This window comes from Impatiens glandulifera, chromosome 1 (genome assembly GCF_907164915.1).
Source record: "Impatiens glandulifera chromosome 1, dImpGla2.1, whole genome shotgun sequence".
In the NCBI taxonomy this organism is placed as follows: domain Eukaryota; kingdom Viridiplantae; phylum Streptophyta; class Magnoliopsida; order Ericales; family Balsaminaceae; genus Impatiens; species Impatiens glandulifera.
In genome coordinates, this window is record NC_061862.1 from 145,187,555 (window position 1) to 145,259,643 (window position 72,089).

The following is a 72,089-nucleotide window of genomic DNA, read 5'->3' on the forward strand; positions in this document are numbered from 1 at the left end:
CTCTTTTGTTAAAAACAATTGGACGTTTACCGAGAGATATTGTAGTGTTTTCGGTTTAGATACTCGAGAGTAAAACCGAAAGTTAATTAGAAAACTTTCGGTTTTACTCAAAAGGGAAAAACCGAAAGTTTTTTATTTAACTCTCGGTTTTACTCCAAAGGGAAAAACCGAAAGTTAATTAGAAAACTTTCGGTTTTACTCAAAAGGGAAAAACCGAAAATAATTCGATTCTCTCCATTCTTGCATTCATTTATAACTTCTCTCTCTCCATTATTGTCACAATTTCTTCTTTTTCCGCTTGCATTTCTTGAATTGTGCGCATTCTTTCTTCATCCCTCTTCTCCAGTTCCTCCAGTTTGAGCGTCGTTCTTTGATTTTCTTCATATAATCGCTCATTGTTTCGTTGTGAACTGTTTCCACTTCGACGATCCTCACGAAAGCTTGTGGGTCGGACGTCTGATCCCATTCCGAACACTCCCCCGTATTTTTGTTGTCCGAACACCCTCTCCGTCAATTCAAAATCAGATATTTCAGGTTCGTTACTAAGAACTTCCTCCATCTCAACCTGCACAATTGAAATAAAGTATCATTTCTATAATAAAAAACTAGCCATATTCAATTCACTTACAATTTTCTCTTGCACGTGTTCGTCCAGGACGGGGGTTGGGTTTTCTTTTGTCGGTTTCGGGGTACGGGTCTTCTTGAATACTTCAATGACAGACGGTGCCCGTCCCATTTCAAGCGCCTGTTGAAAGAAATTATTTATATAATTAATAACAATCTTTATATTATTAAGTTATTACAAATAACTTACCAACTCTTCTTCAACTTGAGCAAACGGTCTACTTCCCGTATGATGTGAGAATTTGAGTTTCTTCATGTTAACAATATTTGTACTACTAATTTTTTGAAATTTAAATAAGAAATGAAGTTAGAATTAATATCAACTTTTATTTGAATTATGAAACTGTACCTTAAATTTTTCTGTGAAGAAATGGTTGCGACACACAAACTCTCAATCATCTCGATCGTAGTCTGGTGGAGGATTGGCCAGTACCGTCGCCTCGTCTCCTTTATGGACGTGAATATATCCCGTGTTCAAATTCGAGCGCCATCTATCCCATATCTACTTGAAGTGTTCCAATTCGGTCTTTCGATAATTGTCAATAGGACCATTAGTAGCCTCGAACGGATCTTGAAAATAAAAACATTCAAATGTTATAAACAATTATTTAATGATTAATGTATAATTAAGTAATAATTATTACCGTCACAGCAGTCCAAATGTAATCCAATTGTTCAGCACTTAATGCCTTCCACTTCAGAAGACGGTGTGAGACGGCTGAAGGGTCCCGCACAACCGACCCCACATGTCTAGACCATAGTGTTCGTCCCACGCCAGCACCGTCGGCCTTCCATCTACCTCTCTAAAAGTTAGAGGAATCCTTGTCCCCGCTGGCCTCTTAGATAGCACAATATTTTTGTTATTCCCCCGTCTCTTGCGGACAGAAGATTCTTCAAAATTATCAAAATAATAATTAGATATGTGAATCAATTCAAACAATAACTAATTGTAAACTAGTTACCTGTCGATGATGGGTCGGGAGTGGAACCGTGCTCCTCCTCATCATCCTCCTCGTGAGGCTGCTCGTGACCCTCGTCGTCAGCCTCATCGTCATCCTCCATATCAGCAAAGTACTCTCTACAAACTCTTCAGTCTCAGCAGCATCATTATCCCCGTCTTCGGGGGGAGCAGTAGCTATCGGCTCCACAGCAATAGGTGCTTGATCTCTAGAACACGATCCTCAGAGCCTTAAGTTTTCTAATTGGGCAAGTAAGTTCTGGTATGTCTTATACAGTTTGCTGGGTGTTTTCCTCATACTCCACCAAGCTTCTTTACTACCTTTAGACATTCTTAATGCATACCATGAATAAATGAGAGAATAATTAAATAAAGTAGTAATAAGAATGGATATAAAGTAAAAAACATAAATCTACGTAATTAATTAATCTGAACTATATGTTTGTAAACCGCGGTTTTATTTTTGTCACAATCTTCCAACCAGGTCGGGCTGACATATCAGGGGTGTAGAATATTTGTTTTGCTTGACTCGCCAATATATACGGGTCCTGACTTTGGGTTTTCAAAATTTGGTTTACATTTATACTTACGAAGCCATATTTATCCACTTTCACTCCTAGTTCCCCCGAGTGTGTATCAAACAACTTACACTTGAATAAACAACTCGTTTGTGAGAAAAGTATTGTACTTCGATTATATCCGTTAAAACTTCGTAGTATGACATATTTTCAGACCCGTTGTACCCTTCAACAACCACCCCACTATTTTGAGTGGTCAAACCTTCGTCGTATATTTCTTTACAAAATTTGTATCCGTTTACTTTGCACCAAACATACGTAGACGAGTAAATACTTGGACCTTCTCCTAAGATCTTGAGGTCTCTTGATATGTCGTTAAATTCTGCAAAATTGAGCGACCTATATATATACCCGAAATGTAGTCGTTAAAATAAATATAAAGAGTCAGGATATATATGGTTTATAATTTACTCACTCTATGCTTGAAATATGCGGTAAACGTTTCTCCACGTGACTCATTGTTATTGCAATACTGCATAAAATCTCTGCAAATAGATCGAATATTAAATAGCATACTCTTTAATGCTTATTAATAACATCAACATAGAATCTTACATGTAAAAAGGTTCTACTTCTAACCTAAAATTTAATTCATTCATACATAAACCAAATCTAACATAATCAAATCTAATTCAAACAATTCAATTCATACCTAAAATCCAATATAATTCTAACAACATAATAATATAATTCTAATATAAAAATCCTTAAAAACTGACCTTATTTAGCAGTTTTGGCGGCGACGGTGGAATAAGCTCGGCGATCTTCAAGAGACGGACGGTCCTAATCCAAAATCAAACAAAATAAAACCATATTATCTAACTTAAATTTAACATAAATCCAACAAATTTCAAATCAAATCAAACCATATTATCTAACTTAAATTTAACATAAATCCAACAAAGTTCAAACTAAATCATATACCAAACAAAATATAATCTAACAAACCTAATCTATCATTGATAAACATAATCTAATAAATCAATATAAAAACCAAATCTAACCAAAATATTGAACCTATAACCTAAATCTAACATTAATCAAACTATTTCAAACCAAATCTAATAACCAAAATCAAATCTACTCCAAACAATTCAATTCTAACATAATCTTAATAACCATCAATCAAACCAAATAACCAAACATAAATCAAACTCAATATAAACCAATTTTTAACATTAATCAAACCTAATAACCAAACCTAAATCAAACTCAATATAAACCAATTTTTAACATTAATCAAATCTAATAACCAAACCTAAATCAAAATCAATAACCATCGATCAAACCTAATAACCAAACCTAAATCAAAATCAATAACCATCAATCAAACCTAATATAACTTAAAATCAAATTCAATAAAGATCAATCAAACTAAATAACCAAAATATAACCTAAAATAAAAAAAAAACTAACCTGATAACAAAAAACTAACCTAAAATAAAACAAAAAACTAACCTTGAAATGAATCGGATGTCGGCGGCGGCAGGAGGCGGCAGAAGTAGGGCTGGAGCAGCGACAGAGCAAGTCGACGGCGGTGTTGTCTGATCAGAAGAGGAATCGTTGTCGTCATCTTCGTCTGATCGAAGGAGGAAGGCGGCGTCGTCATCTGATCGAGGGATGAAGGCGGCGTCATCGTCGTCTGATCGAGGGAGGAAGGCAGCGACGGCGGCAGCGTCGTTTGATCGCTAAAGGAAGGCGGCGCGAGAGAGGCGATCGGGGAGAAAGAGTGAAATCGGGGAAAATAAGAAAGGGAAAGGGTTTTTTTGATAAGGTCAATTCCGAAAGTTTTATTAAAACTTTCGGTTTTGCTTAATTGTTTAATTCCGAAGGTTTTTAATATACCTTTCGGTTTTGGTCATTTGATTAATTCCGAGAGTTAATCATATAACTCTCGGTTTTATTTTCATATTTCCGAGAGTTTTGTATATATCTCTCGGTTTTGATCATTTAAATTCCGAGAGATGTGTCTAAATCTCTCGGTTTTGACATATGTACAATTAAATTTAAATAGATAAAACCTAGAGATTTGTGTATATCTCTCAGTTTTGATCACTATTTCCGAAAGTAATGTAATTAACTTTCGGTTTTACAACATGACAAATTGTTAAATTAATTGGTTTTTCAATTTCTAATAACCTTGAACAACATTAATTTAACACATTTGATATACTTAAAACATTTCCCAATCTATATGATCAAACATTACACAAATACATAGGATAATCAAACATAAACATTCATAAACACTTCTCTATATAATCAAACACAATCATGAACTTTTTAACATTAAACACAATCTAAATTTTTATAATATAACACGCACTTGATTATATTAGTTAGAAGTCAAGATTGGAAAGTAAAAAAACCAATTATTTTCATAATTTGTGAAATGGTAATTCCGAAGATTAATGGTATAACTTTCGGTTTTGATAGCTATTTCCGAAAGTTATACCATTAACTTTCGGAATTACCATTTCACAGATTGTGAAAATAATTGGTTTTTAAACTACTAATGACTTTGATCAGCATTAATTTAACACATTTGATAACCTTAAAACATTCATTACAAAATCCATATGATCAAACTTTATACACATTCATGTGATCATCAAACACAAACATACATATACACTTCTTTATATAATAAAACACAATCATAAACATTTTAACATTAAACACAATCTTAATTTTTAAAAAACAACACACACTTGATTAGTTTATTTAGGAGTCTAGATCATCAAACACAAACATACATATACACTTCTTTATATAATAAAACACAATCATAAACATTTTAACATTAAACACAATCTTAATTTTCAAAAAACAACACACAATTGATCAGCATTAATTTAACACATTTGATAACCTTAAAACATTCATTACAAAATCCATATGATCAAACTTTATACACATTCATGTGATAATCAAACACAAACATACATATACACTTCTTTATATAATAAAACACAATCATAAACATTTTAACATTAAACACAATCTTAATTTTCAAAAAACAACACACACTTGATTAGTTTTTAATATGCCTTTCGGTTTTGGTCATTTGATTAATTCCGAGAGTTAATCATATAACTCTCGGTTTTATTTTCATATTTCCGAGAGTTTTGTATATATCTCTCGCTTTTAACATTTAAATTCCGAGAGATGTGTCTAAATCTCTAGGTTTTGACATATGTACAATTAAATTTAAATAGATAAAACAGAGAGATTTGTGTATATCTCTCGATTTTGATCACTATTTCCGAAAGTAATGTAATTAACTTTCGGTTTTACAATGTGACAAATTGTTAAATTAATTGGTTTTTCACTTTCTAATAACCTTGAACAACATTAATTTAACACATTTGATATACTTAAAACATTTCCCAATCCATATGATCAAACATTACACAAATACATAAGATAATCAAACATAAACATTCATAAACACTTCTCTATATAATCAAACACAATCTTGAACCTTTTAACATTAAACACAATCTAATTTTTTATAATATAACACACACCTGATTATATTAGTTAGAAGTCAAGATTGGAAAGTAAAAAAATCAATTATTTTCATAATTTGTGAAATGGTAATTCCGAAGGTTAATGGTATAACTTTCGGTTTTGATAGCTATTTCCGAAAGTTATACCATTAACTTTCGGAATTACCATTTCACAGATTGTGAAAATAATTGGTTTTTAATCTTCTAAAGACTTTGATCAGCATTAATTTAACACATTTGATAACCTTAAAACATTCATTACAAAATCCATATGATCAAACTTTATACACATTCATGTGATCATCAAACACAAACACACATATACACTACTTTATATAATAAAACACAATCATAAACATTTTAACATTAAACACAATCTTAATTTTCAAAAAACAACACACACTTGATTAGTTTATTTAGGAGTCTAGATTAGTAGGCGAAAAAATATTAATTTAACAAATTAGGAAGTGGTAAAAGCGAAAGTTATATATATAACTTTCGGTTTTGATGATTATTTCCGAAAGTTTTGAATAAACCTCTCGGTCTTGACCTTAAACAGGATGTTTTTTAACAAAGGTCAAAACCGAAGGTTTATTTGAAAACCTTCGGTTTTGACCCTTCCCAACACTTAGAAGTTTTTATGTTTTTTTTCAAACATTGGTCAAAACCGAAGGTTTATTTGAAAATTTTCGGTTTTGACACTTCTGTTTTATTCAAACATGGGTCAAAACCGAAGGTTTATTTGAAAACTTTCGATTTTGACCCTTCCCAACACTTAGAATTTTTTATGCTTTTTTTAATGAATGGACAAAACCGAAGGTTTGTTTGAAAACTTTCGGTTTTGACCCTTCCCAACACTTAGAATTTTTTATGTTTTTTTTAATGAATGGACAAAACCGAAGGTTTATTTGAAAACTTTTGGTTTTGACTCTTCCCAACACTTAGAATTTTTTATGCTTTTTTCAAACATGGGTCAAACCGAAGGTTTATTTGAAAACTTTCGGTTTTGACCCTTCCCAACACTTAGAATTTTTTATGCTTTTTTTAATGAATGGACAAAACCGAAGGTTTATTTGAAAACTTTCGGTTTTGACCCTTCCCAACACTTAGAATTTTTTATGCTTTTTTAAATGAATGGACAAAATTGAAGGTTTATTTGAAAACTTTCGGTTCTGACCCTTCCCAACACTTAAATTTTTTTATGCTTTTTTCAAACATGGGTCAAAACCGAAGGTTTATTTGAAAACTTTCGGTTTTGACCCTTCCCAAAACTTAGAATTTTTTATGCTTTTTTTAATGAATGGACAAAACTGAAGGTTTATTTGAAAATCTTCAGTTTTGACCCTTCGAATTTTTTTAAAACCAAAGATTTATTTGAAAACCTTTGAAATTATCCCTATTTTTTTTTGTTAAAAATATACAATGTTCTATAATTTTATCAAATAAAGGCAATCTAATAAATAAAGTAAAAGAAACCCTAAACAACATTAATAACCAAAACCAAAAGATAATAATAGTTCATAATTATGAAAGCAAAACACACCAAAATGTCATCATTCGTACGGAAATGATAATACATAATTAATCAAACAATATAATCTAGAAATTAGTATATGTGGGGGGAGGAGGGGGTGGTTGATTATGCCTCATCAAAAATTCAAGTTGTTGTTCGAGATTCTCCAATTTTTGCGCCATTTCAGCCCTGTCCGCTTTAATTTCAGTAAGCATTTGGCCTCTTTCTGCATCTCTCTATCGGATTTGCTCCAATTCCGCGTCATTTTTCTCACCTCTTCCTCACGTGCCGCAGTTTTTGATTGTGCTAGCAAATTCTGGTATTGCCGGGACAATTTCTCTGGTGTACGCCGAATACTCATCCATGACTCACTCATCCTAAATGCATTTCATATATATATATATATATATATATATATATATTACTCAAACAAAATTACCGTAATCTAAATCTGATATAACTTAAATCAAACACAATAACCAAAATATATCATTCATTCAACAAAATTTAACAAAATCATATACATTTAACAAACTAACCTAAATCTTATCTAAACAATAACAAATCTAAATCAAATTGCCAAACAAATAATCTAAACTAACGGCCTAAATCTAAATAATATAAACAAATCTAACCTAATAATTAACAAAAGCAAATAAATCAACCTAACAAAACAAGTACAGCCCTTTAATCAACTAGGCTAATAACACTTTATATTTTAAATTCAACACCAAATTTGATGAACGCGGCCATTTTAACAATATAAGTTAAACTTTTTTTAAGTAACTAATCTATAAATATATATAATGATTGAGAGTATTAGTCATCATGTAAAAATTTGAGACAAAAAATAATTAAGTCTCATTAATTTTATATTTATACAAAAATGTTGATCATTATACTATTAATATGTTCACATTAAATTGAATAAATTCATAATATTTTATATTTTAATAATATATTATAAATAAAAATATAAAATAATATTATATTAAAAAAAATTTATTATTTTATTTAGTAAATATTTAAATAATTATTTTAAATAAAATGTATTATAAGTAGATTTAACTATAAATTTTTAATTTTATAAAAATATAATAATTAAAATTTAATTATTTGAAATTAGTTTTAAATTTAAAAATAACCCACTTGTTATTTGAGGTTAGCATGTGTGTCATTTTTATTAAATAAGTCTCAAACTTTGAATGGTTTAATAAGAAAATTGAACTATCAAAATGGTAGCAATTTGAGGTTTCTTCAAATGGACAAAAAGTCATTAATCATTTTTAACGTATATTTTTGTTTTTTAATTAATTTGTCACTTTTTAAAAAAATATTTAAATATTTTATTAAATTGATTATTGTTTTCGAGATTTATACATTCTAAATTATCAAAGTTGTATTGGTGACTAAAAAATGTGTAACTTGAGGAAAGATTTGAAAAAAATTGAATATAGATATATTTTATATTTATTTTTCAAAAATATTTAAAACGACATAACTTTGTGTACATGTTTTAAATTAAGTATTGTTTTGAGCTAAATGCGTTTAAAACATGTCGAATATATTTTGAATGTGTAATATGTGGTAATAATTGGAAAAAATAGAGAATTTTTATTTTTTACAAATGTGGTGAAAAAATATAATTAAAAAAGAAAATACTATTTTAAACTAAAAAGGCGGGTTTTCATTCGTTGTGAGAAAACTTTAAAGAACTAAAATCGTGATAGTTTGAGCCTCATACGAGAGAATACAAAATTGAAACCTCATTTTAGTGAAAAAGACGCAAGTTTGAGTCGAAAAAAAGAAATGAACTTTTAACAATTATAAATAATATATATAAATTTAAATTAGTAATTTCAAGAAAAATATATATAATTTTAAATTATTTTATTACATTTTATTTCATAATTAAAAAACTAGTTATATATATATATTTTAAAACATTTACATTAATGTAATTTGAGTTTGTTGTTTTGAAGATGAACTTAGAGTGAAATTAATTCGATAAATACAACATATTTTCTCAAATTTGTATGAATAGATAAAATCTCATTACTAAAGTTTTTTTTTCATTTTAGTATTCTTTAATAATTCTACAAATATATCATTTAATAATATAAATTACATAATCATTGATGCATGTATCAGCGATACAATATAATAAATATGCATAGATTTATTTTAAAAGCACTTTTCTTTTCCTTTTGGTGAAAATGGAGTTAAGGGCACTTGGGCTGTCCCTTGGAGTTCTTCTTGTCCCTATAACAAGGGCACTCATCCTTATTACCAAAGGTTCCTGAAGGAACACAATGGCAATCTCTACAGCATATGCCACAGTACTCAAGACACCTATCCATCCTCCCTGCTTTCGAGCACCTCACTTCACACTTCGGGTCGCAAAATGCATGATCATCGACTGTATACATAAAATTCAAGTAATCACATGAATTGTCCCGTTTTGTAAATGAGAAAGAGTTTAAGAATTACCGTCGACATCAGCCAGTACTAGTATCGCGGTTTGATCGATGAGGAGTGATGAGGCGATGATCAGTGAAATTACAAGAAACCTGCAGCTTGTGATGATCATGGCCATGGAATGGATCTTCTTGATATCTTAATGTTCTTATGATAATGGAGGTAGTAAAATAAGTTAGGCTTTAAATAGAGAGCAAAAAGGTTTGTTACGTATGAAAGTAACGTGTAACGAGGGGGCTATTAGACAGCTGCCTGTTTTCCACATAATTATTTCTTTTCTTTTTTTAAATTAGTATTTAAATTTATACTTTTTTATTTTAAAAGAAAAGATTGCACTTATCCCAACTCTCAAATTTTGTTTTTTAGGAAAAGAATATTAAAAAACTTGTATAAAAGTAATATCAAGGAATGTATTTTCATTAATGTTGGATAAATAGGAATTCATTCTTACTTAAGGTAGCCTGTTTCTAGTGTTAGTAATTGTTGATTAAGAAATTTAAGTATTAAACTGAGTTTAATTATAAAATTTTATTAGATCTATATTTAAAATTATTAGTGTTAATTAGGGTGTAAACGAGTAAATTGTTAGTTGATAGCTCGGTAAAAAGATTTATATTTATAATATTATATTATAATATAATATAATATAAAATAATATATTATATAATAATTATTATTATAATATAATATTATATATTATATTATATTACATCTTATAATATATAATAATAATAATAATATATTATATTAAATCTTATAATATAAAATAATATATAATATATATATAAAAGAAACTCTTAATATATTCTTTCCTCAAATTCATTGGCTTTTCTTTCTCTGGTTTTCCTTACAATTAAGAACAAATCAGTATTTCACATGTATGATCTTTTATAGTTCAGAAAAATTTACAAATTGACCCCAAATAAAATATGTAATTTTAATTATTAAATTATAATTTTTTATATTTTTAATTTCGAACTCGAGTAGTTCGAATTTTCAACGAGGAGAGGCGTGTTTAAATTCGAATATATAATGCAACTCGAGTCGAGTTCGAGTAGTATAGTACTCAGCTCGACTCGTTTATACTCCTAATGTCAATATACAACCATTTAATTTACTTCGAAAAACTTACTATATTTTTAAACTCAAAATTTTATTGGAAAAAAAAAATGAAATAACAAGTCAAATGAAAAATGTCTAAACCCAAAGGAATAATAACACATTAGCTCCTATATTTAAGATCATGAACATTCGAATCATTTTAAAATCAAACTACAAATATAATTTATAATTTACGGGATCATGAACATTGCAGAGAGAAGTCTATCAATAATATTGTTGTCCCTCTTTTATTGAGAAAGTGAAGAACTTAGTACTCAAATGAACGATAACAAAAATTTGCCTTGAGTTAGTCAAAAGTGTCGTCTTGGAATCATTGAGTATTGGTGCCAATAGTTTATCTTACCAAATGGGTTATGAAAGAGGTAGACCATATTATGCGTCACTTCATATGGGACAAGTTTGGTCGTGATTGCAAGAAAGTCAAATGACTAGACATTTATTGGCCTAAAATATTAAATGAAACAATGCTCTTGATATCATGTTTTTCTGGTTCATTATCAAGAAACATTGGACTTTCTCAAGTTAAATATGTCCATTCTAGATTCATGAAAGGGGTCCAACCTTTGGAAAAGCCCTATCTCAAACGAAATGTCATGGCTGTTGAAAATAATTTTGAATACGATAGAATATGTTGTAAAGATGATTGAATACATATGGGGAGATGGACGAGATACCCAATTTTGGCATGAGCCTTAGTTCGAACGAAATATCAAACCAGAAGAGGCTACAAACATTCGAGTATATCAATGATGGATAATGGCCTAGGTCTTACGAAGAGTGGAAGAAAAAATAGGCATCCTTGCACATGTGCAATCTTTCGTCCTTTATAACGGGAGACACGATAATCAAACCTTAAAAATTTAAAGACGGAAATTTTTGCTCCCTCAAAGATTAGGATGTACAGATGGTCAACTGACACAATGTCGTGTGGTCTCTAAAGTCCTACCAAAATACACATACACCAAGTTAAGCATTTTTCGACACATAAATACTGACGCATATTTTGTATTGTTAAGCTAAGAAAACCATTTAAAAAATTAAGTTACCTTATAAACTTTTACTTTCTATAGATTATATCCTTTCATTAATTAACTTTTATCAGTAAAACCTTCGCATACAATTATTTTCATTTACATCCATCAATTAAAAATCATTTTCAACAATGTTTTGATCATCTAAATTATTCATCTTCCTAGAAGTCCGAGATATTCTTCAAATAGTTACTCAATTACAAATCATATTGATATGATCTTATACTAACTAACAAAATTTGTTTCAAAATCATATTTTTGTTGTTATATCTGATAATGAAGAGTGAATTTACACACATCTTACTCTGCTAAGTTTCTGGTTTATTTTATTGTAGTATTTGTTATTCTAATAATCTATTTATACTCTAATTGGTATTGCTTCTTCAGGTATATGTTTACATTGTTTGTCCCTTTAAACAATCATCTCAGGTAGATTCTATTTCCTCTTTTCTCTATATTTGTAGTGTTTGTGTGTGTTTTCCTTATTCACTTTTGTGAAGGGTTTCCTCTTACAAGTATATACAGACATACAAATAATAATAATGCATGTACTCTTTAATTTATGGTTGTATTTCATGATTATGCATTAATGTAGGAAATGGAAGAAATTTGTGGAATCATATATAGTGAAGGTATTCTTAGATGGTGATGGTTGTTAGAATGGGCTAGGTAGAAGCATAAAGATAGTATCCCCATTTCAAAACACTTATCACTAGTGAAAAATAAGCCTTTACCGACCAAAATTACTGACAGGATAATTGGTGATCGCTATTGAGGTGTTTAATAACGATGAGGCCAAATGTTGTCGGTATTGATTGGGTTAGTGCCGACAGTAGACAATCTGTCAGTATTTATATATATATATATATATATATATATATATATATATATATATATATATATATATATATATATATATATATATATATATATATATATATATATATATATATATATATACGACGACAGGATTAAAAATGGTCGCTATTTGTTTGGGTCAATAGCAATATGAAATCAAATAACTAAGTTAAATTTCTTTTACATATAAGATTATTTGGTTTTATAAATAAAATAGGTATCTTATTAATAAATTCATCTTTTAACTTTAACCTGAAGAAAAATTCAAAAAATTATATACGTAATTATCAAATTATATAATAATGAACTGAATTTATAATATCTGAATTAATTTTAAAAAATATATGAATAATCAAATTATATAATTTTAGTTAAGTTTTTATAAATTAATATTTGGAATATATATGATTTTATAATGTTGATTAATTTTTTATAATATTAAAATTATAAACCTACGTGTTTGAATTGAAATACTTCAGTGTAATAATATTAATAAAATTCCTGACGACGTCTTTCCATGTCTGTGAGCTCCTTGACGCCACAGCTAGGCACATTCACTATAACTCAGCGAGCGACTATAGTGGAAGGAATATTCGATTATAATTCTATCGGTTTTCCTCGTAACCTCAAGGATGCAATCGAAAGGATTAAAACAAATATCGCCTATTTCCGTAAGAACTACGCTGAAATAGTGTAGTTGATCATCATTCTGAGTCTTCTATGGCATTCATTTTCTCTCGCCCTATTTACGATCTTGGTTACGGCTTGGAATATCCTCTATTTCCTCCGAGACGAACCGCTGGTAGTTTTGAATCGTACAATTGAGGATTGGTGTGTACTTTTGTTTCTTGGAACCCTAACTATTTTGTTGTTATTTATAGTTGATGCGACGGAGAATATATTGATTTCTCTAGCGATTGGATTGATGCTTGTTTTGATTCACGGCGCTGTAAGGAATACTATAAATTTGTTTGTGGATCAAGAGGCAGCATGATCTGCTCCTTTCTTGGCTAGAACGTCGCCGCATGGTTCGTCTGCTTAAGAATTGGTAGTTGTTGTTCGTCTGCTCTCCACCATTACTGGAAAATATGGATAGTCGCCTCCTGCCTGCATCTGATTTCTATCCATCTATGCATCCCCTTCGTTCGACGTTCAAGTCGCTGCCCTAGGCACACACACTCTTATCTTTGATTTCTAGTAGCTCTCCACCATTACCGGCTAGGTGCGTCCCTATTCTGCCTCTCATTCTATGTTAACTAATCATGATCTGTTTTTGACTCTATAGAACAATCCTTACTTACCAAATACCTTACAAAAATTGATGATATACATGTGATAGAATACTAGTTCGTAGTTAGAATTTAAGTAGCTTGAAGATAACACAGAAATTAAATATTCAATTTGATCCTTACTATTTAATTTCTCTTTAACCAAATATATTCATTTAGTGTATACGTCTTTCATGCAATCTTAGATCTATTTTATATATCCCCATCTTAGAACCATCTTGAGTCCCTCTCTCTTTGAAGATGGTACACTTCCTTGCATTTGTCTTGTGAGATTCAACTTCTAGCAATATTACTTTAATTGTTTTGTATAGATGCCTTAGATGTTACACCTCCCTTTGGCTTTTGCCAAATTTTGGTTGTGGTGCGAAATTAATGTATTATAATTTTTTTATTGATATAGGAGTATGTGTCTAAGAGTCATGTAATGGTTTCGAAGTCTATTCATTTGTATTTGCAGACAAGCATCCACTCATGTAGTTAACTCTGCAATTTAAACTGCATAAATTTCATGCTACATTATTTTCTTACTGGTATATCATTGTATATTGGATAGTCATGTATGTATGCCATTCTTGTATTATATTTATTATGGAGTTTCTATTTTCAATCTTGCTTTGTTGACTTGTGGAATGATATGATAATCATATTTTCCTAGTACATATTCTTTCATCTAAGAAATCAGAATTTTGAAATGTTTTTTCATGTTTGTGAACTCACTAGTTATCATGACAATCGTATTTCTTCTATCTCTTGTAAGATGAGAGTATCTTATATCATTCAACAAAGGAGCTCTGCAGCTACATAAATCTTTTTGCACCATGCACACATGAAGAGTTTCTTACAGTTTATGTATATGTTCACCAATATACATGAATGGAAGCTTGCTTTGTTGTCCATTTTCATCCTATATGTTGGTCCTAGTGATCCTTTCTTAATTCTATTTGTTGGTTGCTAAACTGGATATCATGTCTTTCCACAAGACAGCCCTGGATATGTATTGTTCATGGTTGAATTATGACCTTTTTTGTTAATATGATGGATGAAGTTTTTGTTTCCTTGTCCAAATATCTACCCTGAAATCTTTTTTTGTTGTTGTATTATTCATGTGTCTATTCCTTTCTGTATCTTTATGGAAAACAAGGGGCATAAAAGTCGATTTTTGTATGTTGAATGTTTTTTCTACTAAACTTTAGGGGATCTTATATTTGTTATGTTCCAGAATTTTCTAGTGAATGGTTCATGTATTGGTGAATGTTGTTCTAGTTCCTAATATGATTATGCTTCATATTATTTTGTACTATGCTCTTAAGTTGAAGGTGACAGTCAACTCTTTCAACCATTACAGGGATGTATGTGAAAGGATGCAGCTTTAATATGAAAAAGGATTTTCCTTTTGCTTTCAGTTTATCCATATCAATTTAAGATGTTTGGAAACTCTAAGGATTTTGATGATTACAACTATGAGGCTTCTAGGAACCAAGCTAATCTTACCACAAAAGATCCTTCCCTCAAAACAAACTTAAATGCAGAGATTTGTAGCAACTCTTTCCAACAACTCACATTCTAAAAGAGAAGTGGAGTTGTCATGTCTCTTAAAAACATGGTACTTTTCCCAACTTCATGTGATTGCTTCGTAATGGTCATTTCTCTTTAAGATATTACTGTTTTCTTTTTCTAATATGCCTAACTTTATTATGGAATGCAACTTGTGTCAAGGATTTGATTTTCATGTCCAGCTGTCACCTCCTACTGCGACAGCGACAGAAAGTGGTGCTCTACTAAAACTGGAGATCTAGAAGCGATCCTTAAGTTGTTCTGATGTCATCTTATTTGATGTTGCTTCAAAGTGTGATAGATATGATGCATATGACCTGGTATTTACTAATAATCATATTTTCCTTATACCTATTCTTTCATTTAAAAACCAAGAATTTTGAAGTGTCTTTTGATGTTTGTGAACTCACTTGTTATCATGACAACATATTTCTTTTATGTTATAAGATGAAAATATCTTATATCAACTAACAAAGTAACTCTATAGCTACATGGATCTTTTGCATAATTCTCTTTTGTTTTTGGTTCAGGTGAACGAAGTAGATCCAGTTTGTGTGATTTAAGGATTCATTTGAAGTTTGAAGTGGAACTGGTGAATTTTCTCTGGATAATTTCTCACTTCCCTTGCTTGAAATTGATCATTTTGTTAAAAATATAAAGCAATTTTGATTTCTTTTTGTAGTAAGGAAATAGTTGTGACCTAATTATTGTTTGATGGTAAGTTAAGATAAAGTTTATTCAAACCTTGAAACTAAATATTTTATGTTTGGTTTATGTTTTAAGAATATTATTTAGTTTGTTTTAATATTTTATAAATGACACAACAAACATGTTACTCAATGGTGAGAGTTAGAGTGGTTCTATGGCGACGGTAAGAGTGGTCGTCATAAAGTTCTCTATGGCGATAGTAAGAGTGGTCATCATAGAGTACTCTATGACGACAGTAAGAGTGGTTGTTATAGAGAACTCTATGACGATAGTAAGAGTGGTCGTTATAGAGTACTTTATGGCGACGGTGAGAGTGGTCGTCATAGAGTACTTTATGGCGATAGTGAGAGTGGTCGTCATAGATTACTCTATGATGACGGTGAGGGTGGTCATCATAGAGTTCTCTATGGCGACCGTAAAAGTGGTCGTTAAAGAATATTTTATGGCGATAGTACTAAAATGGTCGGTATATGTGTTTTTAGGTAATAACGACAAGGGCAATGCCGACGACTGAAAACTGCCTTTTTACCTTGCAAATTATTTATAACGACGGTTTATATCTCAATACTGACGACCCATACCGTCGTTATTGAGCTTTTTTTACTAGTGTATTGCTATTATTTTCTATACCGAAACGTATGAAAATTTTGATACAGAACTCTGTATGGTGCAAATGAGGTTAGTTATACTACTTTTTTGTTGTTAGAATATGTATGATAGACCTTGAGAGTAATCTCACACACAACTATATGTGACTGTTGGATCTGATTGGTATCATCGTACACTCGATCTTGCATTCTCTTCTTCTAATAATAATAATTGAGAATTCTATTTTTTTTCAGTTTGAGTAGCATGATAAATAATTTATATTAAGATTGATTATAATGAAAGAGACAACATGTTTGGTCTTAAAAATCAGATTACTAAACTTCTAATGCATTCTAAGAAGGGATAAATGACAATCAATAAATATAAAGCTCAGCAAATAACAGTCCAACTCAATATTTATTATGTTCAGGACTGGAATTTACTGAAGAAAATAAAATATGATGAGATAGTTAAATGGTCAGTTGATGCAATAAAGGAGCTCATGAAGGCTCCCAAAACAAGACATACACTATCAGGAGTAATTCAACATGGAAAGTCAACGAGGTGTAGAAGAATAAAGAAGAAAACAAATCTGAAGACAATGCCTATAAATAAAATGTCTACTTGGGGGATATCCAAACAAAGGTAGAGATACTCAATTCTCCTTTTGAATTCAAACTTCCTTCTAAAGTAGAGGAGAAATGTATTTAAGACTGGGAGTTTATGGTGGTTGCAAAATTCATTGAGAAAATAATGTATCATTCACAACTACCAAAAAGGCTTAAAAAGGTTCTACAAACATACATAACAACTACTTCCTGCGGTTCAAAAATGGCTCAAATCTGAAAGAAATCATGGAGAAAGAGCATACTTTCATAGGATCAAATTGTATAAATCTGGAAAAAATAGTCAGAAGAGATGAATCTACGGAGCAGACCAAAGAAAAATGCCCAAATTTGCTTCAAGCTTTACAACATTCCAGCCCACATGTACAATGTTGAAGCAATTAGTCATTTTGCAGGTATAATTGGGAAACCATTATGTATGGACCCAATAACAAAAGGAGGAGAGAGCTTGTCCTTTACTAGAATTAACATTGAAGTACATCCTAGGAGTGTCCTGCCAATAAAAATGATAGTTGTTAACAGAAAAGGAAAGCAAATTGTCATGGTAATCTCTTATTAATTAAAACCAAAAAGGTGTTCTTTCTTTAACACTTCTGCACAATAAATGTGATAAAGCTAAAAAAGAATATCAGAAAAGTCATGAAGCAGAAAAGAAAAAGAAGAAAAAAGAGGAGGCTAAACTCAAAGATCAAACATTTGTAAAAGAAAGTAAGAAGGATTTTTGGAAAAAGGAAAGCAATGAAGGAAAGAAAGTAAAGGGAATCAATGTTTAGAGGAAAAAGAAAATTTTTTGTAATGCAAAGTATTATGATGAAAATAGAAGATGAACCTCAAGTTGTTGTTGAGGAAACTCAAGAGGAAGACACCAAGAATTTTAAAGCTGAAATAGAGAACTCTAAAGTCGATAAAGAAGATTCCAAAACCGATGTGGAGTCTGAAGCTGAAGATAAGGAATACAAGAGTAGAGAAATTCAAGATGAAGATAACAAAGGTAAAAGCCCTGAAATTCTCAGAAAAAATTCTTTCTATCAAATAAAAACAGGCTCGTACAAAGAGAGAATTCAAAATGAGAAACAACATTACTCATCATCCTTTTCAATACAATCTTCTTTCATCGTTAGAGAAAGAGAAAGAGGAAGAGAAAGGGGAAGAATGCCTCTCAATAAAATTAGATGGCATTTAAAATCTCACGTTGGGATGGTTAGGTTTGAATGTAATTTTTTTTTTGTAATCTCTTTTTTTTAGAATGTATGAATGCTACTAATCATTTTTTTAGGGTCTTTTGATTATCATCCTTAATCATAGCTAGAGTTCGTCTAGCTTTGATTTCTGACACTCCCACTTTTGGGATATTAATAAAATAGTTTAACCGTTTTCTGAAAAAAGGTATTCGTTATTATATTCTAGTAAAATTTTGATTGAGATAGACTTGATTCTAAAATTTTATCAATCTTAGTTATTAATTTTAGCTTTTGAATTTATTGAGAAAAATTGACGGTTTTGGTTAAATTTGAATGTGAGGACATTTTATGATTTGATACATGGGTTTGTTAAGAATTTTAAATTGGAGATATTTGATCTTAAGATATCTATATATATATATATATATAATTTTGCTTAATTTTTAAAGTTTCCGGATTGCCGGGTCGAGAGCTGTGGTTAATTTGGATATATATGTGAGAGAAAATGGATATTTTGGTCGGATTGTGAATTGACCCACATATAAATTTAAAATGGTTAAAAATAAAATTAAAAATACTATGGGTATGTTTTGAATTTACAACCTAACAAAACAAGTATAACTCTTTAACCAACTAAACTAAGAAAACTTTATATTTTAAATTCTACACCAAATTTGATAAACGCGGGATGTTTTAACAATATAAGTTCATTTTTTTAACTAACTAATATATATATATATAATGATGCTTAATTTTTAAAGTGTCCGAATTGCCGGGTCGAGAGCAGTGGTTAATTTGAATATATATGTGAGAGAAAATGGAAATTTGGGTCGGTTAAAAATAAAATTAAAAATGCTATAGGTATGTTTCGAGAGTAAATTAAAAATGCTATCACATTTTAACCGTAATTTTTTTTCGGTTTTTATATTATTACTCGTGCAAATTATCACGACCCAATATTCTTGGCACAAGAAGAGGAGGAGGTTTAAGCTCTTTTAAGCCCAACGCAAGGAATGTTCTAGCTGGAAGGAAGGTGCCAGATTAGTGCATCATTAATTGACAGTTAAAAGGTATGTCCTTGATTAGCGCATCATTAATTGATAGTAAAAGGAATATCCCTAAATTAGTGCATCACTAATTTACACTTATAAGGAATGCCCTAAATTAGTGTGTCATTAATGTAATACCTAGAATTAGTCCTATAAATACCTGTGAGGTATTACATTATAAATCACCAAGTATTCAAGTAATATAATATTATTATTTGTAAGAGTTTACTATCTCTCTAGAATTCTTGTGTCAATTATATTAAACGTCAAGTGTTGCATCGAGTAAGGCACTAGTTACTCGTTCTTGCGGAGATCGTAACTAGTGTCGCACGGATCGTTAGTGAAAAGACTGAGCCCATGACAATTGGTATCAGAGCTGAAATGACGAAGAGATTGGATGAAAGTTCAAAGGTCTTGGACGAAGTAGAGAAACTTCCCCACAGGACCGGAGAAGATGGTAGGAACTCTCACAAAGTTACCAAAGAAAGAGAAAGATCAAGAGACGTTATCGTTGATATTATCGCCAGGTTGGAGAAGGTAGAACTCACCTTAGCGTACGGACAAGATAATGTCGGGGACCTAGAGGAACGCATTGCCGAGCTTGAGAAGGAGAGAGACGAACTCCGAGAAGAATGCGAGGTGCCCTGAATGAAGGCTTGTCCAAATTTCAAGAGCAAACTCAGATCGTGGAGCAGACCCTCCTTGGTGAAATCAATACCTTGACCGAGAAACTCGAGGTAATGTCATCTAAATTACAAGCCACCGAAGAGGATGTGGCGTTACTCAAGAAGGTGGTTGCGCAAGAGTGTGGACGTGCTCCTGTAAGAGTCCCCAATCTTATAAAGAAAGACGTTCCAAGGCCTAAAGCGTATTTAGGCGAGAGGAATGCGAAGGAGATCGACAACTTCTTATGGGTCTAGACCAGTATTTCAAAGCACTCGGCCTAGTAGAAGAGGCGAGGAAGATAGATATTGTCACGACATACCTAGAAGACACCACAATGATATGGTGGAGGAGAAGAAGTAGTGACATAGAAAGAGGTCTATGTTCTATAAATACCTGGGGTGAATTCAAGGATGAACTATTAGACAGTTCTATCCTGAAAATTTCATTCGAGCAAGGGCTAAGTTGCGACGACTCTCACATAGAGGGAGTATCAAGGACTATGTCAAGGAGTTCATCGCTACTCTTCTTGAAATCCCTAACTATTTAGATGACGAAGCCTTGTTCTCCTTCACTGATGGTCTACAAATGTGGACGAAACTAGAGTTGGAATGGCGTTGTGTCCAAGATCTAAACACCGCTATTGTCGTGGCTGAATCACTTGTCGAAATGAGAAGGCAAGAGAAACCAAAGTCAAACTATGAGAGGAATGACAAGGGGGGAAATGGTGGAAACCATATCTACAACAACGAAGACCCAGTTAAGTCTACTAAACCCAATGGTAGAGAAGATCGGGATTAAAAATGTGGAGAGAAACCCCGGATAAAGTGTTTATTTTGTGAAGGGTCGCACAAAGCAAAAGAGTGCCCTATGAAGAACAAACTATCAGCATTGATGGAGGAGCAAGAACGCCTTCACGATGAAGCTCGATTGGGGTCGTTAAACCTAATTAGTGTCGTTACAACAAAGTTTGATGAGCTAAAGTCCGCGAAGAAAGGACGACTATTTGTGGAAACTAAAGTAAGAAACCACATGGTTAAATCTTTGTTGGATATAGGAGCCAACAACAATTTTCTAGAGGTAAAGGAGGCGGGAAGACTGGGGATCAGGTACACTAAGGAGCAAGGGTGGCTTAAAGAAGTCAACTCGGCACCAATGTAACTTTTGGAGTTGCTCGTAATGTAAAGATCAACTTGGGGGAGTGGACTGACCTTCTAGATTTCTTCATTATTGACATGGACGACTACAAAATGGTTCTCGGCATAGAGTTCCTAGACAAGGTAAATGTCTTCCTACTCCCTTATGCCAATACGATTTACATTCTAGAGCAATACAATGCTTTCACAATACCTTTAACAAGAGAGGGAAAAAGAGAAACTAGACACCTATCTGCCATGCAACTCTCAAAAGGTGCGAAGAAGACCCATCCATCATCTTTTGTCACCGTGAAAGAAGATGAGAAAATTGCATCTAAAGAGAAGATACCTCCAGAAGTTACAATTGTCCTAAAGAAAGTTCATGATATAATGCCCGCTGGATTATTAGAGAAACCCCACCATAAGAGAGAGGTGGATCACATAGAAGAGTTAGTCAAATGTACTAAACCATCGACGACGGTTCTTTATCGCACGAAACCTCCCAAATTTGAGGAATTGCATAGGCAACCGGAGGAGTTTCCTTTCAAGAAAGAGAAGTGTAAAATAGCCAAGACCGCCAAAAGAATGAAGAAATGGGAGGACAAGAAGAGAAGAGACTTGGAGTTCGGAGAAAACCGAGTGATAGTAAAACTTTTCCTCCATCAAGGGAGATGATTTTCCAAAGTTCACAAGGGGCTTGTGAAGCAATACGAAGGCCCTTTCTTAAAGAAGAAACGGGTTGGAAAGCTAGCATGGCGCTCAAAACTTCTATCATATGTGGAGACATCATCCAAGCCTAAAAGGAGGACGCGACGAGGACATCGCCAGATTGAGTGGGGGAGAATGTCACGGCCTAATCTTCCTGGCCCAAGAAGAGGAGGAGGTTTAAGCCCTCTTAAGCCCAACGCAAGGAATGTTCTAGCTGGAAGTAATGTGCCAAATTAGTGCATCATTAATTGAAAGTTAAAAGGCATGTCCTTGATTAGTGCATCACTAATTGATAGTTAAAAGGAATATCCCTAAATTAGTGCATCACTAATTGACACTTATAAGGAATGCCCTAAATTAGTGTGTCATTAATGTAATAGTTATAATTAGTCCTATAAATACCTATGAGGTATTACATTGTAAATCACCAAGTATTCAAGTGATATAATATTATTTTTTGTAAGAGTTTACTCTCTCTCTAGAATTCTTGTGTCAATTCTATTAAACGTTTAGTGTTGCGTCGAGTAAGGCTGACTAGTTACTCGTTCTTGCGGAGATCGTAACTAGTGTATCAGCATCAAAGTCACCTGAATACCTTGTATCAGATTATTGATAGGAAAATTTCTGCAGAAGATATTCGCGAGTTGATAAGGATGGTCACGAGGGTTAAGGTTAAAGAAGTTCTGTTTAGTATTGATGGGAATAAAAGCTAGAAGTTCTGTTTCTACCAATTTCCTGCTGCAATGTGATTTATAAAATAATTTTAAAAATCATTTCTAAACGATTTAAAAATGTCATAGGAAAAATTATAAATCTTAACCAATTTGCATTCATCCCCGGTAGGACAATCTCTCATAATATTCTTCTCAAGAGCCTTTTAAAAGGCTACGGGAATAAGAAAATATCCCCGAGAGTGGCTTTCAAAATAGATATCAAGAAAGCTTTCGACTCTATTAGATGGGAAGCCATTCGAGACTTTCTGGTTGTTTCTGCTTTTCCTATAATTTTTATTGATTGGATTATGCAGTGCGTTTCATCATCATGTTTTGTTGTTAGTGTTAATGGAGTCCATGGAGGCTATTTCAAGGGTGAAAATGGGGTAAGGCAAGGGGACCCCCTCTCTTCTTACCTTTTCGTATCTATCATGGCGATCTTTGAGAGCATCTTCGCGATGTTCTGAAAGAATCGTCCATACATCTTTTACCCATTCTGTGAGGTAGAGGAGGTAACCCATTTATGCTTTGCTGACGATTTCTTCATTCTAGCGCACACACACATTGATTCCATTAAAACTATTAGGGTTACAGGTTTAACTATTAATGAAAGCAAAAGTGTGGCATTTTATGGAGGCGTAAATGACGAAACGAAGCAGGACATCTTCAACATCATGGGCATCAAGGAAGGCAGTTTTCCCGTAAAGTACTTAGGAATTCCGTTAACCACGAAGAAGATCGAGATCTCACACTGCAAGCCGCTGATTGAAAAGGTAAAAAACACGATATCTGGTTGGGCAGCGAAAAAACTTTCTTATGCAGGGAGGATCGAACTTATCAAAACAGTGGTCATGGGCATAGTTGGCTATTATGCATAGCAAATGGTCATTCCGAAGAAGGTAATGAAGGACCTCGATACACTAATGAGGAACTTTATCTGGGGCAGTAGCGGAAGAGGAGGAAAAAAAGTCAAATGGACCGCTCTCTACAAACCGAAGGACGAGGGAGGCATCGGCTTGAAGAACTGTATCGAGCGGAACAAGGCTCTCACCTTCAAGCATTTGTGGGCTTTAGAGCGCAATCAGGAGTCACTATGGATCAAATGAGTGCATACGAGATTTATGAAATACGAAACCAACATCTGGACCTGCAAAATTCATGAATGTATGAGCTGGTCTCTAAAAAAGATTCTTAAACTAAGAAGCAATATTGCAGATCTTTATGACATTCGGCTAGGGGACGGGAAATTCACTCTATTCTGGCACGACCCCTGGTTTGAAAACCAGCCTATCATCCACAAGGAGGAGTTTCAAAATACCCGCATCAGAAGGGACTACACAGAAGCGAAAATTAGAGACATTAAAGACGGAAATTGGGACTCACTCTTGAGAAGAAATCCAGAAGGACAGAGGATACTTGCAGTGCCCTCGCGGGAACGTTCTTCTCAGTAGTGAGTCATATTTCCCGTCTTTAATGTCTCTGATTTTCGCTTCTGTGCAGTCCCTTCTGATGCGGGTATTTTGAAACTCCTCCTTGTGGATGATAGGCTAGATTTCGAACCAGGGGTCGTGCTAGAATAGAGTGTTTTTCCCATCCCCTAGCCGGATGTCATAAAGATCTGTAATATCGCTTCTTAGTTTAAGAATCTTTTTCAGAGATCAGCTCATACCTTCATGAATTTTGCAGGTCCAGATACTGGTTTCGTATTTCATAAACCTCATATGCACCCATTTGATCCATAGTGACTCTTGATTGCGCTCTAAACCCACAGATGCTTGAAGGTGAGAGCCTTGTTCCACTCGATACAATTCTTCAAGTCGATGCCTCCCTCGTCCTTTGGTTTGCAGAGAGCGGTCTATTTGAATTTTTTTCCTCCTCTTCCGCTACTGCCCTAGATAAAGTTCCTCATCAGCGTGTCGAGCTCCTTCATTACCTTCTTCGGAATGACCATCAGTTGCGCCCAGTAGCCAATTATGCCTATGACCACGGTTTAGATTTGTTCGATCCTCCCTGCATAAGAAAGTTTTTTCGATGCCCATCTAGATATCGTGTTTTTTACCTTATCAATCAGCGACTTATAGTGTGAGATCTCAATCTGCTTCGCGGTTAACGGAATTCCTAAGTACCTTACGGGAAAACGGCCTTCCTTGATGCCCATGATGTTGAAGATGTCCTGTTTTCTTTCGTCATTCACGCCTCCATAAAATACCACACTTTTGCTTTCATTAATAGTTAAACATGTAACCTCAAAAAAGAACGTTAGTGCAGCCCTAATAGTTTTAATGGAATCAATGTCTGTGTGCGTTAGAATGAACAAATCGTCAACAAAGCATAAATGGTTTACCTCTTCTACCTCACAGAATGGGTGAAAGATGTATGGACGATTCTTTCGGAACATCGCGAAGATGCTCTCAAAGATCGCCATAATAGCTACAAAAAGGTAAGAAGAGAGGGGTCCCCTTGCCCGTTTTCACCTTGAAATAGCCTCCGTGGACTCCATTGAGGCTAACAACAATGCAGGATGATGAAACGCACTGTTAGGATTGGGGACGCCCTTGGAGAACCGGGGTGTTTCCTGTTTCTGAAAGGGTAGCCGCTTACACAACACAACACACAATTTGGTGATAGTCCGGTTAGAGACTAAAACTGTTCTTAACACTACGCAAGCTGTTACAGACTCTTGAACCGGGTTCAAGGACGGAAATGTCTATTTCAGCTTGAAGCAATGCACACGACTTAGTTTTGATGAGATTAACAAGGAATCGGTTAGATGGAATATATGGACCATTTTGGTTAAGGATTATGTTCAGGTTGGTAATAGTTCGGTTTTTAGAGTGAGTAAGCCGGAAATAAAAGAAATGACACGAGACAAGATTTTTTATGGATGTTCGGAGCAAACCCTCCTACGTCACCCCTTCTTCTCAGATTATGAGAAGGATCTCCACTAACTTGAATGTTACAACACTCACACAATGCCGAACGAGCCTTAATCACTACTCGTCGGTTACACCAATCACTATGATGTAATACAATAACTTTTTACACATGGTAAAATACACACACAATACACAAACACTTTCGGGATTTCAATCACTTATGCGTAAGATCTTTCGTTTTCTGTTTCTTCTCTCTTGAATGAGCTTTTTCGTAGAAATCTCACGCGTATTTGCGTGTTCGCGCGAGAGCTCTATATTTCTTGAAATGATCCAGCTTCCTTTTATAGTGAAAAGATGACGAATGTCATATTTTCTCTCTCTAGGAGATTGGTCACTGGAAGCCGTGTCGGTTGACACATGGAAGACGTGCCGGTTGACACATGGAAGACGTGCATAAGCCGGTTTGGACACATGGCAGACATGCACTTAGCCGGTTTGCATTTTGGACACATGGCAGACATGCACTTAGCCGGTTTGCATTTTGGACACATGGCAGACATGCACTAAGCCGGTTTGGACACATGGCAGACATGCATAAGCCGGTTTGGACACATGGCAGACATGCATAAGCCTTCGTTTTTCTCTCTTACACATTCCCAAGGAATATTGTAATAATTATTTTGCCCCATGCCTAGTTTCTTCTCTTACATATTCCCAAGGATATTGTAATCATTATCTTGGCCCATGCCTAGTTTCTTCTCTCTCTTACATATTCCCAAAGAATATTTTGTTTGTCTTAACACGTTATCTTCAAGATATTCATATTTTTGAATTATTTGCCCGTTGCAACTCAACCGGTCCTGAACTTGAATCGTTCCGGATATCTGCACAAAGGTTGAACCTGTCCGGATTTCATCTCAAACCGGAACTTATTTATGACCGAGCGGCTGCATTAAGTGTCGGTTGATCGGAGACTTCTTTTATTAAATGCTTGTTTGACCGATCTCCTAACTGAGCTCCCGTTGACCAACCGGCTGACTAAGCTTCTTGGTCGAACCGATTGCTTTTAATTCAAACCGATGTCAAACAACCGAACAGTATATATATTTCCAACCGAACGGATTTTGCCTAATTTCTCTAAAATATCAAAACTTTAAATATTATTTGAATTCTGTGAGATTTGATCCCTAGTCACCTGTGTGACAGGCAAAGGTGTTTACCACTATGCTACAAAAGCTTCTTGTTATATTTAAACCAATTAATATACTTGATATGACTTAGCGGTTTAACATATTTATTTGAACTTAATTTATCTATTCATTAAACATTTCATAAGTTCTAACAATTATTTTCTAACAATTTCTTCCTTTTTGATTATTTAGAATAAATATTCAAAAATTGTAATGTGTGGCCGGTTTAAAATTAACTTACTTAATTTTTCTAACACGCACTGCATAATCCATTTAATAAAAATCATAGAAAATGCAGATACAACCAGAAAGTCTCGAATGGCTTCCCATCTAACAGAGTCGAAAGCTTTCTTGATATCTATTTTGAAAGCTACTCTCGTGGATATTTTCTTATTCCCATAGCCTTTTAAAAGGCACTGCATGAGAAAAATATTATGAGAGATTGTCCTACCGGGGATGAATGCAGATTGATTAAGATTTATAATTTTTCCTATAACATTTTTAAATAGTTTAGAAATGATTTTTAAAATTATTTTATAAATCACATTGCAGCAGGAAATTGGTGAAAGTATACCTTTATAATATGTTAAAGTTATTTTTTATATTAATCCATGTTATAATTATAGAAAGATTAAATTTTTATATTAATGGAATGATACTTTCATCGTGATTAATTCATATCATTTAGAGTTTTTTTTTGGAAAAACGACTTAGCGTCATTTCATTAAAAAATCCTAAAAACGGGGAAAAAAACCCACGAGTTAAAGAGATCATTCTAGATAGGCCTCGAATAATTTTGAAGTCGTAACATTCTGAATAAAAGCTAAAAAGCTAAAAACGTAAATAAATTATCTGATTACAATGTTTTCAATTCTAGTGAGTTAAAAAAACGGTAAATTTCAGTTCCTACAAATATTCCAGTTCTGCTCCGTGCTTGGAATTCTTCTCCACGTTCTTACGAGGGCGCTACAATCCGATACAATATCTTTCCATAACTCTTTAACGCTCCTGCGGGTTCTTCCATATACCATTGCATTCCGTTCTTGTCAAATGTTATACACCACTGCTCCAAAGCCGCACTTTAACACGCTTCTTGCAAATCTATTTCCCTTGGCTTTAAGTAGTTCTGCTTATTTGATTTCATTCCATTCGCTCGGGAAACTGATCAGCTCCATGATTTATAGAATTTGTCTTAAAGCTCTGAAGCAATACACCTTTGGCTTTGAGTAGTTCCGCTTATTTGATTTCATTCCATTCGCTCAGGAAACTAATCAGCTCCATGATTTATAGAATCTATCTCAAAGCTCCGAAACAATACAACAGCTCCCGAATAGGTGATCTATAGTTTCTTCATTTCCACTACATAGAAGACAATTCGCATCCGGGATTCTTATATATTTACTGATACGATCACGAGTGTTGAGTCTTATCAAGAATGCGAGCCATATGATGAGCTGATGTCGAGGGATAGTCTTCGTTGACCATACAAGAGGAGCTCATTCTACTTTCTGTACTTTTTCTCGGGTTACCTCCCATATTTTCTTCGATACTAGCTTCCCATTGTCCTCAGCTTTCTATTCATGAATATTCGGCATGTCATGTATTTGTATGTTAATTATATGATGAAGTATTCTCTATCCTTTTGGATTTCTTCTCAGGAGTGAGTCCCAATTCTCGTCTTTAATGTCTCTGATTTTCGCTTCTATGTTGTCCCTTCTGATACGGGTATTTTGAAACTCATCCTTGTGGATGATCGACTGGTTTTCGAACCAGGGGTCGTGCCAGAATAGAGTGCATTTCCCGTCCCTTAGTCGAATGTCATAAAGATATGCGATATCGCTTCTTTGTTTAAAAATCTTTTTCAAATACCAACTCATACATTCATGAATTTTGCAGGTCTAGATACTGGTTTTGTATTTCATAATCTTCGTATGCACCCATTTGATCCATAATGACTCCTGATTGGACTCCAAAGCCCACAAATGCTTGAAGGTGAGAGCTTTGTTCCACTCGATACAGTTCTTCAAGTCGATGCCTCCCTCGTCCTTCGGTTTGCAGAGAGCGGTCCATTTGACTTTCTTTACTCCTCTTCCGCTACGGCCCTAGATAAAGTTCCTCATCAGTGTGTCGAGCTCCTTCATTACCTTCTTCAGAATGACCATCTGTTGTGCCCAGTAGCCAATTATGCCCATGACAACGGTTTTGATAAGTTCGATCCTCCCTGCATAAGAAAGTTTATTCGCTGCCCAGTCAGATATCGTGTTTTTTACCTTTTCAATCAGCGGTTTGAAAAGTGAGATCTCGATCTTCTTCGCGGTTAACGGAATTCCTAAGTACCTTACGGGAAAAATACCTTCCTTGATGCCCATGATGTTGAAGATGTCTTGCTTTGTTTCGTCCTTCACGTCTCCATAAAATGCCACACTTTGGCTTTCATTAATAGTTAAACCTGTAACCTCAGAAAAGAACGTTAGTGCAGCCCTAATAGTTTTAATGAAATCAATGTCTGCGTGCGGTAGAATAAACAAATCGTTAGTAAAACATAAATGGGTTACCTCCTCTACCTCACAGAATGGGAGAAAGATGTATGGATGATTCTTTCGGAACATCGCAAAGATGCTCTCAAAGATCGTCATGATAGCTACGAAAAGGTAAGAAGAGAGGTGGTCCCCTTACCTTACCCCATTTTCCCCCTTGAAATAGCCTCCGTGGACTCCATTGACGCTAACAACAAAGCAGGATGATGAAACACACTACATAATCCAATCAATAAAAATCATAGGAAAAGCATAAACAACCAGAAAGTCCCGAATGTCTTTCCATCTAACAGAGTCGAAAGTTTTCTTGATATCTATTTTGAAAGCCACTCTCGAGAATATTTTTTTAAAAAAGCTCTGCATGAGAAGAATATTATGAGAGATTGTCCTACTGAGAATGAATGCAAATTGGTTAAAATTTATAAATTTTCCTATAATATTTTTAAATCGTTTAGAAATGATCTTTGAAATTATTTTATAAATCACATTGCAACAGGAAATTGGTCTAAAGTTTTAAATGAAGAGACATATCTGAAACAAAGAACCAAATTATCGATATATAATATACTTTCTAAACAGTACCTAACACAAATTTTGATCAATTAGTTTTATGCATACATGTGGATGAAAATTCCTTTCCATTTTCTAGATGGTTAAGACAGGTTAAAATAATAAGGATAAAATATCAGGCTTATTTTAAATGTGTAAAAAGGTTAAACGTCCTATTCTAAAAAATCATTAAAAAAATTGATTTATCCTTTTAAATTTAATAAAATTACTGTTATATATAAAATCATATAATTTCTCATTTTTTTCTTATTACAAGTAAAACAAACTTAGTTCTTTCATTTGGTCATAATTCTTATGATTATATTTAAAAAAATATTTTCAAATATCATAAATAAAAATATAATTATATATAAACTAATTATATAATATAAAACTGAGAGAAATATATATATATTTTATTACCTCTCATTTATATATATATATATTTTAGTCTCATTTATATATATATATATATATATTATTAAAAAATTATAATTAATATATGTTAAAAAATATTAATTTTATTAAATATAAATATTACTTTTAAATTTAATAAAATTACTTACTATATATATTATTTTTCTATTATTTTTCTCTTACAAGTTAAACTAACTTTTTTATTCTTTTTAAATCATAATACATATGATTATGCCAAATATATATATATATATATATATATATATATATATATATATATATATATCATTACCGAGAATAAAAATTGGGATATTGACATATATCGGTATAAATCAATATTGAAAGATTAGAAAGCCTTCGATATTTATCGGTATAGGCGCTTTCGGTAAATGTTTTTAGGTGTTTACTAAAAGATTTGTAAATCTCTCGGTATGAGAAAAATACCGAAGGATATTATAAAATCTCTCGGTATTACCCCCGAGAGAAAATAAAGAGAGATAATAAATTATCTCTCGGTATTATCCTGAGAGAAAATAACAGGAGATAATAGATAATCTCTCGGTAATGTTCCAAGAGATAATAGATCATCTCTCGATAATGTCACGAGAAAAAATACCGAGAGATAATAGATCATCATTAGGTAATTCTCTCGTGTGAAATAACGAGAGATGATCTATTATCTCTCGGTATTATCCCTAAAAATGGTTCAAATAGGTCGTCTATTTTTTGCGTAACCAAACCTGTTATTAGTAAACCAAAACTTATACAATACCATTCATAAACAAAAATATCATTGTATTTCCAAAATTCTAAACCACCAAAGCGTTTACAAATGTTTTAAAAAAGAACTACAATGTACTAACTAGAGAGTAGAAACCTTGTCATTAGGAATGCAATTTATTGTTTATATTCCTCCATTTACGCATCCCTATCCGACTCCCTCTTTCGGATTTCCTCCATTAAAGACGTCATTTTTCTCATTTACGCCCGTAACTTTTTATTCTTCTCCATCAATAACTGATTAGTGGCTTGTTGTGAATTGTTGTCACTCCTTCAATCCCCTCAAAAGTGTGTAGGTCGCACACCAGATCCCATACCGATTATTATTCCATGTAGTTGGGGTCCGAACACTTTCACCGTTAAGTCGAAGTCGGAGATATTTGGTTCGTTGCTTCTTACTTCTTCCATCTCCACCAATACATTTTAAATTATTTTCATTTATATAAGTTATATAGTTTTATTAAAATTTCAATTAAAGTCATTTCACTTAAGATCTTCTCTTGTGGTCTAACGTTCGGGGTCGAGATGGGATTTTCTTTAGTATCTTTCAAGGTACGGGTCCTCTTAAAAAATTCAACGACAGTGGGTGTCCTTCATATTTTACTCGTCATATCTGGAAATTTCAATTTATTCATGTTCAAAACATTTATACCACTGTTTTTTTGCATTTCAAATAAAAAAATGAAGTTAGAACTAGTGTTATCATTTTTTATTTCAATTATGATGTCGTACCTTAAATTTATCAACGATGTAATGGTGTCTACACATGAACTCCCAATAGGATTGATTAGCCAGTACTGTTGCTTTGTCTCCGTGATGAACTTGGATGTAATCTTAGTTCAGATCATAGCGTCACATATCCCATATATGTTTAGCGTGTGTCAATCCAGTCGCTCGATGTTGATTAATATAACCATGTGTACTCTCGAACGGATCCTGAAAAATAAAACATCCAAATGTTATAAAATTCATTTGAATGTTAAATGTATAATTAATTTATTCACCGTTATAGCACGCCAAAGTTGATCCAATTGATTAGAACATAATGCCTTACACTTGAGCTAACGGTGCGGGACTCCGTATCCATCTCGCACCACCGTCCCCAAATGTATAGACCACCAATGTTTAGAATCGCCGATTGGCCTCTCATCTACATCTCTAAAACTCAGATAAATCATCGATCCCTAAGGCCTCTTCGATATGACAATATTCTTGTTCGTCCATCTTCTCTACATGGAGGAAGAACCTGCAAAAGTAGCAAGTTCAATATTATGTGTAAATCAATATAAGAAATAAATATGTGTAAAAATGTTTCATGCTGATACAGTATTGTCCTAAGTGGACTGGTTCTCGTGATCTTCATGATCCTCCTGATCCTCAGCCCCCGCAAACATACTCTCAATAAAATCTTCAACCTCATTCTCATTTGTACCACATGTCGGGTTAACACTAGCTAACGAGTTCACAACATACACTTTGTCCCTAGAAGAGTCTCCTCGGATCGTAAAGTCATCAGCCTGTGCAAGCAGGTTCTGGAATGACTTCTTTAATTTCTTTGGAGTTTTATGTAAACTCATCCAAGACTCCCCGCGACAATAGACCATCCTATAAACACATACCATTAATAAATTGGAGAAGAATTTAAGTAAAAACATTAATCTAATTAATCTTAACTTGATATTTGTAAACCGTGAATTTATTTTTGTCACAATCTTCCAATCGGGTCGTGATGTCATATTAGGAGCGTAGAATACTTGTTTTGTTTGACTCGTTAATATATATGGTTATTAACTTTGGGTTTTCAAAATCCGGCTTATATTTATACTTACGAAGCCATATTTATCCACATTCACTCCTCGTTTCCCAGAATGTGTATCAAACCACTTATACTTACAAAGGACAACTCGTCTGTAATAAAAGTATTGTACTTGGATTATGTTCATTAAAACTTCGTAGTATGACATAGTATTTGACCCATTGTACCCTTCAATAACCACTCTGAAGAAGGGAGGAAGGCGGGCACAAGAAGTAATCAGGAAAAGAAAGGGTTTCTGTGTTAATTATAAAGGTTTTTACCGAGAAATATATACACATATCTCTCGGTAATTACCTTAATTTGTTACCGAGAGATGTCCACAAATCTCTCGGTTTTACTAATTTTAAAAATGGAAACACCGAGAGATATGTGGACATCTCTCGATTTGACTTTATTACTATTACCGATAGATATACACAAATCTCTCGATTTTGACATATTATGCACAAATTTTAAAAAGGGAACACTGAGAGATATGTATATAACTCTCGATTTTGACCTTAATAGATTACTATTATCGAGAGATATACAAAAATATCTCGGTTTTGACCTTAGATTTTTTAATATTTCATATCTTTAAAACAATAAACACATTCATCTAGTTTTAAAATTAAACACAATCTTTCACATCCTTATAATCAAACTCTACACACATCCTAATTATTATCAAACATAAACATACATATACATACATTTCTTTATATAATATATTACATAATCATATACACATGTAAATTAAACACAATCTATATACTTAAAAACCAATACACACTTGATTGGCTTAAGAGTTTAGACAAGCTAATTAGAAAGTGAAACACCATTTAGACAAACTAATTAGAAAGTGAAGAAGAATGTCAATACCGAAAGATGTTTAAAACATCTTTCGGTATTGAAGGGTGATACCGAGAGAAGTAACCAATTCTCTTGGTATTTAAAGAGGTCGATACCAAGAGATATGTGTAAATCTCTCGGTATTACACTTCAATACTGAAAGATGTTTAAAACATCTTTCGGTATTGGTATTCTTTGTTTGTTTATTTAAATGGTGTTTTGCTTTCTTAGCTTGAACAAACACTAATTTAACACATTTCATATCATTAAAACATTACATAATCTCTACATATCTTTATAATCAAACTCTACACACATACTAATTATCATCAAACAAAAACATACATACATATACACTTCTTCATATAATCAAACACAATCATATATCTACACTTATAAAATTAAACACAATCCATATAATTATAAAATAACACACACTTGATGTGCTTAGAAGTTTTTTTTTTTGGGGGGGGGGAAACGACTTAGCGTCATTTCATTAAAAATTCCCAAAAACTGGAAAAAAACCACGAGTATAAGAGATCATTCTAGACAGGCCTAGAATGATTTTGAAGTCGTAACATTCTAAATAAAAGATAAAAAAAACTAAAAACGTAAATGAATTATCTGATTACAATGCTTTCAATTCTAGTGAGTTCAAAAAATGGTAAATTCCAGTTCTTGCAGATATTTCAGTTCTGCTCCGTGCTTGGAATTCTCCTTCACATTCTCGCGAGGACGCTGCAATCCGATACAATATCTTTCCATAACTCTTCAACGCTCTTGCGGGTTATGCCATATACCCTTGCATTCCGTTCTTGCCAAATGTTATACACCACTGTTCCAAACCGCACTTGAACACGCTTGTTGTAAATCTATTTCCCTTGGTTTTGAGTAGTGTTGTTTCTTTGATTTCATTCCATTCGCTCGGGAAACTAATCATCCCCATACTTTTATAGAATCTGTCCCAAAGCTCTAAAGCAATACAACAGCTCCCGAATAGGTGATCTATGGTTTCTTCATTTCCTCTGTATAGAAGACAGCTCGCATCTGGGATGCTCATATACTTGCTAATACGATCACGAGTGTTAAGTCTTTCTCAGAAGCAGAGTCATAGGATGAACTGGTGTTGAGGGATAATCTCCGTTGACCATATAAGAGGAATCTATTCTACTTTTTGCGCTTTTTCCTGAGTTACCTCCCATATTTTCTTCGATACCAACTTTTCATTCATGAATATTCGGTCTGTCGTGTAGTTGTATGTTACTTATATGATCAAGTATCCTCTGTCCTTTTGGATTTCTTCTTAGGAATGAGTCCCAATTCCCATCTTTAATGTCTCTAATTTTCGCTTTTGCGTAGTCCCTTCTAATACGAGTATATTGAAACTCCTCATTGTGGATGATAGGCTGGTTTTCGAACCAGGGGTCGTGCCAGAATAGAGTGCATTTCCCGTCCCTTAGCCGTATGTCATAAAGATCTGCATTATCGCTTCTTAGTTTAAGAATCTTTTTCAGAGATCAGCTCATAACTTCATGAATTTTACAGGTCCAGATGTTGGTTTCGTACTTCATAAACCTCGTATGCACCCATTTGATGCATAGTGACTCCTGATTTCACTCCAAAGCCCACAGATGCTTGAAGGTGAGAGCTTCGTTCCACTCGATACAGTTCTTCAAATTGATGCCTCCCTCGTCCTTCAGTTTGTAGAGAGCGGTTCATTTAACTTTCTTTCATCCTCTTCTGCTACTGTACTAGATAAAGTTCTTCATCAGCGTGTCGATCTCCTTCATTACCTTCTTTGGAATGACCATCTACTGCGCCTAGTAGCCAACTCTACCCATGACAACGGTTTTGATAAGTTCGATCCTCTCTGCATAATAAAGTTTTTTCGCTACCTAGCCAGATATCGTGTTTTTTACCTTTTCAATCAGTGGCTTGCAGTGTGAGATCTCAATCTGTTTCACGGTTAACAGAATTCCTAAGTACCTTACGGGAAAGTTGCCTTCCTTGATGCTCATGATGTTGAAGATGTCCTGCTTTGTTTTGTCCTTCACGCATCCATAAAATGCCACACTTTTGCTTTCATTAATAGTTAAACTTGTAACCTCATAAAAGAACGTTAGTACAGCCTTAATAGTTTTAATGGAATAAATGTCTAGGTGCGCTAGAATGAACAAATCGTCAATAAAGCGTAAATGGGTTACCTCTTCTATCTCATAGAATGGGTGAAAGATGTATGGACGATTCTTTCAGAACATCGCGAGTGCTTAAAAGTTTAGACAATCTAAGAAAGTGAAAAAAATATTTAGAAAAACAACCAAATAAGGCCAATACCGAAAGATGTTTTAAATATCTTTCGGCACTACCCATCAATACTGAAAGATGTTTTAAATATCTTTCGGTATTGGCCTTCTTTGGTTGTTTTTTCACTTTCTTAGCTTTAATTTAACTCATTTCATATCCTTAAAACATTAAACACATTCATCTAGTTTTAAAATTATACACAATCCTTACACATCTTATAATCAAACATTACACACATCTTAATTATCATCAAACACATACATATACACACTTCTTTATATAATCAAACACTATATTCATATATGCCGAGAGATGTTGACAAATCCCTCGGTAATGACCTTATCTACAGATTTTTGGGGAAGAGCCAATACCGAAATATTTATATACATCTTTCGGTATTTGGCCTCTTCCAACACTTAGAATTATTTTCGTGTATTTATGTAAGAGTCAATACTAAAATATTTATATACATCTTTCGGTATTTGACCTCTTTCAACACTTAAAATTATTTTCGCGTTTTTAGGAAGTGGCCAATACTGAAAGATGTATATAAATCTTTCGGTACTTCCTATTCCAACACTTAAAATTATTTTCGTATTTTTTGGAATAGGTTAATACCAAAAGATGTATATAAATCTTTCGGTACTTCCTATTCCAACACTTAGAATTATTTTTGCATTTTGGGAAAGAGGCCAATACCGAAAGAATTATATACATCTTTCAGTAAAAAAATATCAACGAAAATTTTAGAAACCTTTCGAGATAATTTTTTATGAACGGAAGGTTTCTTCCTGTCTGGACTTTTACCGATTTATTGGTAAAGATCACATTTTCGCTACTATATATATATATATATTAACAAATTATAATTTAATATACCATTTAAAAAATATTAATATTACTTTTAAATTTAATAAAATTATTCATATATATAGAAGGTTGTATTATTTTTTTCATTATATGTAAGACAAATTTCTTGTTCATTGTATTGATTCTAATTCATTTATTATTTTTGAAAGATTATTTTTAAACATTATAAAATAAAATATATATATATATATATATTTATAAATTAAAATTAATATATCAGTTTCAAAAGTATTAATATTTATTTTAATTATTTTTTATTTAATATGTTAAATTTATACTTTAATATATTGAATTTATTAACTAATATAAATAATATATAAGAATATAATAGGCTTATGTATTTTTTAAATATTATCGATCTAATTAAAATATTGAATATTTAAGCCTTTAAAATTGTATTCAGTATAATTATTTAGATTTTTATTTTCAATTTTATTAAATACAGTCTTAGTCATTTACTTAATTATATTTATTAATTAAAGTTATATTTTTATGCATATTAAATAATTTTATTTATTTAAAAAAAAAATTAACTTTTTAGAATATGGGAAATAAAGAATATAATATTTTGATAATTAAACATTACAATTTAATTTTAATATTTGTTTTTATATTATAGTGAATATTAAAAAAATATAGTAAAAAATTAAAATGTATTGAATAAATTTACCGTCACATACTTACATTTTATTTACTCCGATACATAATTATCATTTTACTACAGTAGATATATGTGTCGGTAAATCTCTTTACCGGCACATAATTGAATCTTACCGGCACAAATTTATGTGACGATATATACCTATGCTGACTCTTTTTACTAACAATAATTTATATGCTGGTAATATTTTATGTGACACATATATTCACCGGAAAATTTTATTTTTTGTGTCAGTAAAAAATTATTTTGTTATAGTATATCTTTATCTTTGATTTGCATACCATAAGAGCCTCATGACAAAAAGACAATTTTCAATCTCTTTAAGAGTTTATCCATTTATAATTGATAGAGGAAGTTTGGAACAACTTTGAACTTTGTTAACTTTCTAGAAGATTGACACATAATCTAAAAATGGAATAATCGAAAATCTAGAAACTAACATGTTTGTTGATAATGTTCTCAAGAGTTATCTTTGGAGATACAGTATACTAAATCTGGTGGGAAAGAAATTTAAAAATCATCAATATTCTTACAAGGTCAATGTTTAAAACCCGGATTTCTGAACCAATTGAATATCAGTTTGAGATTAGGTCAATTGATTATTATTTACTCAATGTCCTATCCTATTTAAGCTTCACAATCCTTTCACAAAAGATTTTATGTTATACTTCTCCAATTATTCTCATACTAACATTTTAATGATTATACCAAAAAAAATGATGAGATAATGTAACCAATTGGGCGACCCAGCTGATCAATGTGAAATTCTAAGACAAACAATCAAGTTGCCTTTAACAACATATTCAGTTCACATGCAATGATTATTAAACAAAGACTACAACAATTGTCTTAGTTTTGTTTCATCAATACATATATACAACATAGGATTAACATCAATAAAGGAAATCCCCATTCATTCATCCATTCATTCCATTTCATCAAGAACTGCTCCTTTTCTCACCAGCATCGCGGTATGCCCATTGCGGTGTAGCCTCTATTCGTTGCATCGCCTTCACCCCCAAAGGATTGCCTTTGCTCTGTTTCAGCACAAAACGATCATTATTAACACGACGACATCTAAATATAGATTAAAGACAATTCAATATTATCTTACCATTAAGCATGTTCCCTCGTATACGTTGCATACAGGATAATCGCTAGGACAACAACTGTAATGATCGTCGCAACACGTGGCACCTTCAAGCGGGCAACAACCCCACGCGTAACAATACTTTCCATATTCATACACACAACAACAAGTGGTGCTAGCAGGACAGGAATAATAGCTATCGCAAACACTTGCAGGCTTAATCGGCGAAGGAGGCGATGGCCCGGGATTGGGTGGATTTTGACCAGCCTTTATCGGATAAGATGCCTCCATCGCGATACCACATTTCCCCGATGTAACATGAGGAACATTTCGTTCCATCCTTATGTAACCGTTCTCTCCCCATGATTTCCCCCACGAGTTCCTCACAATCCAATAGTCTTTCCCATTTTCTGACCCGTATCCAACCGCTGCCACCCCGTGGTCTAGCGATGTACCGCATTTTCCAGTGAATATACCCTTTAGTTAAGAAAGAAACAACAATTAAACTCCAATTTAAAGCGTTTTAAGTGAGAATCAAGTTTTGTACCGATTCATATAACTGAAATGCCCGTCCACCGGCTTCAATAGCGACGCTAATAGGTTGATTGGCGACAGCTTTCAGAAGGGCGTTCTCGTCGTTAATAGGAACATCTTCGTAGTCATCAATGGTGACGACTTTTGCGTTTTTCTGTCATAAATGATAAAACCCACAAATATCAAGAAACAGAGAGATTGATTATCGTTTTACTTTGTTGAATACTAGAATTAAATTACTGACTCTGTAAGTATCACATGTTCCATCAATTCCCAAATATGGGTAATCTTGTTCAGTATCGATTCCGCCATTATTGATGATAAATTCAAAAGCATAATCCATCAATCCTCCATTGCATCCTGCATTGTAGAATGTATCACAGTCTACAAGTTCTTGCTCAGATAGAGAAAGTAATTCCCCTGTAACAATCTTATTGATTCCTTCAACAGCAGCAATCGTTGAGAAAGCCCAACAGCTCCCTACCCAAAACAAAACAGAACATTTCATTTTCAAATAAACCTTCATTTCTGTATTCATGAAGAACATGGTCAAACAAACAAACATACCGCAGCTTCCTTGGTCTTTGATTTCAGGAACAGCGCCTTCCTTTCTCCAATCGACGGATTCCGGCAAGCTATCACCGACTTTTGGAAGGTAACGATCGCTGCTCCTCAGGGAAGAGAGACGCCGGTGGTTTTCAAACCGACCACCTAAGTACATAGATCGGTATTCCTCGTTGGTCAGATCAGCGAACCGGGTAAGACCGAGCTTGTATGTATGGTTGTCGGCGTTGTGGTCATTTATGAAGTGAAGATTGTCTTTGAAGATCTGGAATCTTCTCTCTTTTTCGCCGATGGCATTGTAGAATTTTTTGTTCTTGATGAGCCAAGCTTCATAGACGGCTGTCACATCGTCATCAGTAAATTGAGTGGCGATTGTTGATGAGAGTATGAAGAGGAGGGAGAATAAGACGAGGATTAGGGAAAGATTGGGCAGAGATAAACCCATTTTTCTGTTTCTCTCTCTACTGGTTTTTGAGTGACTGATATAGAGAGAGAGATTGATGAAAAGAGTGGTTGAGAGGAAGAATGGTGGACAGGGAAAAAGGTGGAACTTTTATATCCAGAAAATGGACAATGGGTTTCTTAACATGATGAACTACTTTATTATTGGATTTATTTAAAAACATATATAATACAAGTGTAAACTAAATTATTATATATTTCAAATGTTTAAATATTTTAAAAAATAAAAACCTCACATACAATTCACTAAGACAAATTAGAGTTGTTTAAATTCATTACAAAAATAGTGTTCACAGTGTTATTAAACACGTCCAAAAGACAATTACAACAAAATTAACTATTTAATTGACATGACTAAAAAACGTACACAAATAATTTTCATAAACATAACAAAAAAATTTAATATGAACCATATTTGAAATTTTTAAGAAAATTAATGAGTTTCACTGTCTTTCTCCGCTAATTTTCAGAAAAAATGTATCATTTCGTTATAATAATAGCGTTGTGAAATAAATGTATCGTCGAACGACCAATTGTTCCTTTCGAGCTAAATAATTCATCAAAAAATAATCGAGAAAAAACTTATTTACTCAATCCAACAGAATATGTGTTTTTTATATATTTTAAATTTTATTTTTATAATTAATTAAATTAATAGAAATTTTTTATCTTTATTATTACAATACTTTCTCAAATTTATTTAATAAATTTAAAATTTATAGATTATTTAAATAGAATTTTATAAGTATTATTATGTTTTATTAGGAAACATAATTTCATTATAACTATAATAATTATGAGAATATATTTAAATAAATATAATAATTTAATTTTAGTTTTTAAAAATTATGTGAAGGTGATTAATATTTATTTTAACTTCAGAGGTTTAACTATCCAATTTAAAAGCTTTGAAAATTGTAATAATTAATTCAATAATACAAAAAGTAGAATAACCAATATTCATCACATATTAAAATAATACAAATCCTTCACTATAATCAAACAAAGGGACATAGTTTTTCATCATTTTTTGCTATTCTATTCAATAAAATAATTGAGGAATCTTTGACCTGTTTTGTGATTATTGAAAGAACAAAAGAGTTCTTGTTTTCTATCCAATGTTGATTGTGTTGCTATTAATAAATTTAAAAAAATAATAATAATAATATTAAAAAGATCCACCAATAAATTAATATTTCATTTTAAGATTGTGGTGAAAGAATGGCCACCGCACCAATATCAGAAATTCCAGATCCAAGAGCTTGGGATTGGAGAGGAAGAGGTCACTTGTAATTCCATAACTTAAGGAGCTTCACCACAAAGTTTATTTACAATTTTTTATTTTTATTTATTTGTTTAATTAGACATCATGATAATATGATATTTTTTAAATTGTAATTTTTTATAAAAATTTATTTAGAGGCTTTATAAAAAACAAAATAGAGGATAGAGTTGAAAGCTAAGTTGATGAGAATGAATACAAATCAGCCACGTTTTGTAATTATTTACCAAGAATTCCAACCACCCATTTAGACAATAAAACTTTTATTTTTATTTTGAATTAAATATATTTTTTTAATTTAGCCTTTATAATAATAAAGTAATCGTGAATCACAACCAGTACTGACTAATTTTTTAGCTGTTGGAGACTAGCTAAATTTATTAAAAAGGTGTCAATTTTAAGTCTAAACATGTTTCGATTTTAGTAATATTAATGAAGTTATTTGGAAAATAATATTTTATTATAATTATAATCACTGTTAAAAATTAATAAAATAAAATTTTAAATTATCTATTGAATTTTGACTTTTCAGAATTCAGATCAATACAAACTTGAAGATGTTTCAAATTTGATGGGTCCCAGCACATAAAAAAATATCTCTTATCATTTTCAAGTTTTTCTCACTTACTCTTCTTTCTTTTTTCAAGACTTATGTACACATTAATCTATTTAATTATTTTTATTACAGATTGAAATAAATATCATAATTAATATATGGAAGGGCATCTACCAGATCATTGCAGATTTGACATTTGTGGGTTCTATTTCATTTGGCCTCATCTTCATCAATGTTTTATTAACGGAATTTCTCTCCACCACAACCCACAAAAGTTTATTTTTACTTTAATAAAATTTCATTTTATTAAAAAGTCCATTATAATAAATAAGAAATTACTTACAAAATAAATAATAAAATAATGAAAATTATGTCACCCTGATAGATAAAAAAAAAAACTGTATAAATCCCAAAGGAGAATTACTGTCACCTTCTTAATTGTGCTAATAATACTGTATAAAAGAAAAAAGTACATAAACTGAAAAAGAATAAAAAAAACAAACATGAACCGAGCAAACCAACAAAATTGTATCATTTTGACTTTAAATTGATAAATTATTATATTTTTGTTTAGGTTAATGTGTGTAAGAAAATTATTGTAATTGAGATTCATTTTTAATTTATATTATTCTATTTGAAATTTTGTTTAAATTGTAATCAATTTTGCAATGAAATTAAATAATTTTAAATTACAATTGATTTTTCACACGGATTAGGTTGGCTTAGTAGTTTGTTAACAACATGTAGCCTTTCAATAATTAATATGACATTGTAGTGTGAAGATTTATAACTCGATGTGTGGTCATAGTTGGTTCAAGTCTTAAAGCTCCGACATTTACAAAAAAAAAAATTATGTATTTGGCTGTAGTTAAAACTTTCATTTAAAAAGCTTGTAAAAATGAAATCAATGTTAAGAAAAAAATATTTAATCTAAACATACCATTAAAAAATTATAGAGATATATTGGTAAAATATAATAAAGAACACAAGATATAACGAGGTTCGGCCAACAAATGCCTACATCATCGGATAATCGTTCATTCTATATATTTTCCATTGAATAATGGTCCAAGTTACCCTAGGTTACGCAATGTCTATGTTTATAGGAGTACATAAAAAATCATAATGATTAAATTAATTCTCCTAAACTCAATAAAGACTAAAACTCATTACAATATATAAACTCTAATAAAATATGAGTGAAAACTCAATAATCTCCACATTTGGCGAATACCGCGCTTATTGAGATGTGTTGAATAAGTTACAAATTCAACAATCTTCACCTTAACGAATTTCACATCCCTTAAGAAATACACGAGTCTTATCTATCGATATATAAGTGGGTTCAACACTTCAATCTTCACATCTGCTCGAGTCATTAATGAGATAACTTTTTGTACCTCAACTTCCACTCAAAAGCCCTTAAAAGAATAACAATATCCACCATCATGTATATCGTTCCATCAAAAGGTTATGAACCACACATCAATCTTCATTGCTCGAGTCATTCACATGATAAATTATTATACCTCCACTTTCACTCAAAAGCTCTTAAAAGATAAAATCATAGAGTTCATAACATCGAGTAAATTTGGGTAACCACGATATTTCAACGAAGAGAGACATTCAACAACTCTTCCCTATCTTTGTTCATACCAGTTGACATATGCGGAAACTAGAATTAATAATTCTTTATTTTGTCAAAATATTTTTTACACTTATGTGTCACGAACCGAGTGTTATTTTTCAAGTCCAACAATTGACTGAAACCAAAATACCGATTAAACCCAAGACGAACTTTTGTCGTCTACTTTTTCAAAATTAGATATCTATTGAAAGTTAAGAAGATCCAAGACGAACGTTTATCATCTACTTCATAACAAATAAATTAGGTTATCTCGACAACTCTTTTCTCAAGCTCAAGATCTGACAAAGTATTTATCACTCATTTTGCCTTAAACATTGCACACTCAACCAACTTAAACCTCATACATCTCTTTGCACAAATCAACTTGCATTGTACTAGTTTTTTAATCTAAAATGACTAGTAATTCAATAATATATTTTCAAGATTCACTAACTATCTTCAATTATTTTCACCATGCTTCAAATGATCATTTATAGTTTCTCTGAAAGAGGATGCAAATATCCTTCATATATTAATTGACCGAGCATCTCATCTAGCCCCTTTTTTATTAATAGGAATCTCATTCAAGGTCTCAATCCTCTCCTCATTAAGATGACAAATAATCATTTCATTCATTTAAAATATGATCCACAATTCATAGACAATTAATATAGAACAAAAAAGTAACAAATCATCACCTTAAAATTAATCGAGTCTCCCATCTAGCCACTTTTTCTTGACTATAAATCTCACTCAATGTCTTATTTATCTTCTCACATTATAAGATAATGCAATGATTTCTTCTTGGTTTGTTTGAGTTTTCTTAAGATGTCTCCACCTCAACTTATAAGTGTCTTTAACTAGTCTTATCTTGTTGATCGTTTATTCATATTGTGTGTTAACTAGAATGGTATCAATCCTTAATCACCCGTCAACTCAATGCAATCTTGCAATTTTGGCCCGAATGATTGTCATATCAACACGTCGACAATATTTTCATTTATAAACACCTTTGTGATAACAACTTTCCATAGTCGATCATGTTTTTTCAAGTGTAAAGCACACAATTTTACCACCGTCTTCATCTTGATTAACTCTTCCAATAGGATAGAAAAACATGTTTAAAAATATATCAAAATACGTATATATATGATTGGTCAGTCGGTTAAACTTTCAATTTTTATTATCTAAATCGCCAACCTAACCAGTCAATGTCAGTACAAGAAATTATGAACTGGTCAAAACTCGATTCGATCGGTTTATAATTATTTTGATCGGTTTTTCATTAGTTCAGTTATTTTGGGTTTGCATACATACTATTTCCAATCTCTATTTACCAAGATTTGAGAGAAATTGATCGACTACTTCAACCGAATAAACTATATCAGGCTGAATACAAACCATGACGTACATCAAACTACTAACAACAGACGAATAAGGAACTTTACTCATTTACTCTTTTTCACTTTTAGGATATTTTTCAGAAGTTAGTTTGAAGTAACCCACAAGTGGAGAACAAAGTGTTTTGCCCTTACTCATGTTCAATGAGAATCCAGAGCCAGATTTCAACGGGTGCTTCAAAATTTATCAAGTATAATTTTTTTTACTATACAATACTTATATCAAAAATAAAAATATAATTAAGAATGATAATAATAAAGATACAAAATCACGCCGATACTAATAAAATATTTATCCTTTTACAATTCAACTTCTACTAGACGTACAAACAAATGGAGACAATTGAGTTCTTCTGGTGTTCATTTGTTGAAAATGTTATAAAATTTGTTCATTTTCAATTGTGGCAAAAATTTCCTTTTCGATGTATACAACAAAACTGTCGTTCATCCACTCATCATCCATTCTATTACTTAAATCAGTCTTGATAATTTTTATCGTAAAAAAGACTCTTTCAACTGAAGCAGTCGTAACATGTAAAACTAATGCTAACTCAATCAACTGATATACCAATGTAAAAACTCTATATTTTCTAGTTTCAACCATCTTCTTAGCAAGAGTTTCCAAATCTTGAATCATAGCAAATTCATTTTGTACATTTTGAATGTAAGTCTGAAGCTGGTTCTCAAGTACTATACGGTCATTTAACGGAAAAATCCTTCAGATAAAGTTCAGCAAAGTAGAGTATCTTACCAATACCAAATTGAGAAAATGAGTCATTTGGATCTAAACAAACAATGCAAGTAAGTACCTCCGTAGTTGATTCCGAAAAACGATTGTTCATCTCTTGAATCATTGTATCAAGAACCTATTATTATAAAAAAAAATGAATAAAAAATGCTATTAGAAAAAATATAAGAAATAAAAAATTTCCTATACACTATATAGGATAGTACATATTTTCTTGCAGTAAAATGAAATTACAAATTAATACAACAATTTTAATGATAAAGTTGAAAATCAAAATGTAGAATATTAAGGGTATCTATCACAAAAACATACTTTAAGGGTATATTTCAAAATCAGTCAATACTTTTAGGGAATTAGCCCCAAAAAAACATTTGTAAATCATACATAGAGGAGTGCTCCCCAATATCAAAATAAACTAGACAAAACACATTATTAAAAAAGATGGAGTGAGAGCGGCTCAAACTCTCGACCTCAGAATTACTCGTAAAAGCACACTAGCCAACTGCACCACCACCACATTTTACAACTTTTCATTTCTAATTATATATATAAAGAAAAATATATAATTCATAATTAATTTGTATAAACTATACTCAAACTTTTCACAAAAGTTAGGGGTGCTTAAGCCCCTTCTTGTATGTACCCCTGGATCCTGCACTCCTTATGTTGAATCTCAATGTAGTCTTTTTGAGATAATCACATCTTTCCATCCTTTTTATCACGAGAAATATTCCTATAGAGTATATTTTTTGGTTTGTGAATTTTTAGTTTATATTTTTTTCATTCTAAATATTTTTTTTATTAATGTAAATAAAAAAACAATGTAGTTCTATTAATTTAACCTAAAATCAAAATCTTTTATTTTCTTTAACTTAATAAAGATCTGTAAAGAGTAAAGGATTAACTTCCTTATTTCATTGAATGAACCTGGCGGCCCAAATAACACAATCAATTCCTTATAATTAAATTTGATATATTTGTTTATTTGATGCAGCAGACGTCTGATAATTGATCACTTCAAATAATTCAATCTTGATTATATTTAAGTCATGACTACTTTGTAAACGTTCATAATTTAATTTATTTAAATGGTTAAGACTGAATATGTTTATTTGCTAAAATTATTATTACATTTTATTATGTAATTATGGTATATTTGTAATTACAAGTGTTGAGAAAAGATCTAATCTAAAACTCGATAAAAGAAGATATAAAGATAACGTGGTAAAGAATAATAAAAAACACAAGATATAACGAGGTTCGGCCAACAATGTCTACATCCTCGGGGAGTCGTCCATTCTATTGATATTTCATGGAATAATGGTCTAAGTAACCCTAGGTTATAATGTCTTTATTTATAGAAGTATATCAAAAGCCGAAAGACTAAACTACTACTCCTAAGCCCAATAAAGGCTTAAAGCCTAATTATAATATATAAACTCTAATTAAATATGAGCCCAAAAACCCAACAATCTCCACCTTGGGCGAATACCGCGCTTATTGAGATGTGATGAATAAATTACAAGTTCAACAATCTCCACCTCGACAAATTTCACGTCCCTTAGGAAATACACGAGTCGTATTCATCAATCTTCACATTCACTTCCACTCAAGAGCCCTTAGAAGAAGAATAATCTCTACCATTACGTATATCGCGCCATCAAAAAGTTATGAGTCACACATCAATCTTCACTACTCGTGTCATTCACGAGATAAATCATTATACCTCCACTTCTGCTCAAAAGTCCCTTAGAAGATAAAATCATAGAGTTTATAATACCAAGTAATTTTGGCAACTACGCTACTTCAGCGACTAGAGACATTCAACAACTCTTCCCAATCTTTGTTCATACCCGTTGCCATATGCAGAAACTAGAATTAATAATTCTTTATTATGTCAAAACAATTTTTACCTTTGTTTTCCACAAACTGAGTGTCTTATTTTTAAGTCCAACAATCGACTGAAACCAAAATACCGAATAAACCCAAGACGAACTTTCATCATCTACTTTTTTAGAATCGGATATCTATCGAATACTGAGGACACCCAAAACGAACTTACATCGTCTACTTCCTCAAAATAAGAAATTGATCGAAAGCGAAAAGACCCAAGACGAACTTTTATCATCTACTTCATAACAAATAAATTAGGCTATCACGACATCTTTTTTCTCTAGCTCAAGATTTGACCAAGTATTTGTCACCCATCTTGCCTTGAACGTTGCATACTAAACCAACTTGAACCTCATACTTCTCTTTGACCAAATTAGCTTGCAAACTGCTAGTTTCTTAAATCTAAAAATTCCTAGCAATCTAAGAATATTATTTCAAGATTCATTATCTCTCTTCAATTGTTTTCACCAATGCTTCAAATGATTATCTATAGTTTCTCCGAAAGAAATTGCGAATATCCTTCCATTTGAATTGATCGAATCTCTCATCTAGCCCCTTTTTCATGACTAGGAATCTCATTCAAAGTCTCAATCATCTCATTAATCTAAACTATTATGATCCACAATATATAGACATTTAAGATAGAACAAAAGAAGTAACAAAATCATCACCTTCGAATTAACCTAGTCTCCCATCTAGCCCTTTTTTTATGACTAGGAATCCCACTCAAGGTTTTTATTTATCTTCTCAAATTAGAAGATAATGCAATGATTTCTTCTTAGTCGTTTGAGAGTTGCTCTCAAGATGTCTCCACCTCAACTTATTAATGTCTTTCATTAGTCTTCCTCTTCTTGGTCTTTCATTGATAATATGTGTTAACTTGAATTGTTTCAATCCTTAATCACCCTCCAACTCAATGTAATCTTGCATTTTTTCCTAAAGGATTGCCCTATCAACATGTCGACAATGTTATCATCGGTAAACACCTTATAAATAACAACTTTCCATACTCGATCATGTTTTTGTCAAGTGTTAATGCACATAATATCACCTCAGTCTTCATCTTGATTAGCTCTTCCAATAAGATAAGGTCATAACCAAAAAGATACAAACTTTTTGGTCCCAAATAAGTCAAATAAAATTAAAATTAGGTAGACACGTTAAGCCCCATAAAAACAAACTTCGAGACGTCCAAACCTTGATCCGACCGTTGAAAATGTAAAGGAATGAGTTACCAACCCTCTCAATAAAATCTCAGCGCAATCAGGCTCTATTTGAATCTCCGATCGTCAGTTTGATGAACCCTGCGCAGCTGTAGGCGAAAATCTACTATTAGATTTTTACTCTACCTCTCTTTTAATTTGACTTCTTCAATAACCGGTTTCCAAAGAAAAATCTATCCAAACTTATTTCAGATGAGAATTTCTTGAAGTCAAAGCCCTCAACATAGTGAAATAATGTCACTCTTATATGCCAAGAGAATAATCGGTTATAATAAAACCTTCAACTAATTTTCAACAAGCATGAAGATGTATCGTTTGTTCTCCACATTCTTCTAGCCAAATCCTGCATAGTAAGAATCTAACAAACCATATATATATTATTAGTTCACCCTCAACTCATACCTTAGAAATTATCATTCTTGGTAGAACCCTTGAGGCATCAACATCCACTTGACAACTTCGCACTAGCACTTACCGGGATTGCCAATCAAAACCTACTCACAAGGTTCGATGCAAATCTAAATTTAGCCCTTATACAGACATATCAAAATCACACTCTTGTAAACAAACATTAAAGTCACTCGCTTTAATCAAAAAACCCTTTATCTGCAACATTGAATAAGCACTCCACCTTCCTTTTTCAACTCCAATTTTCAATCTCCATATTGACAAATATCAAATCTCTTAGCAGATAAATCACATATCTTCATCTTTGAGAAATTAAAGTCAAACAAGCCTCAATACAAATCCAAGATCAAAGCATGCAAAGCTTTAAGAATTTGATTAAAAATCAAACAAGGCTTTACTTGTGGAAATTGAAATCAAATAGGTTTTAAACCTATTTTATGAAATCAAACGAGACTTAAATAAAAGTCTTAGTTGAAAAAGTCTTAGTTGTTAACCGTTTCAAAGATTTTTGGCTCCTCTCTATATATTATATTATATCATAATATAATATCTATTTATATCATAATATATTATCTATTTATATGGAATATATACAGAGATATATATGGAATATATATGCAGATATATATGCAGATATATATTTTTTCCTTTTTATATTTTAATAGACAATATGTCCCAAATTAAAATTGGTTAAAAAAATATACCTCATCTTCTTCATTCTGGTGTCGCTGCCTACACGATGACTTTTCGTCACTTGCACTTATTGGCGCCTTCAAGAAGAACAAAATACTTTTGTCTTCTTCTCTCTTCTTCTCAAAATATCGTCACCCAAAACTAAGAAATATTTTAACGACTGTTGACATATCCTTAGCAATTGAAGATTTCGACTCAAATCCTCACAGCGGCTAATTCTTCTACAACCAATGTCGTTTCTCCAATAGCCATCTTCAACAAAAGCACAAATATCCAACAACTTCTTCAATGGTGGTTAGGGTTTCTATCATATCTTCACAAATAGATTAGGTTAAACATTCTCAAAACTTGGCTCTGATACCACTTGTTGATAAAAGATCTAATCTAAAACTCGATAAAAGAAGATTTAAAGATAACGTGGTAAAGAATAATAAAGAACACAAGATATAACGAGGTTCGGCCAACAACGCCTACATCCTCGGGGAGTCGTTCATTCTATTGATATTCCAAGGAATAATGGTTCAAGTAACCCTATGTTACAATGTCTCTATTTATAGGAGTACATTAAAAGTCAAAAGACTAAACTACTACTAAGCCCAATAAAAGCTTAAAGCCCAATTATAATATATAAACTCTAATTAAATATGAGCCAAAAAAACCCAACAACAAGTCAATCAACTAGCTATATGTATTTCCTTTTCCATGACAATATAAAATTACAATTATCAATATTTAGGCATATTTGAAATTTCAGGGCCTTGTTTGTTATGAGTTATATTTGCAATTATTTAAAACAATTTTGTTATATTATTGAAAATGAGTTATTTAAGTAAAAACATATTAATGAATAAATAATAAGATTATTTTGTAAAGGAAATTAGAAAAAAAAATATTTAATTTTGTAATTTAGTTGTTGTTTGATTGATGAGAGTTTGTATATATGATTGTACTATGAGTTATTGGAAATTAATTCTAACCCAAGAAACCCGACTTTGCTAAAGTTTGGTAGTTATAGTTATCTCTAACCTAATAATAACCTAATATCAATAAGATTTTAATAATATTTGGTAGTTATAGTTGACTTGCTCTACCATAATAAAATTAAAATTGTACTCTTAATTAGGTTGATTAATAATAAATAAAAAAGAAATCGTACAACATCTAAAATAACATATATTTCAGAATCTATGTACAAACAATAAAAATGTTATTTTTAAAAAATAGAAGAATTGTGATTGTACAAAATATTCAGGCTTTCATTTCTCCCTCAACTCAAGAATTTTTTCTTTGTAAAATTACTCTAAATATGTAGATGAGACATGATATTAAATATTTAAATGTGAGGAGGAACCGAATATATATATATATACTTAAAAAATCACAAAATATATGATTTTAACACATTTTTCAATATCACCTAAATATATATTTATATCTATGATTTTTTCTGTTAATATAAAAATATAATAAATAAATTAGACTATTTTAATTAAAATGATTTTTTCTCACTTATAAATAATCTTCTTTGAATTATTTGTTCTTTTAAGGTATCATGTCACATAAAACATGAATATATATATAATTATATATATATATATAATTATATCTCATTATTTGGTAGATAGCCATAAGCTGTATACGAAAAAAATATAAACAAAATTTTAAGACGTTAATCCTTCTATGATATAATTTATTGTAAAAAATGATTTTAGATATGATGAATTAATAAAAATAAAAATATTGTACTCAATAAAATTATGATAAACATTAATGTTATTTTATATGAATTTATCACATTATTAATGAGTTGGAGAAGAAAAAATTATAACATTTTAGACAATTTTTTCTCAACCAACTCATTTTTGTTAGATTATTGTATTCATAATGTAAAGATCGTGAGTTAATCTTTAGACAAAAACATAACTTTAAACTTAAAAAATATGTAAACTTGTATTGTTTGTCTTTGTCGACCTCATATGATCAACCACTTACCCTCTTTGTCGCTTATTGTATTCTGAAACTCTAGGAATGTCTTTAGAATTTGTAGAGAAATTATTCACATGTTTGTAAGTTCAAAAACTTTATTTTAAAACAACTTTGATTTTAACTAATTATTTTTCTCTCTCAAGTATTAACTTTCGTAATTGTGAATTGATCGGTCATTGTCCTTGTAATTTCTCTATGGTAGTACATTTATTTATTAATCATTTTTAATTGTTTAATTGAGCATTCAAGAAAATTAAAATTTAATCGGAATTATGATTAGCCATTGACCCTTTGTTATTGAGCTTCGGCTTAAGAATAATGGTCTCCGTTATGATTCTATAAGTTTAACTGATATGGAGTCTCTAAAGATGATAGTTTGAAAGTTTGGATAAAATAACTACAATAAAAAGTTGGAACTCATAAAGACTTCATGGACAAAAACATTTTAAATTGTTTTACAAATTAAATAAATAATATTTGTCTAAGAATATTGTGAGAATGTTGTATAAACAAAATTTTCTATTACTGTAAAACCTCTATAAATTAATATTTTATTAATTTAGCGAGATATTATTATATCGATAAATTAATAATTTATTAATTTAAAGAGGTTTTACGTATCACCTTTAAATTTTAATGTCCAATGTACTAGTTATAATGTATATTAATTAGAGATGAAAAATAAATTATAAAAACAAGTTTCAAGGCACATTCTTTAAATTTACATTCACAAATTAATTGAATTTATCAAATTCATAATTTTTTAATAAGTAAAAGATTAGTTTATGGTACCAAAAAGTTGGTACATATTACTAATGTAGTACATTAAATATGGTTAGAAATTGATCACTATAAAATGTTCATTAAATTTTTTTAAAATCACATCAACTATGACTCCTAAACTAAAAGGTGTTCAAAAATCAACCATGACCAATCAACAACGAAAAATGTTATGTGAGTATAAGAGATATCACCAAGGATGCACTCAAAAAGATTTAGTGTAGTGGGTTGACAAAATTTTCAATTTGAAGTTAGTCAAGAAACAATAACAAATACTCTAAAATGATCATTAGAGTTCCTATCAGTTGACTTTGATAAAGGTAGATCTTTTAAGCATCACAAACCAGCCAAGTACTCGGACATGGAGAAAGTTGTTTATGAATAGTTTCTCTAACATCAAGAACGTGTGAATATAACATGAGAGCTAATAATATAGAAGGAGGTTGAGGCACTGAATCTTTTTTATCCACGTGATTATTTAGTGGATAAATGTTCACAAGGCTGGCTTAAAAAAATCAAATTAAGGCATGGTATCAAATCATATTGTCATTTTGGAGAAAGTGGCTCAGTCGACACACATGAAATGGAGACGAAATTGGAGTCTATAAAGAAAAAAATAATCAATTTCCTATGAAAGTTTTTTTCAATATAGACAAGTTACAAGTTAATCATTCCCTTGCAACAACACAACTTGAAGGTAGGAAACAAGACAAGAAAAGACTTACAATTGTTATTTGTTGCAATGAGGATGACTCAGAAAAAATTCCTCTATGGATCATTGGTAAGTATGCAAAACTACATTATTTTAATAATATCAATATGAATAGTCTAGATTGTGAATATTGTGTCAACAAAAGAGCATAGATGCTGAGTTTCTTTTCGAAAAATATGTTCGTTGGCTATATGACCAAATGCACGGTAAAAAATTCTCTTGGTAGTGGATAATTGTGCAACCCATTCAAATTATATTCAAGGGTTGCAAAACATTTAGTTGTTTTTCTACCGCCAAACATGACTTCAAAAAGTCAACCATGTGATGATGGGATAATTAGAGTCTTTAAAATGTACTACCGTAAAAAGTTTTACCATAAAATTTTGGAAAGATATGAGTTGGACATTTCTTCTTTGGAAAAGATTAATGTTTTAGATGCTATCAGTTTGGTTGTCTCATCTTGGATAAATATGCAACAAGAGGCCATAACAAATTGCTTTGGATACTACAAAATTCATTCGGCAAATCCCAACCGGCTCAAGTGGCTTAAACGATGTAAATTTTAGAGAAGACATTCGTGAGCTTGAGAACTTGATTACGGGTATGCATTATCGGTAGAAAATAGATATGAATCACTTGCTAGATTATCCTGGTAAAAATAATTAATGTTACGAGGTTTAAAACATTGAAGAAATTGTGGCGAATACTATTCAAAATTTTGTCGATGATGAAGTTCAAGATGATTCAATAGCTTTGGAACCAGTCACTCAGAAAGAAACATTGCAAGTGGAAACAAATCTTCACAACTTTTTATTGCAATACAAGAAGACAATGCCCCAACTCTTAAATTCAATGAGGAGATTTAAAAATGAACTCAATATAGATTTGAATTTTAACAAAACAAAAAACAAGTGAATGTAGATTTATTTTTTACTAGACAGTCTTAGAATTTGAAATATTTTACTAATTATTAATTTATAATTTCGTTAGGACTAATATATATACACTGGGATTTCAAAAAAGTTATTATCTTATTATTTTATAGAATGGGGTCCAATTTTGTATTTGTGCCATATTGGGACTGGACAAATTATTGATTTTATCGAGGTTATTAACTTATTGAGTATTAATTTATAGAGGTTTTACTATATTTTTAATATATACACACAAACTTTTCATTTTTATTGATATAAACAAACAAAAGAGGTGTATCATCTGATAAAGTATGATTGTTATTAGTATCAATCACAATGGGGGCATTGATAGTATAATTGTGTCCATAAGTTGTCTTTAATTCATCTTCTTTTACAATACTCGTTTTACTCGTTTTAATAGCTTCTTCATTCTTAATTTTTTGTGATTATTGAAGTAACATAATTAATATCTTCTTCATCTATTATCTTTCATATGATACCTTTTTATATGGTATATATATAATTCACTTTTATTGACTAAGAGGATAAAATGCTTTAATAATAGATATATGAATTATAAGAAATATATCCAATTGAGAATAACCAAACATGATGCATGCCCAATGTGAAGAATCAAGCCTATGCACACACATATCATTATATTTATACGACTCATAAGAAATAAATAAATATTACCTCATTAAATTTCTAGAGTGATAACTAAAAAAATAGGTGGGGACATCATATCTCAAAAAAGTATTATCATAAATATAAGCTCAAACAACTTAACTATTAAATCACCCATCAACTAAAGAATTTTTTAGCTTAATCAACTATGATATAACATAGGTCAGAAAAAATATAGGATATGACAGATATTGTTGACAAAATATTGCATTTTTCTAATAGAAATATTGTTTCGAACTATTACAAGAGATGTCAAATGAATTTTTTTAATATGGGATGATATACCTCATCCAAGATAAGAGTAATTTTAATCATAGTTTTGAAATCTGGCCCGGTCATTAATCTGATGAAGGGACTGGGTCATTGGGTTATTGGTTCAACCGGTGGGTCAACTGGTTCAACTAGTGTATTTCATATAATAATAAAATAATAAAAAAAATAGAAAAAATCGATAAAATTATTTATACAATAATAGTCAAAGTATAGATTAAAATTCAAAATATTGTTTCACAATTACAATCTATTCATTGCCTTTATTAGGGACAACACAATTAAAATAAACACCCGCGAGATGTTGTTTAAACGATGAATACTTCCACCCTTTATTAATTTTCCGCATTAGAGACAGATGAGTCTCTTTTCATTCTTGTTAATAATTAAGTATTCTCTATAATGAGCCCATGTATGATCAATTTTTCTCTTACAGAAGTTTGAGATTGTACACTTGAAGAAGTTGGAGTTGCATTTGTTGGTGTTTCTTCAATAGACTCAATGACATATAAAAAGATAATCTAGAGACCTAATAATCACTATATGAAGTATGAACCTCAAAATAATATCAAACTATTGTCATCAACTATATGAAATATGAATCTAAAAATAAGCCAAATTGACAAGAAAATAATGACAATAACTTAAAAAAAAATTTAAATAAAATAGACTTAACTGGATTATACGAGGGACAAGGTTTCAAATTAAATTACAACTCTAATTTTTGGATATTTATGCTTTTATCTAGAGAAGAAACAAGGTTTAAATTGGAGGTTGAGGTTAATAAAATAGTTTGTCATTTCTCTGTGTCTAGAACTAGAAATCGGTAATTTACCCACATGGAACTAGAAATAGGTAAGGCCATTGGGAACCAAAAAAAGGGGAGAAGGAAACTAAGAGAGTGATAAGTGATAAAGAAAAGAAGTAATTTGAAAAAGATAGATAAACCCTCTAGGTTAACCCGGGCTACCGGATTTCCGGTCCAACTAACGGGTTGTCCAGGTTTAACTGGGTTGATTGCATTTACGATTTTTTCATCAACCTAGTCCGGTTTAACGACCAGTTCACTAGTTTTTCCGGTCTGACTGACAGGCCGGGCAGGCCGGGCAGGCCGATTTTCAAAACTATGTTTTTAATGCACGACCAACTAATTAATTGGGAGAAACACTTTTCAAATGTATCTACAATATTTTCAATGGAATCTTACATCATATTGAAAAATTGAGAAAAAAATAGATTCAGTAAAATCGAAGCATCACTAACTACCATCACACTATCCCTACAAACGCATAATTAATTCAAATTTTCACCCATATATACAACCATCACACAATCCCCTCAAAGACATATATTTTATTCAAATTTGTACCCATATATACCACCATCAGACTATCATCTCAAACACATATAATTTATTAAAATTTGTACCCACATATACCACCATCACATTATCTACTCAAACACATACAATTTATTTAAATTTTCATTCACATATAATAGGAACTAGAAATTGGTAATCGCCCACATGGAACTAGAAATAGGTAAACCCATTGGGAATCAAAAAACGAGGAGAGAGGAACTAAGAGAGTGATAAGTGAGAAAGAAAAGAAGTGATTTAAAAAAAATAGAATTAAACCGCCAGGTTAACCCGGGCTACCGAATTTCAGGTCCAATCGATGGGTTGTCAAGGTTTAACTGGGTTGATTGTATTTACGATTTTTTCATCAACCTAGTCCGGTTTAACTACCGGTTCACTAGTTTTTCAAGTTTGGCCGACGGGCCGGGCCGAGTTTCAAAACTATGCTTTTAATGCACGGCCAACTAATTAATTGGGAGCAATACTTTTCAATCTCATCTACAATATTTCAATGGAATCTTACATCATATTGAAAATTTGAGAAAAAAAGTACAATATACAACCATCACACAATCCCCTCAAAGATATATATTTTATTCAAATTTGGCAAGGATTCGAACTCTAGTCTCAAGTGTGGAAGGTGATCACTTTAACCATTAAACTACATGTAATTGATGAGTTTTATTTATAATTGTATGTATACGTATATATTTTGTAACCTAATAAATATCAAGATTTTGAATTTTTTTAAAAAAATCACAAATAACATTTCACTCTTTATTAATAAGCTAAAAATATTTTATAACTATAAAAAACATTTTCACACGCCTCTTATCTCTCGGCAAACTAACCACTAATCTCAATCACACTTTCACATGTCTCTCTTATCTCTTGTATAGTTTTGTCTTCCTCTCTTTGTCTTGTCTCTCTATAAAACCTTTGTTGTTTTTTTGTATTATATATTTTATTTATCATTAGTCCAAGTCTAATGGGACGAATACCCTGACAAACTCCCCCTTCGACTTATGTGATGGGCTCCAACATATCCGCTCTTTACCGACAAGCCTAAAGCTTTTCACTCGACAAAGTTTTTGTCAACATTTTCGACTCATACTCACTAGTGTGCACTTTTGTCAATCGTAATTTCTTTGTTGTAAGTATTCTCGAATTTAGTGGTATCTCACATTAATATGATTCGACCTATAATGAAGTGACGAGTTCTTGGAGAAGTGGTTAATGCTCTAGTTATCACTAAGCATAACAAATTTCACTTGATTCAAATTTAACTCTTCGAGAAGTTTTTTCATACACAGAGTTTATTTTCAACCATAAGTAGGGGTGTTCAATATTTGGTCTGAACCAAATATCCAACCGAATTTGGATTTCATTTCGGTTTTCGAATCATATTTCAAAACAATTCAAATTCAAATACGGTTTTCAAATTGGTTTTCGAGTTTGGATTTCAACTCGAAAACCAAACCGAAAACCGAATTCATTTTTTATTATTTATTCTTCCAAACTTAGTTTAAGAAAAAGTTCAAATAATCAAATTAGAATATTTGAATTCAAGATTTAACAATAATAGAATAAAGAAAAAAGTACTCGTGGTCTAGTGGTAGAATAGTACCCTATCACGGTACAGGCTTGGGTTCAATTCCCGACTAGTGCAATTTATTTTGAGTTATGCTGAATATCAAATTTGAATTCGGTTCGATTTAATTAAAATTTATTCGAATTCGGTTCGATTTTCGAATTGGCTAAAACAAATAAAAATCTGACCCCTAACCATAAGTATTATAATGTACAACTTCTTTGGTGGACAACACAACAAATTTTTACACTTTTTATTGTCATGAAACAACTCCCCATGTAAAAGTCATCAAAAATCTTAAAATGAACTTTTTGAAATCAACATCACCTGTCATATATGAATCTCTATACTCAACTAGCATAGAGTCAACGTCGTCAAACACACAAGCACTCCTTGGAAATACCTCTCAGATATCTCAATATCCATTTCGCATCTTCCAATTAGGGGTGTAAGCAGTTTGGTCAATATTTTCACCAAAAAATTCATTTAAACTGTTAGTGTCAGTTTTTCAAAATCTTCATCCGTCGGTTGGATGTTCAACGTCGGTTTGGTTTGGTTGATAATAAAATTGGTTTGGTCAATTTAACCAAAAAAAATGTGAAATGTCCATCCTTTACCACTAGGTTAAAAGAACATGTGCTTAAAAATATATCAAAACACAAATGTATATGGTCGGTTGGTTAAACCGTCGGTTATTTATTATCTAAACCGCCAACCGAACTGGAGGGTTGGTACAAGAAATTATGAACCGGTCAAAACTCAGTTCGGTCGTGTTATAATTATTTCGGTTAGTTTTTCATCGGTTCGTTTCGGATTTGCTTACACCCTACTTCCAATTGCTCTTTAATAAGATTAGAGATAAATCGACTGATTACTCTGGCCGGATAAACTATATCAGGCCGAATACAAACCATGGCGTAACTCTTTCTCACTTTTAAGACATTGCTCAAAAGTTAGTTTGAAGTAACCTACCTGTGGAGAATAAACTGTTTTGACATTACTCATGTTGAATCTTTGAACAAATTTCTCAATGTAGTCATTTTGAGATAATCATAACTTCACATCCTTTTTATCACGAGAAATATTCATATCGAGTATATTTTTTGGTTTTTGATTTATTAATATTTTTTTTTCATTTAAATATTATTGTTATTATAAATAAAAAATGTAATTCTATTATAATTAAAATCTTTTTAATTTCGGTAACTTAATAAAGATCTCTAAATCGAAATAGAGTAAAAATCGAAATAGAGTAAAAGATTCAACTTCTTTATTTCATTGAATGGACCTGGCGGCCCAAATAACACAATCAATTCTTTATAATTATAATTTGATATATTTGTTTATTTGATACAATTAGGGTGGCATTTGGGTAACGGGTTGTGTTTTATGTCGTATACTTCTTGGTACACGACATATTATGAGTCAACCCATACACGATCCATTAAGCTTATTGTGTCTACCCTTTTAACTCAAACATGAACTGTGTATTAACGGGTCGACATGACCCGTTATACACGAAATTAATTTTGGGTCAACACGTTTCACGACACGATATAACATGAAAAGACACGACATTTATTTAATTACATGTACACGACCCGTTGGGACCCGATTACCCGTTACACGTTAGGTTTTTGGGAGAGAAACAAGTCGAGAGTCGTACCTATTGTTGGACTACAGCTAACGAACGGTAAAGGGGAAAGTGAACGGAGAAGTGTGGTGCTGGGCGAACGGTGGAAGGGGAGGCATATGACTGGAACGTCGATCTCGAGTTGGGGTCGTGAGGTTGAGTGTGGAAATGTCTCAAGAGTTTGAGGAGGGAGAATGAAGAAAGGAGTTGACTTGGGTGTTTGAGGAGGTCCGAGTTATTTAAGAGTCAGAATCGGGTAACAGGTCAAATATGGGTGACAAGTAACCCATTATTCGTTAGACACGATAATTGAAATAGGTCATTATCATGTCTAACGGGTAGACACGATAATGAACCGTACACGATCCGTTAACAAAACGACATGAAAAGACACGAACCGTTAAGAACCGACTCAAACCCGACCTTGTGTCGTGTTCGTGTCGTGTTATCCCAGACCTTGTGTCGTGTTCGTGTCGTGTTATCCCAGACCTTGTTTGTTATAAGTTATATTTACAATTATTTTAAATATTTTTTTTATATTATTGAAAATGAGTTATTTAAGTAAAAACGTGTTAATGAATAAATAATAACAGTATTTTTGTAAAGAAAATTAGAAAAAAAAAATGTATTTAATTTTGTATTTTAGTTGTTATTTGATTGATTAGAGTTTGTATATATGATTGTACTATGAGTTATTGGAGATTAATTCTAACCAAGAAATCCGACTATGCTAAAGTTTGGTAGTTATAGGTATCTCTAACCTAATAAGAACCTAATATCAATAAGATTTTAATAATATTTGGTAGTTATAATTGACTTGTCTCTACCCTAATAAAAATAAAATTGTACTCTAAATTAGGTTGATTAATAATAAATAAAGAAAGAAAATCATATAACATCTAAAATAATATATATTTCAGAATCTGTACAAACAATAAAAAGGTTATTTTTAAAAAATATATAATAATTATGATTGTACAAAATATTCATTCTTTCATTTCTCCCCCAACCAAACAATTTTTTCTTTGTAAAATCACGCTAAATATTTAGATGAGACATGATATTAAATATTTAAATGTGAAGAGGAACCGAACCTATATATATATATATATCTTCAATACTTAAAAAAAAAATAACAAAATATATTATTTTAACTCATTTTTTCAATATCACCTAATTATATATTTATATCTATAACTTTTACTATTAATATAAAACTATAATAAATTAATTAGACTATTTTAATTAAAATGATTTTTTCTCACTTATATATAACCTTCTTTGAATAATTTGTTCTTTTAAGGTATCATGTCACGTAATATATATATTGGAAATATATGAAAATAATGAAGCAAGGACTCATCATTTTTGTTCAGTTCAATTTTGAAAATTATTTTATTATTATTCATGTCTAGTTTGACTTCATAAAATTTTTTGAAAATTATTTTTTATGATAAAATTATTAATTTAGCATGAAGAAATAATTTTTTTTTGTATGAAGTATGAAGAATAATAAATATATTGATAAAGTTATATATATATATATATATATATATATATTTTAATAATGTTCCGAAATATAAATAACATTCACACACCCGTTTCTCGTGACATAAGAAAATAAAAATATCAATATACCAGAATAGTTAATGAATTATGTTAATGATTCCAATTCAATTTTGATTGGAATTTTGGCTTTTATGACTTAACATCTACATTTTTTTTTAAAGGTGAATTTTTAGTTATTATAAAATAAATTGAAATAATGGATCAAATAAAAAAAGAGAAATCAATTAAAGAAACTAACTTCAAAGCATAAGTATAATAAATAAATGAAAAGAAGTTCAATAATCTAACAAAAAAGGATTCAACTACTTTAAAACTTGAATAAAAATCCTCACAAATAGAAATTTGCATAATATTTCAAGATAAACGAGTGAAAAGGTGAAAAAATATAATCAGAATTAAATTCATTGAAAATAGCGTGAGCTAAAATCAAGAGGAGAAAATAAAATATCACAAAAGAATGAAGGAGAAACAATCAAAACTCCATGGGAACAAACCCTAATATCTTTTAATTTATTTATTTAGAAAAATTATCAGTCTTCTAAGCAAAATAATCCACATTAGAGATTAAAATGAAATTATGCTAAAACAAAGAGATTTATAACCGGTCTAATCAGTTTAAACTAGAACGGAAAATAGTCGAGCTGCTCGTGAGCCGCTTGCGAGCCGCTCGATCAAAACTCGATTTGAGTTTGATTTTGAACAAGTTTAAGTCGAGCTCTAACCGACTCATTTAATATTCGAGTTGAGCTCTCATATAATACTTATTCGATGACTTGTATAGCTTTTTCGAGCATTATAAGAAATAATATTTTTATTTATATATATATTAAATATTAAAACATAAAATTTAAAATAAATATTTTTTATTCATATATTTGAAAATTAAATTTTAGTTCAACTTTGTCAAGTCGAGCTTAGAGTTGGAGGTAAATAATCGAGTCGAGCTTTCACTTAAATTTATAAACTCGTTCGAACTAATAAATACTTAATCGAGTTGAGCTCAAACTCAATCTAACTTGAGTTCAACTTCTAATTTATGTCACTAGTTTAAACCCAACCAAAAAAACAATTATTACAAATAAAATGTGAATGTATCTCAATGTTTTACAAACAATAATAATAATAAAATATAAAATGAAATGAAGAAAAGAGAAAAGAGTTTATTTGCCTTTAAATAATACATTTTTATTTATTTGCATCTTAAGTCCTTTTTATTTTATTTTTCTCTTTCCTTTTTCTTTGGGTGTCCTCCAGTCTTCACCTCTATTCTCTCCGACTAGGATAACTGCGCCGTTACTAGTATCCACGCCGGCGCCGGCGTAGCTTTTTATGATAGTTCTTAAGATGAACATTTCATGATTTGCAGGCTGTATATGATCTTGATTGAAATTTGAATTTGAATTTGAAGACACACTTCATCTCTTTTAGCAAATTGAAATTGGTGAGTAATTCTTTCTTCACTTCTGTTCATATTCATTATTACGTTCCTCCATCAAATAGTGTTCTTTTTTACTCCCTGATTGATGAACTGCAAAATAGCCCGGACCCATAAGAAAAATCGACCATGTTTGGCGCCCGCGCCCTTTCACTCTCTACATTTGTGTCAATCCGATCATCATCAACTCCAAGGTTTGATCCAAATATCAACTTCTATGTCAAAGAATTCATTATTATCGTGTTCACCCTATTAGCAAATTGCAGGTTTATTGTCAGAATGTCTGCAGCTGGAACAAAACAATCGGTATCTCTTCCTATAAAACCGCCATCACACCCTACTTATGATTTGAAGGGTGTCATCAAGCTTGCGCTGGATGAAGATGCTGGGGATAAAGGTTCAATTTTGTTAATTTGGATCATATGTTTGATTTGGTTATCTTCTATATCTTGGTCATTTCATTGCTTGAGCAATTAGAAATTGGATTTATGATTGAGATTGGTGATGATCATGTAGGGGATGTGACCTGTATTGCTACAATACCTGCTGATATGGAAGTGGAAGCAAGTTTCCTGGCTAAGGAGGATGGAATCATTGCTGGTATTTCACTTGCAGAGATGGTATTCAAAGAGGTTGATCCTTTGCTTAAGGTACAGAGACAGATAATTTCTCAAATTATTTAGATTTACCTCGAATTGAACTATGGATGACTTAACTTTAATCTAGTAAGAACATCCAAAAGACAACTTTAATACCTGAATTGAATCAAATTACTTATTTAAGGGTAAGATAATGTCTAAACACTTTCCCTCGAAACTTATGTACGAAGGACTGATTTGACACTTAAAAATACAGTATTGAGTATGTTCTTTTGATTATGTGATTCATGCTACAAAAACTGACCTCAGGTTGAATGGTCTGTTAAAGATGGAGATCGCGTTCAGAAAGGACAACAGTTTGGCAAAGTGTATGGTAATCAGTTGAACCTGTAAGCCAAACTTTTAGGAATTGCTAAGATGTGTTAACTCACTTCCATGAAAATGTGCAGGACTGGCTCATAACATTGTTGTAGCTGAAAGAGTTGTCCTTAACTTTATGCAGAGGATGAGTGGAATCGCAACTCTAACTAAGGTTTTTGAACTCTTAGGCTATGTTTCAATGTGTATAACTAAGGATGAGTGGAACCCAATTCCATTTTTTTTTTTTTGCATTTTCATATTATTTTATGTCACTGCAGGCGATGGCAGATGCTGCAAGTCCAGCATATATATTGGAAACAAGGAAAACAGCTCCTGGTCTACGCCTGGTGGATAAGTGGGCGGTTTAGATCGATCCTTGTCTTCTGTTCTTTCTTTTTGTCTTCATTTTGAGAAAATTTCTAAAATATTGCTTTACAGGTATTAATAGGTGGAGGACAGAATCACAGGATGGGTTTATTTGATATGGTAATGATAAAAGATAATCATATTTCCATTGCTGGAGGGGTGAAGGAAGCTCTCAAATTAGTTGATGCATATTTGGAGCAAAATAATCATCATATGGGTGTCGAGGTATTAACCATTATGTATTCAGAAAATCATTTTATTCAACTGTTATTTACCCATTAAACTGATTTAATTCCATTGTCAGGTTGAGACAAGAACTCTCGATGAGGTTCATGAAGTAATACAATATGCATCTGAAACAAAAACATCGTTAACTAGGATAATGCTGGATAATATGGTTGTCCCATTAGGAAACGGGGATGTTGATGTTTCAATGCTGAAAGAGGCCATAGATATAATTAACGGGAAATTTGAGACCGAGGTGTCTTTTTTTTCTCTTCTTTCTTTCTAAAAAGTAACTTGAAAGAGAAAACTGTTCTAACGATTTCATCATAATTTGTGTTATGTGTTTGATGATTACAGGCATCTGGAAATGTTACTCTTGACACAGTACATAATATTGGACAAACTGGAGTGACCTATATTTCGAGGTAATCAACTGTTCTTTTACAGTAGCCTTTTATTTTGCTTTTATTATGGTTAAAATGAAATACAGAGCTTAGGTTAATTAAATGTATTTGAAGAAGGTAAAATAACTTTTCTTTTGAACATTCTTCGATCTCTTTCACCTCAATCCGAGATATCATTATCAGTTCCCAAAGCTCTCAAATTGATCTTGGAATCACACCCCAATTGAGTTTGATCACCTTCCAAACCATATCACACATAGGTGACATACAAACAACACCTACTAACCATGATCGTGCTTATCATGGTTAGACTCATGATCATGCTTTACATGCATCAAACTATATGATCGTGCTTATCATGCATCAGCGCCTTATTGACTTTATCTTTTCATAGCTCCATCTGGGCAATCGATGTCTAGACTCATGCAAAGAACACGTTTTTTTTCTTATTTCCTTATATAAAATTGGATTATGTCGGAAAAAAAGGAAAACCTACATCACACAAGCTCTAAGTGATTTGAGCCAAGAGCTCATAAGTTGCTTCAATATAAAGTATACAAGCAATTTAAAAGTAATTTTGGTATAATATTCCACCTGCAATGAATTTTGAATTCTAGTTGATCTAAACCAAAGATTGTCTTTTCAAGTTTTCTTGATCCAACAATTCTATATCCATTTCAGGAATCTTTTCATTAGTGAAGTGTTTTGTGTGTTATATTAGGGGATATGATACATATAGTTTCACCTTGTGCTATGTTTGATTTGCTTTGCAGCGGCTCCTTGACTCATTCGGTGAAAGCACTCGACATCTCCCTTAAAATTGATACAGAGCTCGCTCTTAGGGTAGGGAGGCGAACCAAACGAGCCTGATTAATCTCGGATTAATCTCTGTTTTATTCTTCTTTAGCTACTAATAATCATGCATTCCTCCACTATGAATGATTGAATAATTAAGGTAGAGAAAAATCGATAGATTTTTAATGTATCTAAATGGAAGGATGATGCAATTTCACGGCCTTTTCATCTCCCGTTAATATATTTTTAAATCTAATTTGATGTTGAAGTGAATCATTTCGATTAAAATATCAAAGATTTGATATTTTAGTTAAATGCTAATTTGATTTGTTGATTCATTTAATTCACATGAAGTGAATCAGGCTTGTTTGTAAAGGTCTATTGTGACTTGTGAGTGCATTATTAATGTGCATTGTATTTGTGCAAATGATTTGAAAATAAAACTAGAGTTTAACAATTAAATTGATTTATTAAATTTGATTTGAGTTATAATATAATAATATTGATGTATTAAATTCGGATTTATTTTAATACATATACTAAATTGAAATATTTTAATTTGTAAGTTTTATTACATAATTTTTTTAAAAATATAATTTGTTTAATTAATACAATTGATGAATATCTCAAATAAATGTTAAAAACTTATTAAAATCAAAAATATAATAGTTATATTTGTCATAACTATCTCAAACATTTATGAAATTTTTTTCACAAATATAATAAAATCAAAAAGAGTAAAGTTAGCTCAAGTAAAGAACAAAGGTTACCAAATTTCAAATATAGTTGTGGATTGAGTGATGCATTCTTGATGATGAAAGTCTAAGTACTTTAAAGTCTAAATTATTTATATTTTTATATTTTACTTTAATATATATATATTTATATATTTGTTTTAAAACAATTAATTAAAAATATTTATATTTTTAATTAAATTTTAGGACATTTTTTTATTTAATTAAAAAATCTCATAAATATACTATTATTTCTAATCTCGTAAAAATATGAGAATCGAAATGATAGATCTTATTAAAGATATTTCTAATCTCTAAAGAATCGATGTTGACTTTTAGAGTTGCCAATTGATTTGAAAAAAAAATAAAAAAATATTTTTACGTATACTAACGTATTTATGATATATATTTTTAGTTCGGTTTTTGTAACACTTAAAAATGTGTTTAGGCGTTATGTCATCCGTTCTCGTTAAAAAAGTCTTTACTTTACAAAATTTTGATTATTTTAAAAAATTGGATTTATATGTTTTATTTATCCAATTATTTTTCAAATTATAGACATATATTTAGGTTTGACCTTTTAATTTTTAAAATATTAAATCAGTGTTGATACCTACTTATTGTAAAAAATTATAGAGAATGATCCATGAAAATATTAATTAAAAGAGTTAGATATAATAAATAAATAAATCGAAATGAATCTTTAATAAATAAAAAAATAATATTCTAAAGTTTTTTTAAAGCATTTTTTACTTTTATTGGATTTTTAAAAAATAGTTTAAGCCTCTGAATTTTTAAAATAACATTGAAAGTCCAAAGAATTAAAACAGACTTGGAACGAGCGGTGGACCGTCGGTTCGAGGGATGCGGTTCGGGAGCGCTTTGGGTCGGCTATGGCACAGTCTGGATCGGGGTCAAGGTGGTTCAACCGTGGTCGACGCGTGCGGGTGGACTACGCGAGGCGCGGGTGACTCGAACGCTGGAGGCCAGGTTTTGGCCTAGTGTCGCTTCATTTTCAATATCCACCCAGACCAAAATAGATTGTTTTGGTCTTTGGCTAGGAGGCTTCTATCGTGAATTTAAGGACATGAGGAACTTCGTCTCTCCATTTAGAACAAGTTGATTGTGCTCTAAGAGTCGTCATTCAACCGATAAAGACCTCAATTAAGCTCCAATAGAAAGTGCAAATTTCAATAGGAAAAATAGGTATTGGAGTTTTAAGGTTCTTATTTGAAATTGAAGCACACCAAAAAAATTCTTATGCTTATTAGAACCAAACCCAATCATTTGAACGCAACCGGCTCTTGATCTTGATTATTTTAAAAACTCAAACTCGAGGCTTTTAGAATAAAAAAAAAAAAATTGGGCAAACATGCCATAAATATTTCGAGATTAATCTGAAAATATTCCAAACATCATTTAGAAGTTGTTAGGAAGGTTTTTAACTAATCATTCTTCAGACAAAGCTCAAGAATAATCAATATATTTTTTAAAAATTTTAAATTAAATTTAGGCTTTTTCATTTTAGATTGATTGATTCGAATTAACTTGAACAAAAAGTTCATAACGATCTTAAAATCAATTCTAGATCAATAAATAAAAGAATTGTGCAGTATTAAATAACACATGAACTTGGATGTGTAAAATTTAATTTTGATTCATATAATTTACTACATGAATGATATTTTTGAAATTTTAATGACGAATTTTTGTTGGAGGTTCTAAGGTTATGTTCTTATTCTTTGTCTTGTCTGTGGGATCCCATTTATAGCCGGCCAAGATCGGTTGATAGCTTGAGTCTAGACAAAAGTCATTAATGACTTCAGCTTGCTCTATTGAAATCGACCTATTTAGGCAATGATTTTGCCCGTTACCGAAATGATCACAAAGCTAATGTGATCATTTCGCTTTTTAAACATTCTCTTTTGGTTGAGTGTGGTCGGATCGACCGGTCGTTCTTATATTTGTCGTGAGGAAGAAGACGAAATTGAACCGTAGACATGTGTTGATCGTGGTATGACGTTCCATCCACATTCCGCTCGTGTTGGGCAGTGCGTGTCTTGACCGTTAGCTTGAGCGTTATCCCTCCACGTGCGTTGATTGGTCTGAGTGGCTTTAGGCTTGGTTTGATTTTGGTTCAAACAACTTTAGCACTATTTGGACATTGCCCCCTTTTATTTTCTTATTACATGAAAATACAAAAAATAAAAAATATATATATATATATATAGTATACATAATATATTTTTTTTTCATTTTGAAGGTTTATAAATAATTGTTTGAAATTTAAATTGTTACAGCATTTTCCCTAAATATTTACTTGATTTTGTATTTATCTTTCACTTTAATTATTTTGAATTAAATGAATACAATATTCATTCAAGACAATTATTTATTTTAACATTAATTTTAATTATTTTAGGATAAATAAATATAACATTTCTCTAAATATATAATTATTTAATTTATTTTAAATATTTTAATTAGCTTATATTTTTTAGAAAATTATTTTAATGACTCATAATTATTTATTATTAATTAGGTGAGTCAAATTTAAATTTTATAGTTAACATTAGAAAATGAATTAGTTTCTTTTGTGACAAAATCATGTCAAACCAAATCACTAGAAGTAAAACAACATTTGTTTATACTATGGTTTCTTATTTCCTGAGATTTCTTTATGATGGTAATGTTTAAGCTATATATTATGATACAAATGAATTATATTAAATTAAATGAAACCCAATAATAATAATGATAATAAAAAAATAAAAATAAAAATAAAAAGTAGGAAATGAATGATTATTAGTATGATTGTAGTCATGAGTTTGACTTTAAAATTAGGTATTTGCAGGAACATTAATGGTGGATTAGTCATTTGTATAAGACTGGACCAAACTTTCCACAAAGTCTTCTCAGTACCCACCGACCAACCTCTCTTTTCTCATATCTAACCGCCATTAACTATAATAATATAAACAATTCAAATCAAATCATCTTTCAACGAAATCAAATTCTGTCTTTTTTTTTTAAAATTTAAACAGTCTATAAATAATTAATCTTTTTAGTTTATTTAAATGAAGTAAGAATATTTTAAATTAAAATTCAAAATCTACTCTTTGATGTGGAATATTATTGATGAACTGTTTAAAAATACTCTAATAATTCAATATCTAAGTTACAACCTAACAATCATTTATTATTATTACTAGTCAAACATATGCAAAATTTAGAATTGTTTGTAAAGATAAGATAAGAAGAAAACTAGGATTTGCAAAATACCATTAGAAAATGTACCATGTATAGTAACAATGATATCTTTTAAATTATTTGATAAAATTCTCTACTGAAAATTCGTTTTCTGAATCTCACGGTTAAAGACATCAGGACAAAACTCTAAATTAGTCGTGACACTTTTATGACAACTATATGATCAACAAGAAAATCATAATATATAAACCCGGTTTTTCGACAAGTCAATAGATCTGCACAATTTGGTCCTCGCCACCGAACAACCAACACTCATACCCGACATCACCCACACTACTTTGATGGCAAGTTAGAGCAAACCAACAACGTTGAGTTCCACAACTTATTTTTTGTGCAAATAATTTTTACGTATTACCCATAAACACATTTAAAAATTTTAATTAGACATGTCAAATTTCGAACTTATAATTTCAAAGAGGTTTGAGATATCCAAAAAAAAATTTTGCTGATAGATTAAAATAAGGGATTAAAAGCAGTTTAACAGTTACCAGCTTACTATAGTTTGAGAACTTAAGATAGCTCATTTTATTCTATAATATTGTTAATATAATGTTTTGAATACAAGAAACCTAAACTTGTATTAGATCTCCTTGGAAATTAAACAGACTTTACTTTTCAATTTTTTGTAATTCTTTAAACTTCAAGGATATCAACACATAACAATTATTCAGATTCTTTTATGTAAAATTATCCAATTGAGCTTGTAAATATGGAATTGCCTACTTTGTGAGAAAAATGAAATTATTAAGGGCTTGTTTGATGTCCATTTAATTATTTTCTTTAAGATAATTTGAATTTTAGAAAAAAAAAATGTGGTTAAAAAGTTATTTGCATTCAATTTAAATAAAATATATTAATTTATTCAAATATTTTTTATTTTATTTTTATAAGATTTAAATATTAAATACAAATATATATATATATATATATCAATTATTTAGTCAAAGAAAATAAATGTACATCAAACAAGCCCTTAATAATTTAAATTTTCTCACAAAGTAGGCTATTCCATATTTACAAGCTCGATGGAATTACTTATTAGAAAAATAATAATAAGCACATTGAAAACTCATTTATTAAGAAATCACAACACATTCAATAATTCAATATATAGGAGAAAAAATCATCAATTTCTCAACCACAAAATGAATGGAATACAGTATTTACCCTTGAATTTGCGCAGGCTATTTATTATTTCCCTTTTGAACCAAAAAACAAAATCTAATTAGTCTTGTGCTAGATAATTGTTAATTTCAAATCAACAATAGTAAAACTTACATTAACCTCACATTCTTCTAATAAAGATTCATAATAAGAATTGTTTTGATTTAAGTAAAATAAATGATCAAGTCTTAAACAAAACACGTTTATACCAAATTTTATTGAATCATTTAAGTGACAAAAGTCTAAATAAAACGTTAATACCACTTATCAAAAGAATTCCATTAAACTAAACAAACATCCCCGATCGATGTCTAACCCTTTTCCACTCAATAAGATCATTAGATAGATATCTTAGATTCCAAGAACCCAAACAAAAGTCCCTTTAAAAGAATCTCGATCTTAGAAGCCATCTCAATAAAACTCACTACACTAATAGTTAAATAAATACATTTAGTTACCTTTAATAAAGTTTCACGAAATAACATTTTGATGAAAACTCTTACCTTTAAACGAGATTGACACAAATTTACTTGTAAGAATACAACTTATTACAACCGTTCAAACGGTTAACAAAATAAACAACTAAAATGATCTATAGTTTCTAGGAACCGGGTAAGCAACCAATATAGAGATATAATGTATCGATTTGAAAACACTTTTTTGGTATAAATTAATGATTTTTTCAATTAAATTATGTTTTTAAAATACTATTTCATCTAACCAAAAAAATTGATTATAAAGAATTAGAAATTTATTTCCATGAACACTACTTCTGGATTCTACTAAACCCTACTTTTGGTAAAGATAAACTTTGGGGGATAAAAAAACAGTGAATGGGTGGTTTTAATTAGTTGCTTTCTTCAATTTATCAATAAATTAGTTTGACTTTTGAAGTTTGAATGAATGCTAATGGACAGTTGGGGCGGGGATTCAATGAATTGTTTAAATTATTATATTATTTATTAAGTTCTAGAAAAAACATAAAAATAATTGAAGAATTTGTCACGTTTATTAAATTAACAATTAATATCAGCATGC

General features: G+C 31.2%; 3 protein-coding genes across 4 annotated transcripts; 1 reads left to right on the top strand and 2 right to left on the bottom strand.

The window, feature by feature from the left end:
• Positions 1 to 9,362: 9,362 nt before the first annotated feature.
• On the bottom strand, positions 9,363 to 9,812 carry LOC124910022 (peamaclein-like). The gene is made up of 2 exons (XM_047450650.1): positions 9,676 to 9,812; positions 9,363 to 9,604 (listed from the first exon to the last, which is right to left on the bottom strand). The coding sequence occupies exons 1-2, from the start codon at positions 9,779 to 9,781 to the stop codon at positions 9,408 to 9,410; spliced, it is 303 nt and encodes a 100-aa protein (XP_047306606.1). The 5' UTR covers positions 9,782 to 9,812; the 3' UTR covers positions 9,363 to 9,407.
• A 28,638-nt stretch (positions 9,813 to 38,450) lies between these two features.
• Positions 38,451 to 40,442, bottom strand: LOC124920019 (low-temperature-induced cysteine proteinase-like). Its single transcript, XM_047460407.1, has 5 exons — positions 39,912 to 40,442; positions 39,589 to 39,824; positions 39,358 to 39,498; positions 38,835 to 39,287; positions 38,451 to 38,757 (listed from the first exon to the last, which is right to left on the bottom strand). Exons 1-5 carry the CDS (start codon positions 40,351 to 40,353, stop codon positions 38,659 to 38,661), a joined length of 1,371 nt encoding a protein of 456 aa, XP_047316363.1. The 5' UTR covers positions 40,354 to 40,442; the 3' UTR covers positions 38,451 to 38,658.
• A 22,487-nt stretch (positions 40,443 to 62,929) lies between these two features.
• Positions 62,930 to 66,144, top strand: LOC124910205 (nicotinate-nucleotide pyrophosphorylase [carboxylating], chloroplastic-like). Of its 2 annotated transcripts, none has more exons than XM_047450820.1 (11): positions 62,930 to 63,145; positions 63,228 to 63,328; positions 63,401 to 63,531; positions 63,651 to 63,784; positions 64,043 to 64,106; positions 64,183 to 64,265; positions 64,372 to 64,455; positions 64,532 to 64,684; positions 64,764 to 64,940; positions 65,042 to 65,109; positions 65,862 to 66,144. In XM_047450820.1, the coding sequence occupies exons 2-11, from the start codon at positions 63,264 to 63,266 to the stop codon at positions 65,956 to 65,958; spliced, it is 1,056 nt and encodes a 351-aa protein (XP_047306776.1). In that variant the 5' UTR covers positions 62,930 to 63,145; positions 63,228 to 63,263; the 3' UTR covers positions 65,959 to 66,144. The 2 variants fall into 2 exon arrangements, with proteins under 2 accessions (XP_047306776.1, XP_047306782.1); XM_047450826.1 differs by having other exon boundaries at positions 62,930 to 63,140; positions 63,239 to 63,328.
• Positions 66,145 to 72,089: the final 5,945 nt, after the last annotated feature.

What these genes read in the sequence shown, in the direction of transcription:
- LOC124910022 (XM_047450650.1), bottom strand. Translation starts at nt 9,781, where the DNA reads ATGGCCATGATCATCACAAGCTGCAGGTTTCTTGTAATTTCACTGATC. An exon ending in AGTACTGGCTGATGTCGACG is followed by an intron (nt 9,605 to 9,675) that starts GTAATTCTTAAA and finishes TTATGTATACAG; the next exon opens with TCGATGATCATGCATTTTGC.
- LOC124920019 (XM_047460407.1), bottom strand. Translation starts at nt 40,353, where the DNA reads ATGGGTTTATCTCTGCCCAATCTTTCCCTAATCCTCGTCTTATTCTCC. An exon ending in CATTTCAGTTATATGAATCG is followed by an intron (nt 39,288 to 39,357) that starts GTACAAAACTTG and finishes TCTTAACTAAAG; the next exon opens with GGTATATTCACTGGAAAATG. An exon ending in ACGAGGGAACATGCTTAATG is followed by an intron (nt 38,758 to 38,834) that starts GTAAGATAATAT and finishes GTGCTGAAACAG; the next exon opens with AGCAAAGGCAATCCTTTGGG.
- LOC124910205 (XM_047450820.1), top strand. Translation starts at nt 63,264, where the DNA reads ATGTTTGGCGCCCGCGCCCTTTCACTCTCTACATTTGTGTCAATCCGA. An exon ending in AGGTTGATCCTTTGCTTAAG is followed by an intron (nt 63,785 to 64,042) that starts GTACAGAGACAG and finishes AACTGACCTCAG; the next exon opens with GTTGAATGGTCTGTTAAAGA. An exon ending in GCCTGGTGGATAAGTGGGCG is followed by an intron (nt 64,456 to 64,531) that starts GTTTAGATCGAT and finishes ATTGCTTTACAG; the next exon opens with GTATTAATAGGTGGAGGACA.